We start from the raw sequence: 64,153 nt of genomic DNA on the forward strand, positions 1-64,153 counted from the left end.
TGGACTTGATGACACCTTGAGGTCCTATCCAGCCCTACATGTCTATGATGCTATGCAATATATACGTACAAAACACAACATACAGAATAAAACCCACCACAACATAATGTCAGGCAATTTAAAAAAAAAAAAAAAAAACCCACACAACCTACACTCTACAGCATAAAATGACATTATACAAAGGCGAAGAAAGCAACACAATGCAAACTAACACATTCTAGGACAAAAGTACACAATGCAAAATAGCTCAACTCAAACCAACACAGCACAGGCACCAAACAAGCTGAGGCAAAACAATGCACTATAAAACTATGCAACACAACATGGTGCATTAGAGTTCCAAATGGCACCATGCAAAACAGCTCAGCATAGAACAGGACACAGCACAAAACAGAATTATTTCAGTGTGGGCATGGAAGGGATCTTGAGAGGTCGTCTACTCAAGACTCCTGTGATGAGGCAGGACCAAGTATCCCTAGACATTCCAAGACTGGCATACCTCTAACCTGGTCTTAAAAACCCCAATGAAGGAAATTCCACAACCTCCCTTGGAAGCCAATGCAATGCAAACACTCAGACCAAAACAATGCTGTACACTCACAAGCTGGGCTTGGGGTTAAGGGGAGAGGCACGAATTCAAACAATCTGGTTTCAGTTCCCAGTTTTGACCCAAATTCTCCATGCAAACTTGAGCAAATTACTTCATCTCTTTGAGCTTCAGTTTCCCCATCTGTAAAATGGAGAGTCACCTCCCACCATTTGCCTATTTAGCCTTTGAGCTTTTTGTGGCAAGGACGCTGTCACTGTGGGCATGTCTACACTGCAGTTAGACGCCAGCGGCTGGCCTGTGCCCGCTGACTTGGGCTCACACGGCTCAGGCTCAGGCTGTTTAATTGTGGTGTAAATGATCCGGCTTGGGCTGCAGCCCAAGGTCTGGCACCCTCCCACCTCGCAGGGTCCTACAGCCTGGCTCCAGCCCGAGCCCAGACATCTACACTGCAATTAAATAGCCCTTCGCCTGAGCCCTGTGAGCCTGAGTCAGCTGGCATGGGCCAGCTGTGGGTTTTTAATGGCAGGGTAGAGATACCCTTGGGGCTGGTCTACACTGGGGGGGGGAAGGGAGGGAGGGGATACGCAACTTCAGCTGCGCGAATAGCGTAGCTGAAGTCGAAGTATCACAACTTCAGCTACGCGACTGATACGCGATACGCAACTTCAGCTATGCGAATAGCGTAGCTGAAGTTGAAGTATCTTAGATCGAATTACCTGGGGTCCAGATGGCGCGGGATCGATGGCCACGGCTCCCCCGTCCGACTGCGCTACCGCCGCTCGCTCTGGTGGAGTTCCGGAGTCGACGGTGAGCGCATTCGGGGATCGATATATTGCGTCTTAAGTAATCGATTGCTACTCGCCGATACGGCAGGTAGTGAAGAAGTACCCTCGGTCTCTGTTCAGCACCTGTCATAATGGGGACCCTGAGCTTGATCAGTGTCTGTGCAGAGACTGCACAACAGGGGGCCTGATCTGACTCACGGGCTCTGCAACTCTCGGCATTACAGGATCCCTGATTTTGTTTGGGGTCCATGCAGCATCTGGCAAAATATGGGGGCAGGATCTCTGTCAGGGTCTGTGCAGTGCCCAATACAGTGGGGTGTGATCTTGGTTGGGGTCAGTGCAGTGCCAGGCCTAACGGGGATACAGATCTCAGTCGAGATCTCTGAAGTGCCCAGCACAATGGAGGCAGCAATCTGGTTCATACTCGTGCGCTGCCTGGCACAAGGGGGGCCATGATCTCAGTCCAGGTCTCAGTTTTACCTGGCACAATGTGGGGCCTGATGTCAATTGCGGTCTCTACAGTGCCCAGCACAACAGGGGCGCAGATCTCTGTTGGGGTCTCTGCAGTTCCTGGCACAACGAGTTCCCCAAACTTGGTCAGGGTTTGTGCAGTGTCCGGCACACTGGGGAACCTGATCTCAGGCAGGGCTTGTGCCACGCTCAGTACAATAAGAATCCTGATCTCAATCAGACACCTGGAAAGAAAAGCAGAAAGATTTTCAAGAATTTCAGTATTTCAGAACTGAGGAGAAAATGGGGCACAAACTAAATATTTGCCAATAGAAGAGAGAAGCACCAATACCTGGGGAGATTTTGTCACCATTCAACAGTTCAAGAGAAAAGAGGGGAAATTTGAGGGGATTAAACAGCGATATTCAATCAACAACAGAATGGGATGGATTCTTCTTGCCTCACATTCACATGGCCGGCAGGCAGCCCTGAGTGATGTCCCTTTCCCAGGGGAAAGGAGTGGGGCTGAAATCAGAAGGTCACCGGCTGTGGGGTCTGGAAATATTACTAGCAGGTGGTGCCTGGGGGGGAGGGGCTGCTGGGTTGAGCGGGGTGGGGGGGGGGGAAGTAGCTAGGACTGGGAAACCTGGGGCTGGTCCGTCTCCATGAAGGACGCTTGCTCCTCCCTTCCCTTCCTAGGCCTTTCCATGCCCTGTTGCCAGCAGAGAGTGGCCCCCCAGCCCAGAGGTATCCCTGTCTCAGGGCTCTCCCAGCCTCTGCCCATTAACCCTCTTCCCAGTTCAGAAATCTCTCAGGGGAACCATTTCCCACCTAAATAAGGACAAATCACTGCAGGTAAAAATGGGGGGATGGGACGCCAAAAACCTGAGATTTGAACTGGACATTGGCGAAGTGGAGAGAAAATGGGGAACAATCGGGGGAGGGATTTGAGGGAAGGGGGGGTCACCCTGGATGTTGCTCGTTGCTCTCTAGAGAGAAAGGGGGCAGGGCTGGAGAGGATGGGGGGTCCCCACGGGAGGGGGCAGCGGTAAATCCGAGGGGATCTCAGCCCCCCCCTTCCTCTCCCTGCTCCTCGGGGGTCACCGGATCTTCTCCGCCCCCCCGGCCATGTCCGGGCTGCACAGACATTTTCCATCCGCCCCTTTCCCAGGTCTCCCCCCCGCCCGGCAGCCCCCGCCCGGCCCCACGCAGGGACCCCAGTGGGGGCTGGTCCCCTCCCCGGGACCCCCCGTGGGGCCCCAGGACAGAGCCTGGCCGGGCCGGGGGCGTTGGGCTCCTGCGGGGACAGCAGCTCCGAGCCCCCCGCGGGCGCTGCCCCCAGGGAGCAGATCCCGGCGCTGCGAGATGCCGGGTGCCCCCCACGGACACTGGGGCAGAGTCACCGCCCGGCCCCGCCCCCGGGGCTCGCTCCGGTACCTGGAGGCTGCAGCTCCGCAGCGGGGCGGGCAGAGCCCGGGGCGGCCCCAGCGGGAGCAGGGCCCGGGCCGGGCACGGGGGGGTTAATGGGTCTCCCCGGCACAGACCCTCCTGCTCCGCCCGGCCCCGCAGCGCCAGGGAGCAGCAGCGGGTGAGCGCTGCCTCTGCGCATGCGGGACTCTCCCTCCTCCCCCCGCATCTGCGCATGCCCAGAGCTCGAGCGGCACAAAACTCTTCTCCGGCTCCCAGAGACGCTCCAACGGCCCCGCGCGAGCCAGGCAGAGGCGCAGCGCCCCACGCGCGTTCGCAGCCCGGATCGTCCTCCGCAGTGCCCAACGTCACTTCTGCTCCGGGGAGACTCAGGAACTACATCTCCCAGCCTGCCCCGGGGGTGCTTCCGCCTTCTGCAGCTCAGGTAAGGGAGGGTTTCAGCAGCTGTTACTGCGCATGCTCAGTGCAAGCCCCAGCGGCATTTGCCGTAGGGGCTGGGGGCGGGGCCGGGAGGCAGAAGCCGGGAGAACAAAGCCCAGAGCCCGGGGGCGGGGCAGCTCTTGGGGGTGGGGCTCTGGCATGGACCGGGGGCGGGGCAGCTCCTGGGGGCGGGGCTCTGGCACGGACCAGACGCTGCTGCTGCCTCCGTGTGATCCGGGACCCGGGCTGAGCAGCTGCTCCCCGGGGTCTGTGCTGGGGGAGCCCGGCATTAACCCCCCCCCCGTGCCCGGCCGGGGGGGGGCTTTCTCCAGCTGGGACCCGCCCCCTGGGCAGCCCCGGGCCGGAGGCTGCAGGTGATTAACAAAGGGCTCGCGGGATGCTCTGGGCGCAGGGACAGGCGGGGAAGCGCCTCTGCACAAGGGGGCCCAGATCCCCCCGCCCCTGGTTATTACCGCACCTGGGGCAGGCTCCGAGCTGCGTTCATAGCAGTGACTCTGCCCCCAGCTCCAGCCAGGGGCTGCCCCAGAGGCGCGCGGGGGCGGGGGGGGAGGTTAGGAAGGGAGGGATGAAAAATGAGCCAGAGATGGAGGGAGGGCACAGACCGTGTGAACTGGGAGAGATGGACCTGTCTCTGGGCAGGCAGGAGATCGCAGGGGGAGAAGTGAGGGGGAGGGGTTAATGACATTCTCTCTGATTTATTTCTCCTGAATTCTTCCCCTTTTTCTCTAATGATCAAATAGGGGTATCAAATCCAAGTAGATTCTCCCTCCACCCCACCCTTTTCTCTCCAATGATTGTCCATGTCTTTATTCTCCTCCTTGGATTTTGCCCCATTTTCTAATTCTCATAGGTCAGTTTAAAATCTCCTCAGCTCTGGGAAGTTTTCCCACCCGTTTTATCTACAGCAAATTGTTCTTGTTTAGGTGGGAAATTGTTGCCCTGAGCCCTTCCCCAAACTGGAAGGGGATTAGTGGGTGCAGTTTATGGGGCGCCTGGAGACGTGGCTGGCTCTGGGGTGGGACAGGGTGGTCATTTTCTGCCAGTAACAGGGCATGGAAAGGACACAGGAGGGGAACGGAGAAGTGAGTGTTCTCAGTGGAGTAACCAGGCCCAATTGCTGCCCACCCCCGCCAGCTTTCTAGTGCAGCTCCCCACAGCCTCCAGTTGCCTGTCCTCTGCCCATCCCATACTGCTGGCCCTCCCCACTGTCAGGGAGCTTTCCTGCTCCAGACCCCCTCCCTGGCCTTCTTAAAACACCTTCACAAAGGGCTTCCTGCTGCCCATGGGAATGGTGGTGGTGAAGTGGGAACCATTACTGTCTGCGTGTGTATATTGAACTTCTATAGACAATCCCATCAAACTGTCCCAATTTTCTCACATATTAAGTATCAATATAAAATCCCTTCAGATCTTGGTTGTTTTCTGTCATATTATCAAATATTTCTTTTTTGACCTATTTCCTCATCAGTTCTCAAAGATGGATATAAAATATCCTATGTGCAGTGCTGTAGTAACCATGGTGGTTCCAGGATATTAGAGGCTGCCCTTTGATTTATATACAAATGTTTGATGTTATTCTGCATCCCATTCCTTATGAATCATACCATGTTGTTAGCTTTTTTGGTGGCAGCTGTGAGAGTGGACTTTTTAATTGAGCTGTCTACAGCAACATGCAGGTCCTTTTCTTGAGTTGTGTAGCCTGATCTTTGGCTTATGTATTAATTATATTGATTACTAAGAATTCCCAGTTATCACTTTGAGGGTTGACAGGTTCTTGTCCCAAGATCAGGCCCAGTAATATTAAAATTACTCTATAGTTGGAAACCCCGTTGTGCACAGTTGCAACACTCACTATAGGGACCCTTTTATATTTACAATAGTTTAATAATACATTTAGCAAAGTCACAAACACTGTAACTCAGTAAGATAGAGATAATACAGAATGTACATCTGAACATCCATATACTCTCATCATCCCTTGCAGAACAACCTGAAATGTTCATCTCATCCCCATCACTTTCTTCATCATCACCTGTAGCCATCATCTTGGCACCTTCCAGGGGCTAAATCTCTCTCTTCTCCTGCACACAGGCTGGGATACAACTTTTATAATATGTTACGTTGTGCCACTCAGTCTAATTCATGTTCAGTAGGGGTTTCTTCTCTGTTTCTTATTTGTATTTCCTCACCCTACCAATGTTGGGGTGTCCTTCTCCTGGGTTAGTGAGACCATTAATACAACTTATCATATTTGTCGCCATGGTACTCCTGTGGTGAGGCATCTGCGGATGTTGTATCCAAAAGCCAGCGTTAGCTCATGTTCCTGTGGTTGGCTGGTGTCATCATGGACCAAATTCCCCCTTAGACACTCTATTTCCAGTTCCCCAAAACTTAGGGATGGCCCTTAGGCCGTTTTATCTGTGCCAGAGTTCATAGACCTCAAGCCTTATGCTAACTGCTGAAGCAAGAAATCTACAGGCTTGTATCCGGTAAGATATTGACATTACTGCTGCATAAAATAAATGTTAAAGCTGGATCTATGGGCTACAATTGATAGTTAATTTACCCCCCCAATGTATAAGTAGCTGCAGTTTTTCTCTCCAACGTGCGTTGCTTTGCATTTTGAAAGGCAAGGTGTGTGAGGTAATATCTTTTATTGGACTCACTTCAGTTGGTCAGAGAGACAAATCACAGAGCTCTTCTTCAGGAGAATACTCTAAAATATTGCAAACTTTTGCCTGGCTTCCTCTCTAGTTATGTGTTACTAATTTAATATTCTCTAAGATTTTTTTCACTTCTTTCTAATTATAAAACATTAACATAAAATATCCTCTGATTTTAACCTTTGCTCAAATTCTTGAATATTGATAGAAATTTTTTGCAGGTTTTCCATTTTCTTTTGATTTGTCAAGTAACAATATGAAATTCACTCAAATTCTACCTCTTTACCTACTATTGACTATCGATGTAAAATCCCTCACATTTTTCCACTTTCCTTTCTATTTTGTGAAAATTCATCAAAAATTCCTCAGATTTCCACCCTTGTCTTTTTAAGGACTGAACATTGATGTCAGGCTGTTCAGATTTTGCCTTTTTCCATTTAATTATCAAATGTCTATTAAAAAGCATCTCAGGTTTGGAGATGTTACCATGTTTAGTTGCAGCAGCTTCTCCTGTTTTGGACGGAATTTGTTGTCTTGAATCATTCATCATCCTGGCAGTTACAGGGTTTGAAATGATCAACTTTCCCCTCTCATTTGAGACTCTCATTTCTCTCCCCCTTTATCTCCATTAAAATGTTTGCTGATGAAAGTGCCTCATATTTAATACACATCAAAGCCAGAGGTCTCCCTCTGTTTGGGGGACGGGTGTCTCCATGGGCAGCTGGTGATCCGGCCATTGTGGGAGGTTCTCCTTCTTCAGCCTTTCCCAGGAGCCCAGAGCCCCCACACCATGGGCCCTGGTGTGCTGGGTAACTGTGCTCCCGGCCCCGGTACGCCAGGTGGCAGTGCTCCCTGTGTGCCGGGGGTCTCTGGGCAGCCAGGTGGGGTGGCTACCCCGGGGCTCCAGGCGATGCGACCCCAGCACCAGCTGCCCTGACTCCCTGCAGGAGGCAGGCCAGCCAACCTGGGCCAGCCAAGGCAGAGCGCTCTGGGAAGTGAACCAGAGGGGGCCTGGCCTGGGGATGGCGTGTGGGCGGGGCTATGCTAGGCTGTTTGGGAAGGCACAGCCTACCCTTGCCTAGGATACCTGCTGCCCATGGGTGTCTCTAATCTGCTCATAGGACAATTGGCTGGACCCTTTTCTTTTCTTTAGTGGGCACAGGAAGGGGGCTTACTCTGTGACTGGCTCCTTGCTGCCCAGGCTGTACCCAGAGTGGTTGAGAATCTCCATGTTACTGTATTAGCCCCTCACTTTCCCCTCACTACATTCACCAGCAGTATCCCAAACCCCCATGATGAATGGTCTCCATGAGGGGTTGCTTCGCCCAGTGCTGAGATGTCGTCTCTGGGATGGGTCCCTATTGGCCATTATCTGCCAGTCACCGGGCACGGAAATTTCTTAAAAATTTTGGCTCCTCCATGCCATCCATTCTCCTGTTTAAAGAAGCATCTCCCAGGGCTGCCCTCACCTGTGTGAATTGCTGGCAGGGGCTGCTGATAACTTTCTATCCATTTATCAATTACTGATACACCTCTACCCCGATATAACGCTGTCCTCTGGAGCCAAAAAATCTTACCGCATTATAGGTGAAACCACGTTATATCGAACTTGCCCTTTTAGCCCCGCCCACCCGGAGCACTGCTTTACCGCGTTCTATCCAAATTCGTGTTATATCAGGTTGTGATATATTGGGGTAGAGGTGTATGAAATCATGACAGGCTTTGCTTCTCTCCCCGTTTTCAGAACTGCTGGAACTTCAGGTTTTGGAGGGAAAACTGTTGCTATGAATCCTTCTCAGAAGAGAAGGGACAGAGGGGGTGAGGGAGGAGGGAAGGACTCTGGCCTCCTCCCGAGCCATGTTTCTGGTCTCACTGAGACCAGTGTTACTCAAGAGACACTTCAAGGAAGAACATGAAGTGACTCCAGATTAACATGGGGACAAATAAAATCAGGACATGTCCCTGTGGGGAGGGGGTTTCAGTTGTTGCTATATGGGGGAGGGGGAAAGCCCTCAGTCTCTGTCTGACTGTGTGTGTGTCTCTCTCTCTCTCAGGATATTGGGCTTGAGCTTCCTGGGTGAGACGCTGCTGCCTGCATTGTGATCTGGGAGCCCAGACTGAGCAACTGCTGCTCCCCTGGTGGGGTGGGGGCTTGGGATTGACTTGGAGTGAAGCTTCCTCTGTGCCCAGGCAAGGTGAGGACTTTCTCCAGCTGTAATTAGCTCCATGGGCCAGCCCTAGGCTCTGCCCACATCAACATCTGAGTCAAATACTCCAGGTGATTGATAGAGACCTCAGGGAACGTGCTGGGGATAGGCATGAAACTGACTCTGCACAAATAGTCCCTCCTCACCCCACATCTCTTCTCCCCTTAGCAATTGTAGGAGACGATCCAGCCATAGGAGAGCGAACACCCAGGAATGGCTGTCTGTCCGCCAGAGAGGGAGGGACAGGAGATGGGGAAACACAAGGAGAAAAGGGAGAGAGAGATTGATACGGGCAGTGGGAGAAATAATTAGGAAGAGAGATTCCCAGATCTCTAACCTGCCCCCACACACTTACTGCAGCATCCCTGGACAGATTCCCTTTCCAGTGAACAAGGTGAGGTGCAGGGAGAGGAAAAGTCAATTCCTGACTCTCCCTGTGCTCTGGGCTGTGGGAGTGTGCTGCCCTGGAGACAGTATCAGGGAAAATCCCCCTAGTCACTCCTTTTGTTCTGCTCTTGTCTCGTATTTGGTTCCCAGACTTTGTTACTGGGAGGGTTTCAAAATGTCTTGGTTTAGTGCTAGTGGGGTGGGTCGGGTCAGTGATGTAATAAGATGACCAAACATTTCCTCAGAATAGAATCATAGAACTGTAGGGCTGGAATGAACTATGAGAGGTCACCTAGTCCAGCCCCCCAACACTGAGGTGTTTGTCCAACCTGTCCTTAAAAACCTCCAATGATGATTCCACAACCTCCCTTGGTAACCTATTCCAGTACTGAACTAGCCTTCGTCACAACTGAGTCACATGGCTGGCTCAGATTCAATTTGTGATCCACTATAACCCCCAGATCCTTTTGACTAGTATTGCCCCCTAGCCAGTTAGTCCCCAGTTTGTAGTTGTGCATTGGCTTTTCCTTCCCTAAAATGTAGTACTTTGCACTTGTCTTTATTGAATTTCATCTTGTTCATTCAGATCAATTCTCTAATTTATAAATCCTGTTCTCCAATGTGTTTGCAACTCTTCCCAGCTTGGTGTCATCCTCAAATTTAATAAGCACACTCTCCACTCCATTATCCAAGTCATTAATGAAAATATTGAGTAGTACCAGATTGAGGATTGGCTCCTGTGGGACCGCATTAGATACAGCCTCCCAGTTTGTCAGCGAGCCATTAATAATTACTCTTTGAGTACAGACTTTCAAATACACAACATTTCCCTAGATTGCTGATGAGACTGTCATGGGGTCTTCTGTCAAAAGTCTTCCTAAAATTAAGATATGTCACGTCTACAGTGTCATAAGGCCAGTACCCCTGTTAATGTAGGAATTAGATTGGTTTGGCATTGTTTATATTCGATAATCTATGCTGGCTATAACTTATCACTTTGCTATCCTCTAGGTGCTTATACATTGATTGTTTAATACATTTTTCTTTCTGGGTATCTAAATTAGGCTTGACTGGCCTCTATTCCCCAGGTCTTCGTTGTTCCCTTTTTTGATGACAGGTTTTATGTTTGCCCTTTTCCAGTCTTGTGGAACCTCAAGACCACACCATCCTCCCGGAGTTGTCAGAGATCATTGTTAACTGTTCCAAGATTGCTTCAGCTAATTTCTTGAGTAGCCCAGGATGAATTTCATTAGGCCCTGCTGACTTAAATTAAATTTAACTTATGTAAATATTTTTTCAACCTCTTATTTCTCCGTTGTGGTTTCTGTACTTTCCCCCTCTTGGTTAAGAATAATGAAGTATCTGATCACAATTACATTTTTTTAGTGAATGTAAAAAGGCATTAAACACCTTCACTTGTTGATGTCATCTATTATTAGTTCTTCTTCTTCTCTGGTAAGTAGAGGACCTACACTTTCCTTCCCCTGGCTCTTGCGCCTAATATATTTTTAGAACCCTTATCTTATTGCCTTTTTTTGGGTCACTTCCAAGGGTGTTTTGTGAGTTAACCTTTCTGATTTTGTCCCCACATGCTTGTGCAATTCTTTTGTACTCATCCATAGAAATTTGTCCATGATTCCACTTTTTATAGGATTCCTTTTTATTTTCTGGTCATGAAAAAGCTTATGGTAGAGCCATATTGGCCACTTACTCTGTCTGTCTTTCCTTCACATTGTGATCCTTTGCTGCTGCTCCTTTAATATTGTTTCTGAGGAACGGCCAGCCAGCTCTCCTGAACTCTTTTCTCCCTCTGAGGTTTTATTTCTGTGGGACCTCACCTACCAGTTCTCTGCGTTGGTTGAAGTCTGCCTTTTGGACATCCATTGTCCTTATTCTGCTGATTTCATGCCTTCCTTCTCATAGAACCGTGACATCGATCATTTTCTCATCACTTTTGCCCATATTTCTCTCTGCCTTCAGTTTCCTAACTCATTCCTTCCTCTTCCAGTTACTGCTTCCATCCTCTCAAAGAAAACAGGTGTCCCCTGTACATTCCAAGAACTTATTGGACACTTAGAAAAGGAATTCAATCAAACACAAACAGATGTCTGGGTAGATAACACCCCCCTAGCGCCCCAAATTTTTGTTTTGAATTTTTCGATTTGCATGACAGTCTAGACCATCCGTGTGCAGGGAAAGAGTTGGGGGGGAATTGTGCTGTAAAATTATTTCCTGTTCTGACATGTCCCCAATTGTCCTTTTTGCCCTAACAGGCTGCAGCGCAACATCCACGTTTTCCACCAGATGTTTTCATCCTCCCAGGGACGGGAAATGGCTGCAGTGGAGCCATTTGAGGTAGGGATTATCAGGGACTTGCTGGTGGGTTCTTTTTGGAGGGAGAAAGGCAGTAAATACAGAGGAGGTGAGCACTTCTGAGGGAGCTGGTCTGGAGGTGGGAGGGGGCAGGAAAGCCACAGGGTGGAGAAAGGGAGGGGGACAGGGTGTGATAAACCTGCTGAGATTTGTTTACTGTGATGCCTAGATCCCAGCACCAGACCCCTATGGTTTGTGGCTGGGAATTCCCTAATTAGACAAGCAGGAAACACCCTCCTCCCCCCCCCCACCCCCCCATGAACTGGGCTAGGAAAACTTACCTGACTTCAATACTGGAGCCTGAACCTACTGGCCAGAGGCTGCTGTGAGATATAAAGGGGCACCCACCAGTGAAACTCAGGGAAGACACCCCATCCCCTCCTATCCAGCTGCTGGCAGTGAGGAGGGTGTTGCGATTCGCACCAGGGAGTTGTCCCTGAACCCTGCTGGGGGCTCCATCTCCTGTATCAGCCTCTGGCTAGTAGGTGAGCGATGAATGTGAAGACTTCTGCCCCCTCACTCTGCTGGGAAGAGTGGGGGTGCTTTTTTTCCTCCCCTCACTCTGATGCTTCTTGGCTGCTCTCGTGTGATGGGGTGTGGGTGGAACTATGCTGCCTGCCTCCCTCCCAGAGTTTCCAAGTTTCAAGGCAGGACAGTCTTCGCCTGTCCCATGATGGCGCACGGTTCTTAAAAGGTCTGGAGCGCTTCTATCCTCATGTCTGGGACCCGGTCTCCCCTTGAGACCTGAATCTTGTGCTGTCAAGGCTCATGGGTCCCTGCTTTGAACTCTTTGCTTCCTGCTCCCTCCTGCTTCTCTCCTGGAAGGCCTCCTTCTTGGTTGCTATAACTTTAGCACATAGAGTGTCCGACATCAGGGCGCTCACGTCGGACCCACTTTATACGACCTTTTATAAGGACAAGGTCCAGTTGTGTCTGTACCTGGCTTTTCTGCCCAAGATAGTCTCCCAGTTTCATACTGGTCAAGGAATCTACTTACCCGTCTTTTGTCCAAAGCCTCATGCGATGGTTGAGGCATGCAGGCTGCATACCCTGGATGTCAGACGGGCGCTGGCCTTCTACATGGATAGAACGAAGCAGTTCTGAACATCAACGCAGTAGTTCGTTGCTGTCGCAAACAGGATGAAGGGTTACCCAGTGTCTGCCCAGAGAATCTTGTCTTGGATCATGGCCTGCATCCACTACTCTTAGGAGCTGGCAAAGGTGCCCCTGCCGACTATCATGATAGCTCACTCCACTAGGGTGCAGGCTCATCATCAGCCTTCCTAGCACAGGTGCCAATCCAAGAAATCTGTCTGGCTGCAACCTGGTCGTCCGTCCGTGCATTTGCATCTCATTACGCTCTTACCCAGCAAGCTTGAGATGACGCTGCCTTTGGCAGGGCAATGCTGCAAGACTGTTGTCAGAGAAAAACCACAGTTCTCACTCTTTTGGTTGCGTACAGCAAAGTCAGATGCTTTATTTTCTCAAGCAATTGCGTAGAGGGAGAGAGTGCACTAGGACACAGGGTCTCCCCCTCCTAGGCAGGTCTCTCTACAGGTAAACAATTGCAGCAAGCATTTATACCTTTTGTTACAGACAATAATGAGCAACAGCTGCATTTTGTTTATACATAGGTCATCCTGATAACTTATTTTTCTCACTTATTTAGACTCTAGTCTACATTCCATATTATCTACACATTATCTACACAAGATCGCAACAACTTCTCCCACAGTTCTTTCCCACTCGCCTCAGACAATCTTCACTTCTACAAATCTCGCGTTATTAGGGTTACAGTTAGCCTGACTCTTGCTAACAAAGACTGTTTGCATTTGAAATTCCCTTCCAATCCCTGTCAGGCCTTGCTCTGCTTCCACACTGTGAACTCTGAGCCCACCTCCAAGGACACTTCTCGTGAGTCACCTAGAATGGAATCGACCTGAGTAAGCACTCAAAGAAGAAAAACAGTTACCTACCTTTCGTAACTGCTGTTCTTCGAGATGTATAGCTCATGTCCATTCCATTACCCGGAGTTGTCAGCAAGAAGGAACTGAGAGGGCGTAGGGCCAGCGGCACCTGATGTGCCATGCTCATGCAGTGGCATTCCAGAGGGCGCCACAGCCCAGCCCACGGGTACCACTCAGGCAAAAATCTCCCATGACCGCACATGTGGGTGCATGCACACCTAGAAGGGAATGGACATGAGCAACCCATCTCGAAGAACAACAGTTATGAAAGTTAGGTAACCGTTTTTTATGGCTGCAGCACCCCAAAAGAGATGGTGTTTAGGAGGAGTCTCAAATCATTCGGACTCACTGAAGTGCCATCATGACACAAAGGGGTACTGCCTCCAGAAGGGCCTGTCTCAGAGTAGTGGAGCTGTGGGGATCAGCCTTGCAAAAACCAAAGGCTAGGAAGTAGCACATAATGGGTATGTCTACACTGCCTCTGGGAGAGATCCTCCTAGCCTGGGTCCACACACTTGCACTGGTGGGCTATGTGTAACTGTGTAGATGTTGGAGGTTGAGCTGGAGCTCGGCCTCTCAAACCAGGGGTAGGCTTGGGAGCCTGAGCTGCAATGTCTACACAGCTATTTTTAATGTGCTAGCCTGAGCATCATTAACACAAGTCTGTGGACCCAGGCTGAAAGCCCCACTCCCTGGTGTACTGCAGACATACCCTAATGGGAGTGAAGCCACGAGAGCCTGTCTCCCGCACCTCCATCATATCAGCATTTCACATAGGTAAAGTCTCTCTCCTGTCTGGTGATTTACATAGCCACAGAGGCTCACAATGCAACTAGTCAGATATTTAACCTAGGCAGCAACTCACAAGCATTCCATAAAGTCTAAACACTAAACACATTCTTATAATTCTAATACCTGTGATATAAATGAAGGGAGTGGGTAGCTTCCTTTTATGGACAACCAGTTAGACATAAAGTCCCTCTTGGTAGCTGTTCTCTACCTGCTTTACCTGTAAAGGGTTAAAATGTGCCCCAGGTAAAGGGGAAAAAGTGGGCACCTGACCAAAAGAGCCAATGGGAAGGCTAGAACTTTCTTAAATGGGGAAAGAAACTTTCCCTTTGTCTGTTGCTCTCCGGGAAAGAGGGGAGCAGAGGGCAGCAGGAATGCTGTGTAAAGCTTAAGCCAGGTATGATCATAAATCATCAGATCATGCCTAGAACTACTTATCTGAACTTCAAATGTGTAAGTAGCTCAGAATGTTTAGCTAGACGTGATCAGGTTTATTTCTTATTTTGGCTTGTGGATCTCCTCTGTGCTAACCCCAGATGCTTAATAAAATTTACCTTTTTTAAGATTTTTGCTATCCTAAAAGGTTTGTGCATGTTGTTTGATTAGCTGAAAGGAAATTGGTTGTGGCTGTTTTCCTTCTCAGCTGTTCCCCGGAGGGGTATGTGTGAGAAAGGGCTTGAAGGTACCCCACAGGGCGGAATTCCCAAGTGCTTCTTCCTGGGTTCAAAGGGGTTTTTTTGCATTTGGGTGGTGGCAGCATTTACCAAGCCAAGGTCGGAGAGAAGCTGTAACCTTGGGAGTTTAATACAAGCTTGGAGTGGCTAGTATTAATTTTTAAAATCCTTGTGGGCCCCCACCTTCTGCACTCGAAGTGACAGAGTGGGGATTCAGCCTTCACAACCTGTTTTAACAATCCTAACACAGGATGAGCCAGACTGATTCCAGCTATGCGTTTGTCCATGTTCAATTAAGACATGGGGGCATTTGCAAGAGCGAACACCTCATCTGCCAGTGCCACAAGCAGGATGGGCAGGGATGGTGTCTCTAGCCTCTGTGTGCCAGAAGCTGGGAATGGGTGACAGTGGATGGATCACGTGATGATTCCCTGTTCTGTTCATTCCCTCTGAAGCACCTGGCATTGGCCAGTGGGCTAGATGGACCGTTGGTCTGACGCAGTGGGCCGTTCTGTATCAGGAGTATCTACTCATTTGGACTCACTGGGGAGCCACAGAAAGAAACAAGGTGTGCTGAGGCAAGAAGGCCCAGTCTCAGAGTCCCCGGGGTCACGCTTGCCAAAAGCTAAAACTAGGCCCAGCCCATGAAAGGAGGCACTTGCAGGAGAGATTGTATAAAGGCTGGAGCATCAAACAACTTTGTAAACCCGAGACAGCTGCCTGGGACAATGACAGGGAGAATCCCCCAAAGTGACTCCTTTGATTCTGCTCTTCTCTAGCCTTTGGTTCAGAGACTCTGTTACTGGGAGGGTTTCACCATGTCTCAGAGGGTTACCCCCTGGTGGGAGGGGGCTAGGCCTGTACTGGAATAAGGTCACTCTGTGCTTCACAGTGTGGCAGAACCTAGAATGTCCATTAGCAGGGAAAAATCCTGGGGGGAATCGGCTTGTGGAATGGACAAAAGCCCCATCTGAATTCTCTCAAATTGCCCTTCTCGCCCTGGCAGGCTACAGAATAACGTCCACGTTTCACTCCAGATCATCCCATCCTCCCAGGGGGAAGGAAATAGCTGCAATGGAACTGGCTCAGGTAAGAGATTATCAGGGAGCTGGTGGTGGGTTCTGCTTGGAGAGAGGAGCAGTAAAGGCATAGAAGGGGGGGAGCTGCTCAAGGTGGTGGGAGGCAGGAAATATCTAGGGTGGAGAAAGGGAGGGGACAGGCTGTAACAAACCTGAGACTTGTGTAATCTAGGGTGTGATAGGTTGTCATCCCTGGGGTGCAGTCTGGGGGGCTTCTGGGAATCGCTGTGTCCTCTAACCCTCAAGTTGGGCTGGCCCTTCTCACACTGCTTTGCTGGAGATTCAGCCAGCCTCTCCAGGCCCTGTTATCACCCAACATGACAGCAGGTGGCGCCATACACCCAACTAAGCTACCTGAGTGCTTTACCTAAGCCACTCAAGGACAGATAGAAGACAACAGCCAATTTCCCAGCTCTCCAACCTTGCACACCTGCTGTAGTATAAATCCAGAATTATACCATCTTATAGTGCATAGTAACATGCTAGATAGGTAGGATTTGAATTAGCAATTTCTCACCCTGACTGATGATAGAAGCAGTCTACCAAGTTTCCATACACAGGCTAGAAATCCCTTTAGCCTGGGACAAGCATTTCCCCCAGTTCAGTCTTTTGTTCCTCAGGTGTTTCCAGGTGTTCTCTTGTGTGGGGAGTGAGGCCAAGAGATGATGTCACACCCCACCTTATGTAGCTTTTCCATATGATGGGACCCCTTTGTTCCAAAGTCAGTTCCCTGTGCAGTTTGTGGAAAAATACAGGTACCAAAATGGAGTCCAGTGTCATGTGGTCTGGTCACATGCCCTAGCATGCCCTGCTGAGTCATAGTAGCCATGACTCATAGGCTGGCTGAAACATTCACAAGAAGGCTAAGATATTCTATAGTCCATTGTCTTTGTTGATGAGCCATCAGCACTGTCTGGCTTCTTCATTGTTGTACCTGAAAGGCTAGGTCTGGGTGTTACCCAGAGTAAGCACATTTGAAATACAGATACATAGTCAATATCCGTAACTACAGACACAAACATGATACATGTACACAAATAGGATAATCGTATTCAGCAAATCATAACTTTTCCAATAACACCTCACATGACACATCTTGTACAAAATGCATCATAATTATGTCCTCATCATATTTTAATCATACCACTATGATGAATATTGGGTGTAGTGTCAGATAGGGCCTAGTTTCAAGGCACAGGAGTTGGCAATGGAACTTTCCCTCTTTGTGGAACAGGAAATTTTCCCAGGGCTGGATCCTGAATCTACTGACACTTCATTAGTTACCCCCACCCCCAATCTTTGTGGCAACTGCAAACTTTATCAGTGATGATTTTATATTCTCTTCTAGGTCATTGATAAGAATATAAATGCGGAACCATGGTCGAGTGGATTTATTTGTAGTGGGTTCCCACAGGGATTGGTTCTTGGCCCTGTGCTATTTAACAATCACAGTTTTTAATCTATTTCATGTATGCCGTGTTTATTTTGTATCATTCTAGTTTTTTAGTCAAAATATTGTGCTGAACCAAGTCATATGCCTTACAGAAGTCTAGGTATATTACATCAATACTATTAGCTGCAACCAAACTTTTCATCTCCTCTAATAAGGATATCCAGTTAGTTTGATAGGATCTATTTTCTCTAAACCTTTATTAATAGGTACTAATTATATTACCCTCCTTTAATTCTTTATTAATGAAATCCAGTATCGGCTGCTCCATTATCTTGCCCAGTATTGATGTCAGACTGACACTCTTGTAATTAGCTGGGTCATCTCTTTTACACTTTTTAAATATTGGCACAGCATTAACTTGATTCCAGTCTTCTAGAATTTCCCCAGTGTTCCAAGTCCTAATTAAAATCAACATTAATAGTCCACCACGCGCCTCCACTGGGTCTTTTAAAACTCTTGGATATAAGTTATCTGGACCTGCTGATTTAAATATGTCTAACTTTAATAGCTGCTATTTAAGGTCCTCATGAGCTATTGTTGGAATGGAAAGAGTGTCATCGTCAAATATCTTACGATATGGAGTACATCATCTGTTTTTCCCCAAACCCAGGAGAGAAATATGTATTGAACACTTTTTACCTCTTCTGCATAATTTTTGATAATTCCACCATTTCCATCTAGTAATGGACCACTACCATTCTTAGGATTCATTTTGTAATTAATATACTTTTTAAAAACTTCCTTCTTATTTTCCTTGATTGGTCGTTGATTTCTGATAGCTTCCCTTACCAATTTTCTACAGTTCTGACTTTCTAACTTATATTCTTTACTATAGATGTCCCCTTTCTTCCATATATTTTATTTGGAGAGTGTTGGGATTCCTACCAGTAGGGTCCAAAGACAGCCCCAGCCCCTATATCAAGCTCTGGCTAGTAGGTATGTGATAAATGTGAAGACCCTGCCTCCGTCTGTCAGCTGGGAGACCCAAAGGTTCTCTCTTTCTACCCTCTGATCCCTCCAGGCTGCTCTAAGCAATGTGGGGTGGTACTCTGTTAACATATGTCTCCCGGAGCTTCCATTTACCTGGTGCAGTTGTTCCGTGAATATTGGGGTTGGTACTGAGTGTTGGACTCTTGCTTTTTCAGGGGCTGGTGACTTTCGAGGAGGTGGCTGTGTATTTCACCAAGGGGGAATGGGCTCTGCTGGACCCCACTCAGAGAGCCCTCTACAGAGACGTAATGCAGGAGAACTATGAGACGGTGGTCTTGCTGGGTAAGGAGTCCTGTCCCTTCGGTTATTAGAAGCTGTGGGGTCTCTAAAGAACCTGAGTAGTAATAACTTTATAGCTTTATTTGTCATACAAGTTTTGACAAGTTTCCTTGCCCCCCTTTTTATGCCTTATCTCCCACCCACTAGTATAGTTTTTGGACATGTGCCTTTTTGGTGCCGTCAGTCATTTTAAAATTGCATTTAATGTATCCTTATTGGATGCATTAATAATTGCATTAATAACTGTAGTTTTCATGCCTTTTCCTCATTTTAAGAGGAAAATGTTGCCTGTAGAATTCTAAATTAAGTAAATAGGTATATGACTCATGCATGGTTTGTGTGACAGTCAGATGAACTCCTCTTTTGATAGGAGAGCGTATAATGTTGCCATTCAGGAGCCCATGGGTGAAGGGAGAACAGAGCCGTGGGAGGGGAGAAGGGGTGGAGTAGATAATTCTGGGGTGCCAGGACATGGGGAGGGTGTGTGTAGGATTAGAGCTAAGCAGCAGCAGGGAGAGATAAAGTAGTGAGAGACGAGGAGGGAACAGAAGAAGCTTCCAAGGTGCTTGGGAGGTGGTGATGGCCGAGTGTAATGGGAAGAAGGGGAGGGGAGTCTGGAGGAAGGGCACCCGGGAGGTGGGCTGGGTGGGTCAGTGGGAAGGAGGAGAGGTTTGGGGATATAGAGCTATGGGGGATCCCAGACCTTTAACCCCGAATCTCTGCCCAAGCCTTGTTGCTTTAGAGCCTACACTCCAGTTTTATTTCTGTTCAGTTTCACTTCATTACAAAAAATTTCCGCCCAAATATTATTATTTTAACTCTTGACCTCCCTCTCCCACTCATTACCTCCCTCCCCCTGTAACCTCCCCATCTGTAGGCACAGCGACCCCGGCCACCGATCCTGAGTCCTTGCTGCATTCCTCTTTCCCAGAGTAGGGCCACTACCCAAGCACAAATGGGCACTTTGTTGATGATGTCACAGGGTAGTAGTGTAGCCTGTACAATTTTTACACCTATAAGATTACGTATTGGGGTACAACTTGCCCTTGTACATGGCTACTCAAAGTTAATTGAGAAGATGGAATTTGGTGAAACACACAAACTTGATTTAATACAGACAGTTATAATTGGAATCATAGGCAAGCATCAATACACATAACAATTAGACTAATATAAGTATAGTAAAGAGGGCATTGCACTGTGCATACTTACAAGTTATGGACACCATTGGAAACAAAGATCAAGAGACAAGGGAGACCATCAGAAGGGAGGTCCTCCTTCAGTTCGCACTGTCTCGGGGACCCGACAAAATGAAAAAAAGGTAACTAGGAGAGGTATTTTATCTGCTTCCTTATGGTAATAGTACGGCTATATACCATATCTGCTTCTTTACTCTGATTACAATAATATCAATAGCTGCCCCAACCCATATGTGGCCTTTGGGAAGTCCATAATTAAACATCAAGCATTAATACTCATGATTTACATCACTTATTTATTAATAATTCCAGTATATGAATGCGTCCAACTGCTGAAATACTGCATAGCAACCTAATGGCTAAACCCGCCCCTTCTTTCAGAATCCTGTGGCGTATTGCACCTGTTTGTGGTTACTTGTTAGTCTCTCAAAATCAGCGTGCAAAATATCTGACCTGGGATTCTCTCCTTAGGCCTATTCAGGTAAATTCCAGACTTTGGCATAACTACTCCCACAAAGCCTCAACCTAATATAAGGCCCTTAACTGTAGCAAGCTTAATAACCCATTGTGAGGATTTACGCCCCTCATTACAGGGCCAGAGTCCATAGAACAAGCCCTTGTCACAGGGCAGCACGGCCTAGTGGCCAGAGTCCACAGGATTGCCCCTGGTTGCAGGGCAGCATGGCCTAACGGCCAGAGTCCCTAGAGCAAGCCCTTGTCACAGGGCAGTAGGACCTTACTGTTGGCTCAGCGGGGGGGGGGGGGGGGGTCCTACCAACACACGCTGAGGCTTACCGGGGGCAAAGTACCAGTCCGTTACCCCCCCCCAGGTCGCTTCCTACTGGCTTGGGAGTTGGGGTCTCCCACAAATCCTAGGGTTCTCCGCAGGTCTCCGGGTCCATCGCCTTCCCTGGTTCCTCCCCCGGTAGGGGTTCGTGCTGGCCTGTAGAAGCCTCCCTTCCCAGCAGCTTTGAGAGCGTTGGCTGGTCCTCTGCAGGAGCTTCCCGGTTAGGTCCTTCCCCTGCGGCCACCAGCCCAGACTGAGCTGAATTCCCTCCCTTTATACTCCCTGTGCACTTAGAGCATGCCCAGTACGCATGGGGCGGGACTTCCTCCGTCAGAGCTACTGGTCTGACATTGCTGGGTCTAGAGCGAGGCGGGATTGCCCCATCACACACCCTCCCCCTCGAGGGATCCCCCGGATTGGGCCGCCGCCTCCTCCTCCTGTCTGGAAAAGAAATCTGTGTTAGCATTGGCTTTATCTGGGCGATGAAATATGCGGAAGTCATAGGGTTGGAGTGAGAGGTACCAACGTAGTAGCCGGGGGTTCACGTCCTTTATATTATGTATCCAATGTAAGGGGGCATGGTCTGATCAGCCTGAAGTTATTCCCCAACAGATAACGTAAGGCGTTCATGGCCCATCTCACCACCAGGGCCTCTTTCTCTATTGTAGAGTAACGTTGTTCCTGGGGGAACAGTTTACGGCTTAAATACAGTATCGGGTGTTCTTCCCCATCCAATTCCTGGGAGAGTACGGCCCCCAGGCCTACTTCCGAGGCATCTGTCTGAAGCATAAATTCTTTTGAAAAGTCGGGGTGTCGCAGGACTGGTTCATGCGTGAATTGTTCTTTCAGAGCTTCGAAAGCTTCGTTGCACTCTTCCGACCACTGCACTTATCGAGGCTGCGCGTTCTTTGTCAGGCCCAACAGAGGGGCGGCTATGGATGCAAAGTCTGGCACGAAGCGGCGGTAATATCCAGCTAGGCCCAAAAACTGGCGCATTTGCTTCTTCGTCTTGGGGACGGGTACTTCTCTGAGGGCTTGCACTTTGCTGATTAGGGGCGTCAGTTTCCCACCCCCTACCGTACATCCAAGGTAGGTTACCTCCTCTTGCCCAAGGTGGCACTTCACCGGGTTGGCTGTAAGGCTGGCTGCTCTAAGGGCCTGCAACACCCCAGCCAGATGGCGTAGGTGGTCCTCCCAGTTGTCGCTATAGACTACGATGTCTGTATACGCCGCCGCATACTGGTCATGGGGTTGTAAGACCTTATTCATCAACCATTGGAACGTAGCCGTGGCTCCGTGTAGCCCAAACGGCATCATTATAAGTTGGAAGAGGCCAAACGGTGTTGAGAAGGCAGTCTTCTCCCGGGAGTTTGGTGTGAGGGGGATCTGCCAGTATCCCTTGGTTAGGTCTAAGGTTGACAAGTACCTCCCTCCCCCAGCCGTTCCAACAATTCGTCCACCCACGGCATCGGATATGCATCGAAGCGGGAGATGGCATTGACCTTTCGGAAGTCAATAAAAAAACGGGTAGTCCTATCAGGCTTTGGGACTAAGACGATGGGGCAGTGCCGCTCGCTCTTTGATTCCTCCACCATCCCCATCTCCAGCATTGTCTCCAGCTCCTTTCGGACTGTGTCCCACATTTTCCGGGGTAATGGCCGGTGGTGATCTCGTACTTTCTGACTGGGAGTGGTTGCGATATGATGACTCGTCAGGGCAGTTCGTCCTGGGTGGGCAGATAAGACGTCGGGAAACTCCCCTATCAATTGCTGTATTTGCTCTCGCTGTGTGGGGGCGAGGCTCGCCCCTAACGTCACCAGCCTTGGGTCCGGGGGGTCCCCTACTAGGGGTCCGAGTTCTGATTCTGGGGTGGACAAGCCGATGAGCAGGGCTTCCCTGGTCTTCCAGGCCTTCAGAAGATTTACATGGTATGTGCGCGTCTCCTTCCATCGCCTCGGTAGCCGGACCTTGTAGTCTACTGGTCCAATCCTCCAGATTACCTCGTAGGGTCCCTGCCATTTGGCTAGCAGTTTCGATTCGTCCAATGGCAACAAAAGCAATACCCGAGCCCCGGGGCCGAAACTCCGTCCCCTAGTTCCTCGGTTATAGAGGCGTTCTTGGTTCGCTTGTGCCTGTATCGAGTTCTCCCAGGCGAAAGCACCTAGCATTCGTAGCTGTTCTCGAAGTTGCAACACATATTGGATGGTCCTGAGGACTCGGGTCTCCTGGGCTTCCCACTCCTCCTTCAGGAGGTCCAGGATCCTCACGGGGCTGCCTGCTGTACAGGAGTTCAAAGGGTGAAAACCCCGTCGATGCCTGCGGTACCTCTCTGTTGGCAAACAGCAGGGCTGGCAACAGGGTGTCCCAATGCGTAGGGTCCTCCTCCAGGAACTTCCTTAACATGGATTTAAGTGTACCATTGAAACGTTCCACCAGGCCATCTGTCTGGGGATGGTAGACTGACGTCCCGAGGGTTCGCATGTGGAGGAAGCGGTACAATTCCGCTATCAGCTTAGAGGACGTTTGTGCCCTGATCTGTCAGGATTTCTGCCGGTATCCTGACTAGCAAAAATCTTCACTAGTTCAGTAGCGATCACCGGCGCTGTGGCCGTCCGCAGGGGTACGACTTCAGGGTAATGCGACACGTAGTTCACTACCACTAGGATGAAGTGGTTTCCTGTCTTACTTCTTTCAAGGGGTCCAACCAGGTCCATTCCAGTCCTTTCAAAGGGTGTGCCGACGACTGGCATAGGGATCGGGGTACCCGGGACACACCTTTTGGTCCCGCCAGTTGACATTCCGGGCAAGACACGCAGTAGTCCCGCACCTCCTGGTGTATGCCAGGCCAGAAGAACCGACGAACTATCCTCTGGAGGGTCTTCTCCCGCCCCAGGTGCCCAGCCCAGGAGTTAGCGTGGACTAGTCGAAGGAGGCTTTTTCGCAGCCTCTGAGGGACCAATAGCTGATGGAATGTCTTCTGGGCCTGCGGTTCCTGCACTACCCGATACAGGCGATCTTGCCATATCTCAAAGCGTGGACTCTGTGGGGGCCCAGGGGTCGAGCCTTCGTCGGGACCCAGGCTGGTGGCCTGTTGCGAGGCCCTACTGAGGGTCAGGTCCTCTCTCTGTTCTTGCACAAAGTCCTCATCCCATTCCAGTTCCATTTGAGCATCCTCAACTGACCGGGGCCTTCAGGGGGGTTGTTCGTGGGGGTCTCTCCCAGTGCCGATGTCCCTTCTCCGGGGTCATTCCGTGGCTGGTGTCCGAGCAGCCCCACTCATGGGGGCCTCAACCCATCGGTCCCCTCGGCGGACAAGTAGTCTTCCATCAAGGTCACTGCCGCTGAGAGGGTTGCCGGTCGATGTCGGCGCACCCAGGCCCTTCCTCCTAGGGGCAGGATCTAGGTGAACTGCTCCAGTGCCACCATCTCTGCTACCTGGGGTCCGGTTAAGCCTTCCGGGTTCAACCACTTCCAACAATGGTCCCGTATCCGTTGGGCCACAGCCCGGGGCCGGGCCCCAGGAGGGTACTGTTCTTTGCGGAGGCATTGGCGATAAGTCTCCGGGCTAATGCCGGTGTGGTCCAATATGGCCGCCTTCACCTGGGGGTATTCCAGGGCCTCCCAAGGGTTGAGGCTACGGTTGGCGGCCTGGGCCTGTCCCGTCAGATAGGGGGCTAGTAAGGTGGCCCAGTGCTCGGGGGGCCACCCGGCGGTGGTCGCCACCCGTTCGAAAGTCACCAGGAATGCCTCCGGGTCGTCCTCTGGCCCCATCTTAGTGAGGTGTACTGGCAACTCCCCTACATTCTCCCTGGGTCCTGCCCCAGCAGGTACGGTGGCTGCAGCTCCTGCCGGGTGTAATAGTGTGGCCATCTGCTGCACCAGGCATTCTTGTTGATCCTGCTGTTGGATCGTCAAGTCCTGGAGGAGCTGCTGCTGGTGCTCTTGATGTTGGGATATCAGTAGCTGCTGCTGGCTGGCCATGTGCTGCATCAACTGCACCTGTTGCTGCTGCTGTTGGGCCGCCTGCTCTTGCTGCTGTTCCAGCATCCACTTTAGGAGCTTTTCCGTCTCCATCTTGGGGTTTAAAGGGGTTCCCACGGGTCAATCCTGTTCCCACAGACCTTTCAGCAGGCCCGGATTGCTGCCCACATTCTCGCCCCTCGTTACAGGGCAGCACGGCCTACTGGCCAGAGTCCATAGAACAAGCCCTTGTCACAGGGCAGTAGGACCTTACTGCTGGCTCAGCAGGAGGGGGAGGGTGTCCTACTGACACACGCTGAGGCTTACTGGGGGCAAGGTACCAGGCCGTCACTCCCCCCCCCACCCCGGGTCGCTTCCTACCGGCTTGGGAGTTGGGGTCTCCCACAAATCACAGGGTTCTCCGCAGGTCTCCGGATCTGTCGCCTCCCCTGGTTCCTCCCCCGGTAGGGGTTCGTGCTGGCCTGTAGAAGCCTCCCTTCCCAGCAGCTTTGAGAGCGTCGGCTGGTCTTCTGCAGGAGCTTCCTGGTTAGGTCCTTCCCCTGCGGCCGCCAGCCCAGACTGAGCTGAATTCCCTCCCTTTATACTCCCTGTGCACTTGGAGCATGCCCAGTACGCACGGGGCGGGACTTCCTCCGTCAGAGCTACTGGTCTGACGTCGCTGGGTCTAGTGCAGGGCGGGATTGCCCCGTCACACCCATTTATTTATGTTCACCTCCTTGCCCCTCCATGCATGTTCCAAGCTAATAAGCAATACTCTGATAATGACATTTTACTTCTAGTGAGTATAAAATTACCCACAAAACCTGAGACTGGGTCATAGGCAAAATCAGGTCTGGGTCAACAGGAGTGAGAGTTTGAACATAAGAACAGCCATACAGGGTCAGACCAAAGGTCCATCTAGCCCAGTATCCTGTCTACCGACAGTGGCCAATGCCAGGTGCCCCAGAGGGAGTGGACCTAACAGGCAATGATCAAGCGATCTCTCTCCTGCCATCCATCTCCATCCTCTGACAAACAGGGGCTAGGGACACCAGTCCTTACCCATCCTGGCTAATAGCCATTAATGGATTTAACCACCATGAATTCATCCAGTTCTCTTTTAAACGCTGTTATAGTCCTAGCCTTCACAACCTCCTCAGGTAAGGAGTTCCACGAGTTGACTGTGCGCTGCATGAAGAAGAACTTCCTTGTATTTGTTTTAAACCTGCTGCCTATCATTTCATTTGATGACCCCTAGTTCTTGTATTATGGGAATAAGTAAATAACTTTTCCTTATCCACTTTCTCCACATCGAGAATGATTTTATATACCTCTGTCATGTGCCCCCTTAGTCTCCTCTTTTCCAAGCTGAAGAGTCCTAGCCTCTTTAATCTCTCCTCAAATGGGACCTGCTCCAAACCCCTAATCATTTTAGTTGCCCTTTTCTGAACCTTTTCTAGTGCCAGTATATCTTTCTTGAGATGAGGAGACCACATCTGTATGCAGTATTCAAGATGTGGGCGTACCATCAATTTATATAAGGGCAATAACATATTCTCTGTCTTATTCTCTATCCCCTTTTTAATGATTCCTAACATCCTGTTTGCTTTTTTGACCACCTCTGCACACTGCGTGGACATCTTTAGAGAACTATCCACGATGACGCCAAGATTTTTTTCCTGACTCATTGTAGCTAAATTAGCCCCCATCATATTGTATGTATAGTTGGGGTTATTTTTTCCAATGTGCATTACTTTACATTTATCCACATTAAATTTCATTTGACATTTTGTTGCCCAGTCACTTAGTTTTGTGAGATCTTTTTGAAGTTAGTCACAGTCTGCTTTGGTCTTAACTATCTTGAGCAGTTTAGTATCATCTGCAAACTTTGCCACCTCACTGTTTACCCCTTTCTCCAGATCATTTATGAATAAGTTGAATAGGTTTGGTCCGAAGACTGACCCTTGGGGAACACCACTAGTTACCCCTCTCCATTCTGAGAATTTACCATTAATTCCTACCCTTTGTTCCCTGTCTTTTAACCAGTTCTCAATCCATGAAAGGACCTTCCCTTTTCTCCCATGACAGCTTAATTTACGTAAGAGCCTTTCGTGAGGGACTTTGTCAAAGGCTTTCTGGAAATCTAAGTACACTATGTCCACCGGATCCCCCTTGTCAACATGTTTGTTGACCCCTTCAAAGAACTCTAATAGATTAGTAAGACACGATTTCCCTTTACAGAAACCATGTTGACTATTGCTCAACAGTTTATGATTTTCATAGAATCATAGAAGATCAGGGTTGGAAGGGACATCAGGAGGTCATCTAGTCCAACCCCCTGCTCAAAGCAGGACCAATTTCCAACTAAATCATCCCAGCCAGGGCTTTGTCAATCCAGGCCTTAAAAACCTCCAAGGAAGGAGATTCCATCACCTCCCAAGGTAACGCGTTCCAGTGCTTCACCACCCTCCTAGTGAAATAGTGTTTCCTAATATCCAACCTAGACCTCCCCCACTGCAATTTGAGACCATTGCTCCTTGTTCTGTCATCTGCCACCACTGAGAACAGCCAAGCTCCATCCTCTTTGGAACCTCCCTTCAGGTAGTTGAAAGCAGCTATCAAATCCCCCGTCATTCTTCTCTTCTGGAGACTAAACAATCCCAGTTCCCTCAGCCTCTCCTCATAAGTCATGTGCTCCAGACCCCTAATCATTTTTGTTGCCCTCCGCTGGACTCTTTCCAATATTTCCACATCCTTGTAGTGTGGGGCAAAACTGGACACAGTATTCCAGATGAGGCCTCACCAATGTCGAATAAAGGGGAATGATCATGTTCCTCGATCTGCTGGCAATGCCCCTACTTATACAGCCCAAAATGCTGTTAGCCTTCTTGGCAACAAGAGCACACTGTTGACTCATATCTAGCTTCTTGTTCACTGTGACCCCTAGGTCCTTTTCTGCAGAACTGCTACCTAGCCATTCGGTCCCTAGTCTGTAGCAGTGCATAGGATTCTTCCATCCTAAGTGCATGACTCTGCAGTTGTCCTTGTTGAACCTCATCAGGTGTTTTTTCTGGTCCAATCCTCTAATTTGTCTAGATCCCTCTGTATCTGATCCCTACCCTCCAGCGTATCTACCACGCCTCCCAGTTTAGTGTCATCTGCAAACTTGCTGAGAGTGCAGTCCACACCATCCTCCAGATCATTAATAAAGATATTAAACAAAACTGGCCCCAGGACCGACCCTTGGAGCACTCCGCTTGAAACCAGCTGCCCATTAGACATGGAGCCATTGAGCACTACCCGTTGAGCCCGACGATCTAGCCAGCTTTCTGTCCACCTTACAGTCCATTCATCCAGTCCATACTTCTTTAACTTGGCGGCAAGAATACTGTGGGAGACTGTATCAAAAGCTTTGCTAAAGTCAAGGAATAACACATCCACTGCTTTCCCATCATCCACACACCTAGTTATCTCCTCATAGAAGGCAATTAGGTTAGTCAGGCACGACTTGCCCTTGGTGAATCCATACTGACTGTTCCTGATCACTTTCCTCTCCCCTAAGTGTTTCATAATTGATTCCTTGAGGACCTGCTCCATGATTTTTCCAGGGACTGAGGTGAGGCTGACTGGCCTGTAGTTCTCCGGATTCTCCTTCTTCCCTTTTTTTAAAGATGGGAACTACGTTAGCCTTTTTCCAGTCATCCGGGACCTCCCCCGATCGCCATGAGTTTTCAAAGATGATGGCCAATGGCTCCGCAATCACATCCGCCAACTCCTTTAGCACCCTCGGATGCAGCGCACCCGGCCCCATGGATTTGTGCTCATCCAGTTTTTCTAAATAGTCCCAAACCGCTTCTTTCTCCTCCCCATACTGTGGAGGCTGGTCACCTCCTCCCCATACTGTGCTGCCCAGTCCAGCAGTCTGGGAGCTGACCTTGTTTATGAAGACAGAGGCAAAAAAAAGCATTGAGTACATTAGCTTATTCCACATCCTCTGTCACTAGGTTGCCTCCCTCATTCAGTAAGGGGCCCACACTTTCCTTGACTTTCTTCTTGTTGCTAACATACCTGAAGAAACCCTTCTTGTTACTCTTAACATCTGGGTTTAAACTGCAGCAAGGGAGGTCTAGGTTGGACATTAGGAAAAAGTTCCTAACTGTCAGGGTGGTTAAACACTGGAACAAATTGCCTAGGGAGGTTGTGGAATCTCCGTCTCTGGAGATATTTAAGAGTAGGTTAGATAAATGTCTATCAGGGATGGTCTAGACAGTATTTGGTCCTGCCATGCGGGCAGGGGACTGGACTCGATGACCTCTCGAGGTCCCTTCCAGTCCTATAATCTATGAATCTATGAATCTCTTACTAGCTGCAACTCCAAGTGCGATTTGGCCTTTCTGATTTCACTCTTGCGTGCCTGAGCAATATTTTTATACTCCTCCCTGGCCATTTGTCCAATCTTCCACTTCTTGTAAGCTTCTTTTTTGCGTTTAAGGTCAGCAAGGATTTCACTGTTAGGCCAAGCTCGTCGCCTGCCATATTTACTATTCTTTCTACACATTGGGATGGTTTGTTCCTGCAATAAGGATTCTTTAAAATACAGCCAGCTCTCCTGGACCCCTTTGCCCTTCATGTTATTCTCCCAGGGGATCCTGCCCATCTGTTCCCTGAGGGAGTCAAAGTCTGCTTTTCTGAATTCCAGGGTCCGTATTCTGCTGCTCTCCTTTCTTCCTTGTGTCAGGATCCTGAACTCGACCATCTCATGGTCACTGCCTCCCAGGTTCCCATCCACTTTCGCTTCCCCTACTAATTCTTCCCTGTTTGTGAGCAGCAGGTCAAGAAGAGCTCTGCCCCTAGTTGGTTCCTCCAGCACTTGCATCAGGAAATTGTCCCCTACACTTTCCAAAAACTTCCTGGATTGTCTGTGCATTGCTGTATTGCTCTCCCAGCAGATATCAGGGTGATTAAAGTCTCCCATGAGAACCAGGGCCTGCGATCTAGCAACTTCTGTTAGTTGATGGAAGAAAGCCTCGTCCACCTCATCCCCCTGGTCTGGTGGTCTATAGCAGACTTCGACCACGACATCACCCAGAGACTCTCAAGTTTTTCTGCAGTTTCATACCGGAGCTCTGAGCAGTCATACTCCTCTCTTACACACAGCGCAACTCCCCCACCTTTTCTGCCCTGCCTGTCCTTCCTGAACAGTTTATATCCATCCATGACAGTACTCCAGTCCTGTGAGTTATTCCAGTCGCATCATAGTTCCCTGACTGTGCCAGGACTTCCAGTTCTCCCTGCTTGTTTCCCAGGCTTCTTGCATTTGTGTATAGGCACTTAAGATAACTCACTGATTGTCCCGCTTTCTCAGTCTGAGACAGGAGTCCTCCCCTCTTACACTCTCCTGCTCGTGCTTCCTCCCAGGATCCCATTTCCCCACTTACTTTAGGGCTTTGGTCTCCTTCCCCCGGTGAACCTAGTTTAAAGCTCTCCTCACTAGGTTAGCCAGCCTGCTTGCGAAGATGCTCTTCCCTCTCTTCGTTAGGTGGAGCCCGTCTCTGCCTAGCACTCCTCCTTCTTGGAACACCATCTCATGGTCCTTCTCTCCAACACCACCTGTGTAGCTATTCGTTTACTTCCATGATTCGACGGTCTCTACCCAGGCCTTTTCCTTACACAGGGAGGATGGACGAGAACACCACTTGCGCCTCAAACTCCTTTATCCTTCTTCCCAGAGCCACGTAGTCTGCAGTGATCCGCTCAAGGTCATTCTTGGCAGTATCATTGGTGCCCACGTGGAGGAGCAGGAAGGTGTAGCGATCCGAGGGCTTGATGAGTCTTGGCAGTCTCTCAGTCACATCGTGTATCCTAGCTCCTGGCAAGCAGCAGACCTCTCTGTTTTCCCTGTCGGGGCGGCAGATAGATAACTCAGTCCCCCTGAGGAAGGAGTCCCCGACCACCACCACCCTCCTTCTCCTCTTGGGAGTGGTGGTTGTGGAACCCTCATCACTAGGACCGTGCATCTTTTGCCTTCCAATCGGTGGAGTCTCCTTCTGCTCCCTTCCTTCAGACAGGATATCTAGTCCACTCTCCGCATTAGTACCTGTAGAGAGAACATGGAAATGATTGCTCACCTGTATCTCCATTGCTGGTACATGGACGCTCCTCTTTCTCCTTCTGGAGGTCACATGCTGCCAAACTTCTTCACCATCCTTCTGTCCCTGCTGCGCCTGCTCTGAATCTTCAGAACATTGTGGCCGTAGAAGCATCTCCTGACGTCTGTCCAGGAAATCTTCATTATCCCTTATGCAACGCAGAGTCGATACTTGTTTCTCCAGACCTCGAACCTTCTCTTCCAATATAGAGACCAGCTTGCACTTTGTACAGACAAAGTCGCTTCTGTCCTGTGGAAGAAAGACAAACATGGCACAACCTGTGCAGGTTACAACAGCTGATCGCTCACCTTCCATATCACTGTCCTCTTAAGAGCTTCCTCAGCTGTTACAGTAATTACTTAGAGAAACCTGCAGATGAAAGCCTCTGTGAGTTCTCCCCAGGCGAACTCCCTCTTTTAGCCTCTGCTGTTCGCCGCTCAGCTGGTTCGCTGCTGACTGCCCTTATATACCAGTCAGGCCCACTCAAGGCCCACCTGGAACAAAGCACCCCCAAATCACACTTTTCAAACAAGCAAGTAATCAAGCACACGGTCAAACTGACCAACTGTCCCAGCAGCAGACACTCAGATACTCACCAACACAGCCCCCCTAATGCAGCACTTAGCGTACCTCCTCTCGGACAGATCCCAGGCAAACGCCCTCTGTTAGCCTCTGCTGTTCGCCGCTGTTCTATGTGTCTGACAGTTTTATTCTTAACTATTGTTTCGACTAATTTACCCGGTACCGACGTTAGACTTACCAGTCTGTAATTGCCAGGATCACCTCTAGAGCCCTTTTAAAATATTGGTGTTACATTAGCTAACTTCCAGTCATTGGGTACAGAAGCCGATTTAAAGGACAGGTTACAAACCTTAGTTAATAGTTCCGCAACTTCACATTTGAGTTCTTTCAGAACTTTTGGGTGAATGCCATCTGTTCCCGGTGACTTGTTAATGTTAAGTTTATCAATTAATTAATTGCAAAACCTCCTCTAGTGACACTTCAATCTGTGACAGTTCCTCAGATTTGTCACCTACAAAAGCCAGCTCAGGCTTGGGAATCTCCCTAACATCCTCAGCCGTGAAGACTGAAGCAAAGAATCCATTTAGTTTCTCCGCAATTACTTTATCATCTTTAAGTGCTCCTTTTCTATCTCTATCATCAACGGGCCCCACTGGTTGTTTAGGAGGCTTCCTGTTTCTGATGTACTTAAAAACATTTTGTTATTACCTTTGGAGTTTTTGGCTAGCCGTTCTTCAAACTCCTTTTTGGCTTTTCTTATTACCTTCTTGCACTTAATTTGGCAGTGTTTATGCTCCTTTCTATTTGCCTCACTAGGATTTGACTTCCACTTTTTAAAAGAAGTCTTTTTATCTTTCACTGCTTATTTTACATGGTTGTTAAGCCACGGTGGCTCTTTTTTAGTTCTTTTACTGTGTTTCTTATTTTGGGCTATACATTGAAGTTGGGCCTCTATTATGGTGTCTTTAAAAAGTGCCCATGCAGCTTGTCCCCCCCCCTCCGCATCTGCAGCAGCCACAAGCTGTCTTCCCTCCAGGCTCCTTGGATCTCAGAGCCTGTCCCTCCTGAGGTTGCGTGGCCCAGTTCTTGTTTCTTACAGGCTCCTTTTCCGGAAGAATTAGAGGCTGTTGCTCCTGAATTTTAGTGTTTAATTCCCTAGCCTTCTCCACACACTGGGGGAGTTTAATTCTCCCTCCCATTACACCTGAGTCACTAGATTTCCTAATTCCCCAGAATGTGCTTTTGCGATGTCACAGTTCTGGGGTAGCTAAGCCTTTGACCTGCCTCCATGGTCTGCTCAAGGAATGCCCTGTCAGGTATCAGGCCTCTAGCCAGCACCTCTCTATGGGTTGGGACCCACATGCCTCTCTTTTTTGACCAGGGTTTGAGGATTGTAGCTTGTCCTCCACTGTGTTCACTGGACTAATGCCCAGTTCCTGTGCTTTGCTTTCTCTCCAAGGGCTGTTAGCAGTGTGTGTGTGATAGAGGTGGGAATTTTTGTGAAACTTCTAAGATGCTAATACACACCTCAGTTTCCCTCTGAGACTGGTATTGCTATGTATCAGAGGGGTAGCTGTGTTAGTCTGGATCTGTAAAAAGTGACAGAGTCCTGTGGCACCTTATAAGCTTTCGTGGGTGAATACCCACTTCGGCAGATGAAATGAAGTGGGTATTCACCCACGAAAGCTTATGCTCCAATACGTCTGTTAGTCTACAAGGTGCTACAGGACTCTTTGTGGATTGGTATTACTATGATCATAAAGAGCAGTAGGTATTTTGTCACATAGCTGTTATGGGGTGACTAGCTGGGACCAAACTACATCATTGGTATACCCGACAGAGACAAGGGAATAATTGTCACCTGTCCATAGGAGGATCTCAGCTTGGCTGAGTGAAGTATACATGGACTTGTTCTGTTTTTGGGAGCAGGAAGAACTGGATTCGCAGACCCAGGGAGCTCTATCAGGGTGAAGACAAATGGACAGTGAAAGGAAACCAAACTTTTTCCTACAGCAGCATGGCTTAAGGGCATTGACCAGTATAGACTACATTGTCTTCTTTGCTTCTCTGTCCTAATCTAAGGACTTTCCAATGCTGTGTTTCGATTGACTAATAAACCCTGCTATGTTTTAAAAGTCTGCCCAGTGTCACAGCAAAAACTTGCTCTGTGCATTGAATGAGGAACAGTCTCTGAACAGGAGTGTAGTTCAGCTGGACCTGCTGGGCAGAGTTCACAGGTTGAAATAAGAGTGCTGAAGCCAGAGGCTCAGTCTCAGGTATTGAAGCTACATGGCCTATCCTGGAAGAGATAGGTACCCCTTGGGGGTCTAGTACACCTCCCAAGGACTGTTTAAAAGCCCGGGTATTGCACAGATCTTATAGATCCATGACAGTGTGCCAGAGGTTAAGCTTTATGGGGGAAAGGTATAAAACAAGCAATCGATTTAAATGCATATTTATCATTGCCCCCTCATCAGTCCTCATGGGAATCCCTGATCAGTTCCAAAGTGTATTAAAACCTTCCTTAAGGGGTTACCTCTTGGTTAATTTGTAGCCCAAAGAAATCCTCCTCAGTCAACTCAAACTCGGCTGTTTCTCCCCAAAAAGTCTGTCTGTTTTCTTCCATCCCCTGAAAGAGGTATAATCAGTCACTGCCCTATTTTGCAAAGGGCAAAGCTTCAAAAGCTGGAGATCTGCATAACTAGCCTTCAGATCTGGCATTCATCACCCCTTAGTGATACTAGATTGCACAGGAAACCCATCCCTCAGCCCTCCACAGTACCACCTGGCCCATCTCAGCATCATAGTCTGTGAAGTATTCATGCTTTCAAGGGCTGGCTCAAATATACAGATAACAGTCATAACTAGGGCCAGTGTTGCTGGCAATGAAAATAGAGAAATTTCAGATTTTCAAAGCTGTATGTTTTGGAAATTTCAGATATGCATTGTATTAATACAAGAAATACATATTGACAAACGAGCAATATGTAACCCTTTACAGCATGAAAATGTATTGGGGGGAGGGGACAGGAGCATAGCCGCCGACTCCGTGGGTTCTTTAGGGCTGGAGCACCCACGGGGAAAAATTGGTGGGTTCTCTGCACCCACTGGCAGCCAAGCTCCCTGCCCCCCCCCCCGCCCCAGCTCGCCTCTGCCTCCTCCCCTGAGCACACTATGTCCCCACTTCTTCTCCAGGCTGTGGGAGGGTGGGGGAGGAGCAGAAACGTGGCGCCCTCAGGGGAGAAGGCGGGGCTGGGGTAGGGATTTGGGGAAGGAGTCCAATGGGGCAGTGAGGGGGTGGAGTTGGGGCGGGGACTTTGGGGAAGGGGTTGGAATGAGGGCGTGGCAGGGGCAGGAGAGGGTGGGGCAGAGGTGGACTCGGGGTGGGGCCGGGAACAGGCGGAGGGGGGGCGAGCACCCCCTGGCACCAGGTGAAGTTGGCGCTTATGGACAAGAGCCAGCTCTCTGGGGGAGATAGGGCCCACACACTGGGCATTGAGAGCCTAGAGCCATCGGTGTATGGGGGAGAGGTGCTGTGGACACAGCCAAGAGCAGGTGTGAGCACTGTCCACTCTGCAGCATGATGAGGGAGATGGGCATCCCACTGCTAAGTGTCCACCCTGCCCAGGGGAAACTCCACAGAGGTTTTGCTGAGCCCAAACTTGTATGAGGAGGGAAGAAATTGGCAGCAAGTCTCAACAGCAGCCAGCCTCTACCCTGCACCCTGGGGATGAGTCAGGTGTCTCTGGGCAGAAATCTGGGGGGTTATGACCCTGCATGCCCCACCCTCCCTCTGTTCAGCAATTCCGGATATGAAGGGTGATTCCAGAAATGAAGAGTAATTTTGGGGGGGAAATGCAGTAATAGCAGCAATTTCTGGAAAACACTGTCCTAGTCATAACATTAAATACGATAGTCTCATGATGTATGCCTGTGTTCATCAGATCTGTCACTCTGCCTTCACGTAGTTCACTCTGCTGGTGGGTTCTACCCCTTCCCTCATTCTGTGTCTGTCTTATCTATTTAGATTGTAAATTCTTCAGGGCATGGGCCATCTAATATTGTATGTTTGTATGGTGCATTCCACAACGGGGACCCACTCTTTGTTGGCCCTTATGCACTAAGATAATGAATATGATTTATAATAATAATAACTCTCCTGCCACTTTGAGCCACGGAAGCTGTCCTTGGGACGTTACTGCTTAAAAATGGTCTGGGTTAAAACCATGGAATATTCTTTGTGACAAGTACCCCACAAATTCCATGGACCTCCGTTGTTTTCTTTGCCTTGAGTAGGGTTTCCAGTTTCCAAACCTGATGTAATCTCACAGCTGGAACAAGGGGAAGAGCCGTGGGTCCCAGATCTCCAGGGCTCTGAGAAAGAAGTGCTGCCAAGAGCTGCCTGCACTGGTGAGGAATGGGTTAAACCAACTCAAAAACTTTATGTGAATACAGGAAACATTTGGGATGCCCTACAAAGACCTTGTGAGCTCTCCAAGTTTAGAATTGTTCTCAGCAAGTGTGGAATCATTATGGCAGATGTCACTCATGGATTCCCACCTATCCTGACTGACAGCTGGCAGCACATCCCTCCCCGATCTTGCGTTCCCCTGAGTGTCCTGGTGAGATGTGGACCAAAACTGATCCCTTCCTCTCTCCTCTGGGGAAGGGTTTTGGGAAAATCAGCTCCTGATAGGCTTGATCTCTCCTGCACATATTTTGGTTTGTTCATCCCTTCTACCATTCCTCTCTCTGAGATTTCTTTTCTCTCTGGCGCAGGAAGTGACCTATGTCTGGATCCTCTCTCTCTCCCATCGGGTGATGGGAGGGTGAGTGAGAACGAGGAGAAACCCCAGCAGGAAGGTGCTGAGCAAATAGAAGCACATGGGATGTTATCAGGAAGATCCAAAGGGAACGATTCCAGGAGTTGTGCACTGCCAGCAAAAGCAAAAACCTCTGAGAGTCAGCACAGGCCAGAGGAAAACTTCAGTAGCCACTCAGACCTTATTAAATGTGAAAGAATTAACTTGGAAGAGACACGCTACACATGCCATGAGTGTGGGAAAAGCTTCAGTGTGAGCTCTGACCTTCTCACACATCAGCGAATCCACAGAGGAGAGACGCCCTACACATGCTCTGAGTGTGGGAAAAGCTTCAGTTATAGCTCGCACCTTATTATACATCAGAGAATCCACACTGGAGAGACACCCTACACGTGCTCTGAGTGCGGGAAAAGCTTCAGTCAGAGCTCAAACCTTATCACACATTACAGAATCCACACTGGCATGTCACCCTACAGATGTTCTGAGTGTGGGAAAAGCTTCAGTCATAGATCAGCCCTTATTAGACACCAGGGAATCCACACTGGAGAGACACCCTACACGTGCTCTGAGTGTGGGAAAACCTTCAGGCTTAGCTCAGCCCTTACCATACATTGGAAAATCCACAGTGGAGAGACACCCTACACATGCAATAACTGCGGGAAAAGCTTCAGTCATAGCTCAGCCCTTATTAGACACCGGAGAATCCACACGGGTGAGATGCCCTACATATGCTCTGAGTGTAGGAAACCCTTCAGGCATAGCTCAGCCCTTACCATACATTGGAGAATCCACAGCGGAGAGAGACCCTACACATGCAATAACTGCGGGAAAAGCTTCAGGCATAGCTCAGCCCTTATTAGACACCAGAAAATCCACATGGGCGAGAACTGTAACAAATGCCTTGACTAGGGCTGGCTAAAGATTTTTTTTTTTAAAAAATCACATTTGCTAATTCCCACATAGTGATCTCTGCACCATTTTCACCGTGGTCTCTCAGCTCCCCCAGATGAGTTGCCTGCTTCTGCCTTTTGCAGCTCACCCTTCTTTAGGGTCAGTCCTGTGATCTTTTCTATCAACTCCTTTCCTTTTGCGTCATAGGAGCGTGTGTCCCTCCAGTCAGGAATGTTCATCAGCTCTAGGTGGGGGAGAGAGGTTTGATCCTAACAAGCTACACTGAGGCAAAAACTACCTGTGCCTTACATCCACTAGGACTGTACATGGCGTTGGCTGCTCAAGTTAGTGATCTTGGTGTAAAAAGACAATCATAGTTGTAGTGCAGATGCAGCCCAGGTGCAGGGTTTGGCATTAGCTTTCCCCTTGACCTGACCTAAACTCCATGACTTTTCCTAGTCTAAACAAACCCTGAGCATCACGGTTATACTGTCCCCCCATTTCAAAGCAATTGTTAGTCATCAAGTTTCCCCTTCAGGAACAAATTATCTCATTCCCAGTTGCTCTGATGTTGCTTCAGGTGGTGCTGGAGAGCAGATATTTCTACCACTGTTTTCCTCACTTAAAATATATTAAACTATAACAAAGAGCAGGAACAGGACAGGGATAGGAAAAAATGTCATTTCACCCTCTGTAACAAAAGAAGAAGATAGGGTACGTCAGAGGGATTTCCTTATTCCCCATCACCATCCCAATCCCCCTGTTGTTCAATTGGTTAGGTCAATATTTTTTCTAAATGGCTGGGAAGAGGATTCCCTAGTAAATGACTTGCAACTAAGCAAAATATCCATGCATTTGCCTCCCAAAGCAGTTGTGGCCCAGGCCCTGCAGGAGGTCGCCCCTGAAGATATCTCCTTCCTAATCAGGTGCATGTTGCCTATTATTTGGGAAATGCAATCTATAGCTAGGTAGGGATGGGAAAAATGGAAGTGACATTTCTGTTCAGCTCACCCCTGGGAGGAGATACTGTAAATGTGTAGAAAATGAAATCCATGTTGAATGTGATACAGCTGCAGAAAGAAACCTATTTTTAATAGATACCTGACATTTGGTGTCTTACAGGGTTTCTAAACCACACCTGAATTTAGTCCCTAATTTAAATCTGTGCCACCAGATTAAAGAAATAAAAGGGCATATTTGGGGAGTTATACCTCACTATTGCTACTGATATGTTGGGTGGTTGGTGAAGAATTCTACACCAGAGAAGTGTAAAATTACTCCAAGTAAGGTCAAAGATTTGACAAGAAGTCAGGTAGAAATTGCAGGTACGAGTGGTTGATTTTTCACCCCAGAGATGGAAGCTATGGTGACTGTGGCCCAGGTAAACTATTTTTAGAATAAAGAACAGGAATACTTGTGGCATCTTAGAGACTAACAAATTTATTAGAGCATAAGCTTTCGTGGACTACAGCCCACTTCTTCGGATGCATCCGAAGAAGTGGGCTGTAGTCCACGAAAGCTTATGCTCTAATAAATTTGTTAGTCTCTAAGATGCCACAAGTATTCCTGTTCTTTATTCTAAAAATAGTTTACCTGGGCCACAGTCACCATAGCTTCCATCTCTGGGGTGAAAAATCAACCACTCGTACCTGCAATTTCTACCTGACTTCTTGTCAAATCTTTGACCTTACTTGGAGTAATTTTACACTTCTCTGGTGTAGAATTCTTCACCAACCACCCAACATATCAGTAGCAATAGTGAGGTATAACTCCCCAAATATGCCCTTTTATTTCTTTAATCTGGTGGCACAGATTTAAATTAGGGACTAAATTCAGGTGTGGTTTAGAAACCCTNATGATGCAACCTTCCCAAGTAGTGTGAGACCCCTTCCACCCACACTTCTGGGAGAAGACCCAGGGAGAAATGAACTCACAGAAATGGAAGGCTCCTAGTTTATTGTAGAATATGACTTCACATAAAGCTGACGGATGGAAATGGGAATTAAGAGAAAACTGCCCTATAGGTTTATATTTTGTAATCTTTGAATAAATTGTTATCAGCAACAATGAAATTAAACATGAAGTTAACTAGTGTAACGTAAGAGGCTGATTATGTGATAACTTTCAGTGTTACAATGTAATTCAGGTTTTCTTCTAGGTCTCTCTCTGCCCTTTCCTACTATATAGGAAATGGTGGCTAATCCTGAAAAGTAAAACCTCACTCCAAAGGAATTAGAGTGGGGGGACATGTGAGAGAAATAGCATGTACAAGAATAGAGACCCAGTATAGACTGTTGTTATTTCTATTTCAAATGGAATTTATTTTGATAAACTTTAAAATAAATTTTCTGTTAAGAGGAAAATTGCTTGAGATAAGATGTGTAACCTTTTACTCAGTTAGAGGGTAACAACCACAGAGTTCCCCAATTCGCTTTTTTGCTAAGCAAAGACACATCAGCCAGGAGATGTCAGAATTTAAAATGGTAATGGATGCATGATGATTTATTTTTGCAACCAGTTATTTTTATGGGTGTTGAGGCCCCTTTTCCTTTGGAGGAGGCCAGCTGTTAGAGCCCAGCCATTTAACCCTCAGGCCTGGCCATGGAAACCTCTCCATAACTGGCCTTATGTTTCTTTCATGTTTGATACCTTTGGGGTTCGCACGTCCACACTACATGCGGTTTATGACACCAGATATTTTGAGAAAACTGCTGGGTTAAGTGGGGCTATTCCAAACTGACGTTGGCCCAAACTCTGCCTCATTTCAATTGGAGTGGGACACGTCTGTATCAAAGGATTAGTTCACACCTGATTTGCCCAGAGACCTCGCGGGAGGTGTGGTAAGGTGGGGTAAGCTGGAATCTACAACAATAAAGTTAAAGGTAAGGGTGGAAGTCCTTCAGTTTTCAGATCAACAAGCCTGTTCTGTTCATTCCCTCTGAAGCATCTGGCACTGGTCACTCTCAGGCAGCATACTGGGCTAGATGGACCATTGGTCTGACCTGGTATGACCAGTCTTGCGTTCTATGTTATGTAAGTCATTTAAGAGAGACTGACTGCCAGGATCCCAGGACTGATCCCCTCTGGGGAATGAAGCACAACAGCGACAGGCTATGCAGCCTTCACTAGTCTCCTGTACCTGAAAAGCCTGCAACCAGAAGTGATGGACCATCTATGCCATTACCTGATTCCTAAACTGCAGCTACAGTTCCTACTCCAGGTGAATCCAAAGACAAAGAGCTGCAGAGATCCAACCCCTTGTAATCTTTGAAATGTATTTTCCTTTTTCTATTTTTATCTGTTTTTTTATGAAGGCGGAGCCTTCCCAGCCTTTCTACTAGATTGGGGTGTAATAGTGTGGCTCAGTGGGGGTGAGTGTGTGAATGCCTCTGAAATCTACGCAGGGAAGATGTTAGGACAAATAGTTCCCCAAATCTTAATAGCCTTAAAACTCTTCCCTATGAAATGACTGAGTGCATGCTCCTTTACCTATGGAAGCATTGCAAGGAATTGAGCTGTCTGACATAAATTGTTCAGTGAGAGAGATTTGAACATTTTACTAATGTCTCAATAAGGTCTGTATCTGTGTTTTGGGGTGAGAGGGTGATGACAAGTATTAGCTACACAATAGTGAAATCTAAGGAGAAAACTAATTAGCTTTGAGGTTGTAGGCTAAATGTAAGCAATAATTTGGATTCGGTATTGAAATATTCAGCTGTCTAAATCTGGAATGCACTGCCTGGGTGAAAATCTCTGATTGGGGTTTCAGCATCACTAAATACGCACCTGCCTCCATGGGTTGCTGTTTTAGGATTTATAAGGGTTGATTTTCTGCTATATTAATCAGATGGTTTGACTAAATTGACGACTTGATTCCAATGCAATATCCTTGTTAACTGACTGATTTACTGATTTGCCCTGAACTTTGTCACTGTATTGTTTAACCGTTAGTTAGCTGAGTAGTATTTATAGTCATTTAGCCTTACTGATGTGTGTTCTTGGTTTTATTTGTTCATGTTAATAAAACATGTGTGACGCTCTGTACCTCAGGGAAACACCCAGCACCCCCTTGTTCATCCTTGTAAAATGATTGTGTGGTATCCAATGCAAAGTTTGTCACGTTGGGTGTCTTCGGAAGGTTCATGATACACTGAGCATGGTTGTTAGTGATGTTATAGTAATTGTTACAGTAAGGTTATAGGTTGTAATTTCATGTATTTAGTTATTAGGCTTTAAATGTATCCTCATGGGTTAAAGCAAGCCCAGGCAAAACTCTCCAAGAACAGAGAGGCAGTTCAGACCTCGTCAGGGCATGGATGGGACGAACCCAGCCCAGCCTCACAGGAACAATGGACACTGGTTTAGGCAGCAACAAAAGAATCTGTTAGACCCTTGAGGGAGTCACCCCCTTCCTTTGGGCAGTTTGGGACTGTGATGAGGTAATGCTCACCTGACTCTGAAAGGTGGGGGCAAAGCCAAGAGGAAAGAAAGGACATGATAAAAGGGAGAGACATCTGCCATGCTGGCTCGTTCTCTTCCACCTACATCTACAGACGCCACTACCATCAAGAGACTGAAATGCTGATCAAAGGGGAGAGCCTGACTGAAAAGTAACCAGCCAGCCTGTGGTGAGAAGCATCTAAGTTTTTAAGGACATTGAAAGTGTTAAAATCAGCTTAGAATGCGTTTTGCTTTTATTTCATTTGACCAAATCTGACTTGTGCTTTGACTTATAATCACTTTAAATCTATCTTTATAGTTAATAAATTTGTTTGTTTGTTTTTATTCTACCTGAAGCAGTGCATTTGGTTTGAAGCGTGTCAGAAACTCCCCTTGGGATAACAAGCCTGGTACATATCAATTTCTTTGTTAAATTGACAAACTCATATAAGCTTGCAGCATCCAGTGGGCATAACTGGACACTGCAAGACGGAGGTTCTTAGGGTTGTGTCATTCGCTTGCAAGTAGCTAGGAGCAGTTTACATACCAGAGGCTGTGCATGAACAGCCCAGGAGTGGGGATTTTCACAGCAGAGCAGGGTAAGGCTGGCTCCCAGAGTCAAGGATTGGAGTGGACTAGCAGATCACCGGTTCAGATAACACCGAGGGGAACGTCACAACATGTAACTGGGATATTGAGTCATTTCTTTCAATAAGCAACAGGAGCTGGAACAGTGGAGAATCTGAGTGGAGATCAGCCACTCCACATCTGAGCCTTACCAGATTCCACTAAATTAATACTTTGTTTCCTAAAGTGGAACATCTATCTTAGCTCTAGCTGTGGCCAGGTGGGGAGGGACAGCTCAGACCATCACAAGGAAAATAAGCTCCCCTACCCAGGCTTTCAGAAATTTGGGGAGGGGGTGCAGTGTGTCTGAGTGAGGAGAGATCAGTAAGGTGGGGGTGATCTGAGTAGGGATCAGGGGTCTGGCTCTGCAGTCACTGTCATGGCCATGCCCAATCCTTACCCCAGTCTGGTTTGCTCAGGGATTGTGCCTCGTCAGGCCAAGACGGGGTTGCAGGTCTGGTTGGAAGGGCTGTAAAAGGTAGTGAACAGCTTGTAGATTTCAGCCAGCAGGGTGTTGGCAGAGTAAATGTGTGTGTTAATGCGACCTTGCTGAAAGAGGACAGGATGAAGGTGGTGCGGGCAACTGTAACTGCATTTCCTGCTTTTCAGAAGTTTGAGTTTTGCAGATATAGAGGTTCTGCAAGGGGCTGATATTGTACCAGCAAACCTTAACTCTGCATAAGGAAGTGTTTTGCCCTTTCATTAATACTGCCCCCTCAGTATTAACTGGGCTGTTATGCTGACTCCAGAGCTAAATGCTTAGAAAGAAAACAATGAAAATATCCACTGTTCATGACTCATTTAAAACAAATCATGTCCCTCCTGTCTGCACGGGCAATGGTGAGAGGAAACAAAGCCAAGTGACTGAGGGCCATTCCTTCAGGGGAGAAATTTAACCACTTCCATTCTCTGTATCTTTATTTTAAAACTGAGTTCACAGAGAGAAAGTGGCAGATTTCTTTTCTCTCCAAGAGCCTGAGAGCAAACCCTGTTCGCCACATGACCTTTTTCTTTATATTTAATTCCTCCCCATTGGGCTGGATTACTGCTAGTAACAAACTCTCACTCTACTCCCTTCAGCATCTCAATTTGGTTACGATTAGATGAGTAATGTCTGTCCTTTCCCCTTCAACCTGCCTCAGCTAGAGATAAGGAAGTTCTCCCTCACCAGGTTCCCTTGCCGTGTGTCTGTGTGTCCACCACCATCTGTCCTTCCACTGGCAATCTTCTCAGATCACTGCACAGGGAAGAGAGCTTAGTGCCTGTAACCATGCCTCAGTGGGCCACAGCTGAGAAGCCAAATTCAGAACAAACTGCTGAGAAATAGGGCAGCTACACCCCAAGACTGGCGCCTAATCCCTCATAGAATATACCAAACCAGCAACAAAAGGAAACTTCTGCTTCACCACACTGGCTAACAAGAAGTCATAAAAGCATTCCAGTCCTTGTATTACCACCGAAAACAGTAGACTTAGGAATGAGTGGTTCTTTAAAACCAATCTCTTCAAATAAGAGGTTCTTCTGATCCCAAAGGACCAGCCACACACACAGGTCAATATATAACTTAGATATTTCCCAAAAATCACGCTGATGCCAATCCTTTAGTATCTAAATTCTAAAGGTTTATTTATAAAGAAAGAAAGAAAGAAAGAAAGAAAGCATTAAAATTGGTTAAAGGAATCAAATACATACAGTAATTGCAAAGTTCTTGGTTCAGGCTTATAGCAGTGATGGAATAAACTGCTGGTTTGATAAGTCTCTGGTTGCTTCCAAACCACTGGAAGGTCCTCAGTCTCTTGGTTAGAATGCTCCCATTAGTATAAGTCCATAGTCCAGAGGTTTGAGCAGGAAAGAGGCTGGAGCAGGATAGAGACACAGTGGAGATGTTTCCAGGCCTCTTATAGCGTCTGCTATGTGGAGGGAAACTCATTGTTTCAAAGTCCTCAGCACAGCTAGTGGAAAATCACAGGTGAAAGTTGGGATCTTGGAGTCACATGGGCAAGTTCCCCGTCCATGCCCAATTTCATTCAGCCATTGCAAGAAGCCATTACCTATACTTCAGATGGAACGTTCACATAAAAGTCTGTTCAGTTTAGATGAGGTCTCCCATGGTCCATTGTGAGTTGTGTCCTTTTGATGGGCCACTCAATTTGAATAGTCCCTCCAAGATGTGCTGGATAACTACCTTGCGGGTGTTACCCTAGAAGCAAACATTTGAAATCCAGGTATAGAGCCAATACTTATAACTTGAAATACAAAAATGATACATGCATGCAGATAGCATAATCAATCATAACCTTTTCATAGATATCGTACATGCCACATTTTGTACAAGATTTGTTGGAAATATATAACAGTGGTTGCAACAATGGTCTATGGTCACATTTGAATCAGATAACGTCACAAGAATATTGTTGTGATTTTTAGTGTAAAGGACCATCTATCACAGTGCTTGAGGAGTACATGTTAGTTGGTGACATCTAATTATAGAACATAAAAAGATAATAATGGCAATAATTAGTCAGACCAAAGATACATCTAGCCCAATATCCTGTTTTCCGACAGTGGCCAATGCCAGGGGCTTAAGAGGGAATGAACAGAACAGTGATCATCATCAAGTGATCCATTCCCTGTCACACACTCACAGCCTCTTGCAAACAAAAGCTAGGGACACCATCCCTGCCCATCCTGGCTAATAGCCATTGATGGACCTATCCTCCATGAACTTATTAATGCAACCTTGCCCTGCTCATCTGCATTCAGAAGTAAAAAGCTATCTCCTCATCCTCTGTCATGCATAGGTGCTGACCCTGTGGGTTCTCCGGGGCTGAAGCACCCATGGGGAAAAATTGGTGGGTGCTCTGTACCCACCGGCAGCCAAGCGCCCCGCCCTGCCCCCCTGCCTCTGCTCAACTCACCTCATCTCCGCCTCCTCCCCTGAGTGCGCCATGTCCCCAGTTCTCCTCACAGCGCTTGCTGCCTCAAAACAGCTGTTTTGTGGTGTAACAAGCTGTGGGAGGGAGGGAGGAGGAGCGGGAACGTGGTGTGCTCAGGGGAAGAGGTGGGGCCAGGGTGGGGCTTTGGGGAAGGAGTCCAATAGGGGCAGGGAGAGGGCGGAGTTGGGGCACGGACTTTCGGGAAGGGGTTGGAATGGGGGTGGGGCAGGGGGCGGGCGGGGCAGGGCTGGAGTCAGGGCAGGGCCAAGGCGAGGTGGATTGAGCACCCACCGGTGCCGGGAGAAGTTGGCACCTATGCTGTCATGACTTTTGAGGAAAGGTTGAAGGAACTGTGCATGTTTAGTGTTGAGAAAAGACTGAGTGGGGGACCTAATAGTCTTCAAACATGGAAAGGGCTGTTACAAAGAGGGTGGAGATCAATTGTTTTCCATGTTCACTGAGGGTCAGAGAAGAAGTGATTGGCTTGATCTGCAGCAAGGGAAATTTAGGTTGGATATTAGGAAACAGTTGCTAACTATCAGAATAGGTAAGTACTGGAACAGGTTACTAAGAGAGGTTGTGGAATCCCCTTCATTGGAGGTTTTTAACAACACATTAGATAAATGCCTGTCATGAATGGTATACTTATGTTTGATCCTGTCTCAGGGCAGGGGGATGGACTTGATAACCTCTTGAGGTCCTTTCCAGTCCTAGATTTTATGATTTTATGATCCATTATCTTAGCCCTTTGCTTTGACCATATCTCCCGTCTTTCTTTTTCTTTCTTTCTTTCATAAAAAATATGTATGACTCAGCTTCCCATCACATTTTGCTTTGTTACCACTGAGTGTGAAGGAGTTAATTCCTTCTGTGGGACGGGAAGGAATGGCTATTGGAGAAAGGTAGGCCTCTCCAGGTTGGCATGGATACACTATAAAGAACTGTCCATATATGAATGGAGCACCCTGGAGAGACAATGGAATACCTAACTACAGGGATTCGCTTTGTAATGACTGTGATCCAAGAGAAACAGAACATATGAACACGGCAGGACTGCAACTTGGGACATAGGGACCTGGCTATAAACAGGCTGTGCTTTAAGTTTGCTACTGCCCAGGGAGAAAGAAACAGAGATGAAATTGAGGCATTTTTGTAAAAGCTGGGCAGATGACTTTGCCAACATGAACTCTAAGTTAAGTTTTGCTTTATCAGGCTAACCTGAGGATCCTTCAATCCTGTATTCTAGTTGTCTAATAAATGCAGGCTTGTTTTGAAAAAAGTGTCAGGCTTTGCTGCAAATGCCTACTGGTTTCATCACCTTCTAAAGAGATAAAGTCACTACCAGGAGTCTGAAATCATTTGGACTCACTGGAGAGCCATGATGAGAAAAAAAAGGTGCTGTTACCTGAAGGCCTGGAACTGTTGGGCTTGCCCTGGTAGGACTTTAAGCCTATATGAAAGGGGATGATCTCAGAGAGACTGTTTTATCTCTCTTCAGCAGGATTTACAATTTCCAAACCTGACATGATGTCCCAGCTGGAACGAGGAAAAGAGCCATGGGTCCCAGATCTCCAGGGATCTGAGGAAAGGGAGATCCTGAGAAGTGCCTTCACAGGTGAGGAATTATTAAACTAATTCAAATACTGTCAGTGCCCAAAGCTTTGATACTCTACAAAAACCTTAGGAGTTCTCTGAGTTCAGGGTTGTCCCCAGCAGGTGCCAAAACCTCAGGGCAGATATTGCTCATGGCTTCCTACCCACCCTGACTGACAACAGGGAGTAGCTTTCCCCCCATGATCCCACTGAGTGTTTGGATGGAATGTGGAGGCAGAATTGATCCCCTCCTCTCCGCTCTGGGAAAGTGTTTGGGGGAAATTCAGCTCCTGATTTTTATTTTCCATCTCTCCAACACTTACTTTGGTTTGCTGTCCCCTTCTCCATCTCTCTTTCTGAGGTTTCTCTCTTTATGTCAGCAGGTGAGAACGCAGAGCAGAAGCCTCACCAGAAAGTTGCTGAGAAAGTGGAAGCACGTGGACCATCATCACAAAGGTCCAAAGGGAATGTGTCCAGGAGTCATGAGCAGGGTAAAGCCTGTGACAGACAGCACAGGCGAGAGAGGCAACAGGGAAACAAACCACAGGAGAAAGTTGGTAAATCGATTAATTGTCAGGGAACTCAAAACACTGAAAAATTACTCTTAGAGTCACCAAGTTCCCCTCCGGGGACAGATTGTCTCAGTTGCAGTTAGGGTGACCAGATGAGAGAAAGAAAATATCGGGACACATGGGGGGGGGGGGGAAACGAGTGCTGCCGGAGCGAAATATTGGGACGTGGGACAAACACCTAAATATCGGAACAGTCCCGATTTTATGGGGACCTCTGGTCACCCTAGTTGCAGTTGTTCTCAATTGGGCTAGTGTTGTGCAAAATAGTAGTTATTCTTTGTACCATTATCCTCATTTAAAATACATTTGAATATAATGAAGAGCAGGAACATGGGCACTCACACACGTGTCATTTCAGCCTCTGCAACAGTGGAAGGATAAGGAGTGACTCAGAGAGAGTCCCTGCTTCCCCATCACCCCAGAACAGTTACCTTCAGTCTGAGCCATGAAGATTTTATCTTCTTCATATTCTACCCCTCCACCTCCCAAAAAATCAGGTAATGCAGTATTTTCAGCTTGAGAATGCTGTTTTGATTTCAATCAGACTCATGGGGGCAGGAGATGAAAGTGTCACAGATATGGAAGGGAATTCAAATGGGTCCCAAACACAGTGTGAGCATTTGGAGTTAAAATCCCAGTTTCCATCTATTGGTAAAGCCACTTATGGGAAGGTTGGCTGTGGGTTTTTTCCCCTTCCCCCCATTATGATGATGCTAAAACTTTTGTAAGTAACACAACTCAAGAATGAGTCAGCGCTTAGTGAAGCAGGTTTAAATCGATCAGTGGAGAACAGTATGGGAGAATTTCTTGTCCTGATTGTCAGTCATCAGAAGTAACCTGCTTTGGAATTTCCCTTCACCTGAATATTAAAGTGTCTTGTACCTCTTCAGGGTTTTCTATCTTTCCTGAAGGCTGTTTGGTCATAGAACTGGATATTAATTTTGTTTCACAGAATGTACCTCAGATTTATTGGGGACTTTAAGACAAATGACCATTTGCTAATGTCATCATGTCTTAATTGCATTTTGCTTGCTTCTTGCCTTTCTTCTTGACATGGAGAAAGTTCAAATGCAGTTCAGTCAACAGGACAGGACTTTCCAATCTACTGGACATGCTAACAAAGAAAAGTAGTGTTTTTAAATCTCCACTCAGAAATGACCAACGGCATGCCCCAAACTGTGCTACTAACTGAAGTAACTGCCAGCGATCACAGCATTGTTGAGTTGTTTAGGTCAATATTGTCTCAGATGATCCACAGTAAGTGACTTGTGATGACGCAAAATGCCCGTGTTTTTGTTTCTGTGATCCTGACCCTACAGGAAATTACTCCTGAAGCTATCCCCTAGCTAATCCTATAATCTGTGAAATGCTACTCTTAATGATACAGATGTGGAGAAATAGATATGACATTTTTTGTAGGTGCATTAAATATGTTTAAAATAAGTTCAGTATCGAATGTGAAATAGCCGCAGGAAATAACTATTTTCAAATAGAAACCCCATCTCCAGTAGCTTACAGAGAGTCTGACCCTCTGTATCTACTTCCTAACTGACCAGGGCTCAGACTTGTGCCACCAAATTAAAGAAATAAACTGTGTATGTTTGGGGAACCCATTCCTCACTTACACTGCTGACATTCTGCAAGGTTTGGTAAAGGATTCTCCACTGGAGAAATGCAAATTTACCCTAACCAAGGCCAAGGATTTGGCAAGAACTTGAGTAGAAATAGTAGGCACATAGTTGTTGGTTTTCACCCCTGAAAAGGAAGCTGTGGTGAACTCTGGCCCAGGTAAAACTGTTTTTGGAACACCGCTCCCTAGTTCAGTAGCACGGATTTCAATCCCAAAAGATGCCACGGTTAGATTGGAAAGAATTGTCCTTTGCTATTTCAATCCAAAGTTTCATGAGGCAAAGAGAGAGAGTTTTTCATAGGACATTCCTTCCCCATAGATCCCAAACTGGCTTCCTGAGTGGGTAAGAAGGACTTTCAGGCTGTAGAAATGATGGTGACCCGTCAGGCAATGAATGTGTTGGATTCCAATTTCAGACCTCAGGATAGACGCATGTTGAGCCCTGATTCTATGGTTTTGTGTCTGAGGCTCTGGCTACACAATAAAGCTGATGTTGGCACAAATGCACCAATGTAGCTGCACTACTGTAGCACTGCTATTACAGATGCTCTAAGCCAATGGGCGAGATCTCTCCCATCGATTTTATTAGTCCAGCCCCCGCAAGCGGCGGTGGCTATGTTGGCAGGAGAAGCTGTCCTGCTGACGTAGCGATAGCTACATAGGGTGGTGTAACTATGTTGCTCACCAGTGTGGATTTTTCACACCCCTGAGTACCGTAGTTATACCGATAAATGTCTTAAGTGTAGACCAGACGTTAGTTTTCTCCTGTGTTTTATGCGTTAATATAATTTCTCCTCTACCTCCTCCTACTTTGAAAGATTAAAAAGTGTGAAAAGAAGAGAGAGGTGTTTTTCCTCATGATGCAAACATTCCCACGTAGGAGACCCCTTCCACCAACACACATGGCAGAAGATCCAGAGATATATGAACTCATAGATGTGGGAGGCACCTACACTGGTACAAACCACAACTTGATCCAAGGGTTCAGTTGTTGGCAATGGGGATTAAAAGAAAACTACCATATATGACAAGATTTTATGATCTTTGAATATGTAATTGTTACCAATGAAAATAAAATTATAGGTGAAGTTATTGGTTAAAGAGTAAGAGACTAATTACTTGATCATCTGAATGAGAAGCAGATAGTGAAATAATCAGTGGAGGTATAGTGGTTAACTCTTGTAACACAAATAAAAAAACAGTAAATGAGATGTGTCCATGCAATACCAATGCAAACTGCATACCTACCAGAGGTTCCTTGCCCCGCATCATGCTCGCCCATGCTGGAGTGTTGCAACTGGATGGACTGCTCCGGGGTTACAAACAGCTCCTGGCTCGCCACAACAATGGATTCCCCCACTCGCCTGTCCCCCATTCTCATCCTCCTCTTCCTTGTCCAAAACTTCCTCCCCAGGGTTGCCTGCAGTGGCCTGTGATTCTGACTCCTCTGATATATCCCCGGGGCTCTTGGGGAAGGGGGTGTCACTGCAGAGGATAGCATGCAGCTCCTTGTAAAAGCAGCATGTCTGCAGTGACTGCTTGCCTCCCTTGCATTCTGGTATACCTGCCGCAACTCCTTGATGTTCATGCAGCACTGCTGCGGGCCCCCCTTGTAGCCTTTCTCCCCCATGCCCCAAGCAATCTGCTTGTAGATGTCCACAGTTCTATGGCTTGATCAGAGCTATGCCTGCACAGCCTCTTCTCCCACAGACTCAGGAGATCCACCACCTTCTCTGTACTACAGGTTGGACATGTTTGGAGCAAGTAGCCGGCCTGCTCAGCTGGGCAGTTGCCAGGTGAGTGCTCCACCTGAGCAAACAGGAAATGGAAATTCAAAACAATTACAGTCCTTCAATAGGGGAGGGGCTTATTCCTGTGTACCCGGCTGCTGGGCAGCGGAGTTCAAAATGGTGACCAAAGCAGTCACAGTGGGGCATTGTGGGACTTATACAGTGGGGCGTTGTGGGGCTTATATTCAGTTGACATAAGCAACGCAGTGTCTGCAGGGGTGCTGCGTCGACCTAACTACATCGACTTAAGCACTACGCCTCTCATGTAGGTGGCGTTTTAAGTCAACGTAGTCGGCAAGTGACATCAGCGGGAAAAACACTGCAGTGTAGATGCGACATTCCTAGGTTAATGTAAGCTGCCTTATGTCAACTTATCTCTGTAGACTAAGCCTGAGTGTCCCAGTTCTTTGGTTTGCAAAGCAAAGATGTCACATTGGTCAGCGGATGTCTCAATTTAAGATGGTGATGTGTGAATAATGGTAGCTTTTCTGCGAATTTGTTTCAAATAACTATTTGTATGGCTGCTGAGGCCCCTTTTCTTTTTGAGGAGGCTGTTAGAGCCCAGCTGTTTAACCCTAACGCCTGGTTATGGAAACTTCCTCAAAACTGGCCTTGTTTTTCTTTCATTTCTGAGATCTTTGGGGTTCACCCATACACAGTGCGAGTGGTTTGCAACAACAGATATTTTAAGAAAGCTGCTGGGTTAAGCAGCACTTTTCCAAACAGATATTGGCCAAAAGGCGGCCACACGTCAACTGGATCGGGATGTGTTGTCTGTGTCCAAGGTGTACTTCACATTTGATTTACCAGGAGACCTTCCGGAAGGCATGGTAAGGCAGAACTTACAACCATAAAGATCATGGTAAAGGTGGACGTCTTTTGCCTTTCAGGGCATCAAGCCTTCAAAGAGAGACTGATCCCCCTGGGGAAGGAAGTCATGACATCTACGTCAGCCTTGACTGGTTTCTGTGCACCTGATAAAACACACTATCCTGATGCACCAGGCCAGCTATACAATCACCTGTTTCCTTCAGTGCAGCTACAGCTCCTATTCCACTTGAATCCAAAAAATGAGAGAGCTGCAGAAATCTAACCCCTTGTCAATTTAGTAAATTATGGTTCCTTTTTCTATTTTTGTCTTCATTAATATCCCAGACTTTCTAGTTGTGTGTCTGTGTGTGTGCGCGCGCACACACTCCTCATCTGTGAAAGGGTTCAAAGAAACTAAGCTGTCGAACATAAATTCTTCATTAAGACCTTTAAAACTTCTACTTATAACAGGCTCAATAAGGTATATATCGGTGCTGTGGTGAGGTGGCAGCTTTAATTGGATCTGAGGTTGTGGCTTAAAAGTAAGCAATAATTTGGTTTCAGTAATATTCAGAAATATCCAATTAGCTCAAGCTGGATTGCACTGGTTGGTTTACATTCTCCGTTTTAGGATTTATAAGCGTGGATTTTCTGCTGTATTAATCTGATGATTTGACTAAACTGCTGACCTGGTTCCAATGCAATATCATTGTTAACGCATTGATTTGACCCACACTTGGTAACATTGTTGTTTAACCCTTAGTTAGCTGAGTGGTGTTTATAGTCGTTTTAACTTAGGGAGGTGTGTTCGTGATTGTACTGGTTCTGTGTATGAAAGGGATATACACTCAAAAATTTTCCAATGAGCACCATGGGCTGCCACTCCTCCGCAGTCCCCCATTGAGTCACTCTCAATTTAACCTCTGGTTCTCACAGGGGTGCAGTTGAGGTGGGCAGCAATCTAAGGACCAGCTGAATCCTGTAGCACTCAATGTAATGCAAGGGAAAATAAACTCCCCCAGGCAGGCTTTTTGGGAGTGTATGTGAAAGCCGTGTGGCTGCGGGAGGAATCACTGAACTGGGGGGTGTTTATGAGTGGTTGGCAGGGCCGGCTCTACGGCAGCCACAGGGAGCGCGTGGAGGGCAGTCAAGGCGGCTCGCAGGGGGATGAAGGGCGACGCCTGCCTGCTCCCTCGACCCATGGGCAGCCAGGAGCTGCAGCCCGCTCACAGCCGGGCAAGAGGGGCTCCCCCTCTGGCCTTGGGGTGCCTTTCCCGGCCGGGCAGGCGGAGCCCCTGGGGGCTGCAAGAGGTGGTGGCTCAGCCGCTCCTTTAAAGGTGGCTCAGCCGGGCCAGGCTCAGAGCGGCGCGGGAGGCGGAGGCCAGTGCAGGCGGCGGGGAGTGGCGCGTCCCAGGGAGCCTGGCGGCACAGTGAGCAGCGGGGATCGCTAGTTCCTGCCCCCCCAGGCCAGGGTCCGTGCCCCTTCAGGGCTGGGCTGGGACTGACAGAGCGCGGGAAGCCGGTCAGAGGCTCCGGAGCTGCTGACCGGGCTGCCAAAGCAAACAAACAAACAAAAAGAACCACGGCAGGGTGGCCGGACTATGCCGCCCCAAGATTGGCCGGAATGCCACCCCTTACAATGTGCCGCCCCAGGCACGTGCTTTCTCTTCTGATGCCTGGAGCTGGCCCTGGTGGGTGGAGCTTGCTAGGCATTTACTGTCCTTTCCAGGCATAGCCAGGGCCCCCATCTGGCTCGCCCTGGTAAGGGCCAGCTGAGGTTGTGGATATGGTTTGAAAGGCTCTAAAGGGAAGGGAAAAACTTCTCCTCTTGGTGGCCTGAGAATTCAGGCTGCAATACTGAGCTTCACCCTAGCTTCTGGGAAAGGCCTGGAGTACCCCCAGGCACTGCAGAAACATGCTCCTTCAACTCCATCGCAGTTGGACACCACTTATGCTCCTTCAGCTCCAGGAACTAGTCCCAACAGCTGCAGCAGTAACCAGATTGGGGGGTGGGAGGGGCAGGGACAGTCTGGGCCCAAGCCTAAACGCTGCTCCCTCCAACAAAAGTCAGGCGCTGGGTGAGCAGCAAACACTGAAGGTGGATTTCTTTCAGGCTCTGGGTAGAGCGCGCCTTGCACTGCTGCAGGAGAGAGCACTCAATAAGGAGCAAAAGCTTCAAACGTTCCCCAGATCCTGCATCCAAGTCAGCAAATTCACTTAAAGGCAAAAGCAGAGGCAGTGAGACACAGCTCCCACTTCCATGAACAGCTATCTAGGAGAAATAGCAACTCTCTAAGGTTTAGGGCCCGCATGCTTTGCATAAGGACATTAGGCCTTTCTTCCTCCAGACTGCGAGGCTAGTAGGCAGGTCAGGAAGTTGCCCCTTCAGTCCCACGCACTTAAAGGGCCCTTCCTAGGAAAGGCCAAAGCCTGAAGAAAATAAGTAATGACAAGAAGGGTTCTAACAAGAGAACTTTGGAAGTTTGTGGGGCACGCAACAGGGGGGAAGTATCCCTACTTGAGCAGGGACGTGTACCCTGGATCCTCAGATTAAAAGTCTGGTGCTCTACCGACTGAGCTTGCCAGGTTCACAAGGAAAAGCAACACATTGGTGCAGAAGAGAAACTTCTCCCAGAACTGCTCAGACTCGTTGACTGAATGGAAACTAACATCAAATTCCCTACTGTCTGGCAGGTGAATCACTGACCCCAGCTGCCGAGGGATAAAGCCCAAGGAGTGGAGCAGCAAAATGCCCACTACAAAGTCCCATATGGGGCACCCACTTGAAATCCCTGTGTACCATAGTCCAGCTACATGATGCTGCTGCTGCAAGGAGACAGATGCTGCAGTCCTGCAATCGCCACTGTGGTTACTGAAAGAGAGGCTGCTAAACACACTGTGGTTACTGAAACAGAGGCTGCTCCTATGTAGGATTTCCTCTTGGTTCCTCTGGTCGGAACCCCACCGCTCGCACCAGTCTGGAACTCTGCTCTGTTCTCCTGCCTTCCAGTTCAGCCGTCTCAGGGCCCTGACCTCTGACATCTGCCGCTCGAGCAGCTCACCCTGCTCGGTCACCTGCAAGTGGCCCCAGTCTCATGTCAGGTTCAAGGACACTGCGGGGCTGACCAACAAGTATGGTGCTCACCACTGGGTCAGTGCTCCCCCCATAAGGGGAGGTGGGTGAATGAGCCCAGACTGTTGCTCCCCATCCTCTGGGGTCCCAAAACTACCTGTACCCAAAAAGAGCTCAGTCCCCAAAAGTGCCCCCAAGGTGGAGTGAGCGGCTCCTGGTGCTCCACTCCCCAGCTTCACCAATTCCACTCTCTCCTCCCCCTGGTCCCCAATGTTGGACTGGACCCAAGCCTCCCAGGAACTGGCAATGCACAAATACCTTCTGCTTGGGAGAGGCACAGGCCTCCCCCAGGCACTGCAGACACGTACTCCTCCTCCAACTCCACTCCTCTCGCACACCTGTCACATTCCTCCAGATCCCGGCCAGCAGCCCCAACACCTGCACCCCTCTCCAAGTGGGGGTGGGGCTAAGCCCCGCCCTCCTCACAGTTCCCTCAAAGGAAAGCCAAGCGCTGGGTGAGCATCAAACGTTGATAGTGAAATAATTTCAGGTCCAGAGGCCTTTCTTCCTCCAGCCTGCAGAGCCAGAGGGCATGTCAGGAAGTTGCCTCTTCAGTCCCATGCACTACAGAGCCCTTCTTAACAAAGGCCACGTACTGAAGAGAAAAAAGGGATATCAAGGCGCACTCTGAAAAGACCCCTTTCAAAACTCCTGGAGCATAGCTTGCTGTCTGACCAGGAACTCGAACCCTAGACCCTCAGATGAAAGGTCTTAGGCTCAATGAGCTAGCCAGGCTCACAAGCAAGAGCAGCAAGATGGTGCAGAAGAGAAAGTAGTCAAGAAAAAGAGAGCGGGAAACAATCCACTAAACATGCTGCTTTCTCTCTTCGCAGCCCTAGAACCGGCTTCCTTTCTTTCTGCTTTTTGTTTATTAAAATATCAGATCCAATAGAAAACAAATTATACAAAGCAAAATGAAATCACAGACAGTAATGAGATAGAACCACCCACTAAGGATAGGTGGCAAGCGAGGGATGCCAAGGTTCCACCGAGACTTGAATTTGAATTGCAAGATTCAAAGCCCTAAATGCTGGTCCTTACACCATGGAACTGACAAGAAACCCCTCAAACTCTTCCGTCAGGGAGGACATTCTCAGGACAATTTTTTGCATCTCTTCTTCAAGGGCTCTCTGGCCAGCCCTGCATTTGGTCAACAAGTCAGCACTAAGCGCTTTGCTCCAGGCCCAGAGGCCTTTCTTCCTCCAGACAGCAAGGCCAGTGGACATGTGAGGAGGATGCCCCTTCAGTCCCAGGCAGTAAAGGGCCCTTCTTAGGAAAGGCCAAGTCCTGAAAAGAAGAGTAACATGAAGCAGGACATGCCTTCTGAAGATCTTGGAGAATACCACACAGGAAGAAGCTCTATCTGCCTGACCAGGGACTTGACCTCGTTCATCCAGAAACAAGCCTAAGGCTAGCTGTAAATGATCCTGTCCAACTAAGTCTGGAACCGCCATCGTGGAGCCAGGAGTCCCAACATCTGCCGGGTAAAAAACCAAGCCACCAGAAAGTGGTCCGTAGTGTCAAGGAGTGCCAGAGCCTGACACAGTGTCCCAGGGCAATCTTTGCTCTGCACATGCCGACCCTGCGCATTTGCATGGATGGAAGTTTCCCATGAAAGAGGTGCCACCACACATGTCAGTACTTAAAGGGCACCCATGCCATTTGCAAATACTTTAAAGCTCCTGTCAGTAAGTTCTGGGGACAGTTGGTCAGCTTCACAGGAAGCTCCCTAAAATTGGCCTGTATCACCCAGTGGTACATTGACCTCCATATGGACGGGGCTAACGGGGGGGTCTCGCTGCTGTGGCCACCGCTGTTGTGAGGGCGGCAGTTGTTGTGGCTGAAACCATCCTGCAAGCACCTTCCACCTAGCCACCCACAGAAAAGCCCATAGGACGTAAGGTGGGAATGGATGAACACTAGAGAGAGAGAGCAGGGGGGCCCCTCCTATTCTCTTCCCCGTTCTGCCACCATCAGCTGGCCCAGACCAGCTCAAAACAAATATGGCCCGATCTGAAGAGTCAGTTGCGTTCTTTATGGTTGCCCCGTGTAGTGAGGCTGAGTGGTCTCCCTCCGACCAGGAGAGTGAGGGAGCATTACACGACCCTTGGAGGGTGGAGCCCAGATCACCCCGCCCCCTTCGCCAGAAGTACCGGGGCATGGCTGGAAGTATGAGAGGCCGGCCCTGCAGCCCAGTTGGGGGAGAGCCTGCAACGGAGGAGGACGCTTGGCCTGTTCTCCAGAGGCCCCGAGAGTAACTGGCGCCTGGCTGTTCCCGATCCCCAGATGTGGATGACGACTGGCCTGGAGTACCCGCTGAAGTTTACCCCAAAGAGCCGGAAGAGGCCTGGAGCCCACAGGTACCAAACCCCAGGAAGGCAGGAAGTAGCCTGGGACAGCCACGGAGCAGTCAGTTGCAGAGCCTGGCGTGACCCAGTCGGCGTGTTGCAGCTGGATCCCCGCCGACACAGGGCTGGGACGCGGTGGAGTAGGGTGGGCCTGCATCCCCCTGCCACCCCACCCCAGGTGGCTGACCCCCTACATGGTGCAAGGAGGCTGTAGCCCAGGTCAGGAGCTCCCTGACCACTCACCTTTAGAGACTGTTTGTTTATTGGTTGCCTGCACTCCGCCCAGGCCAAAGCCAGCCCTGAAAGACTGTTTGCTTGCTGGCACCCTGAGCCTACACAAGCCCAGGCCCAACTCACCTGGAGACTGTTTTGTTTACTGGCTGCCTGCGCTCTGCCCAGGACAAAGCCAGCCCTGAGAGCCTGTGTGTTTGCTGGTTGCCAGAGTTCTGCCCAGGTCCCAGTCAGCCCTGATAGACTGTAGTTAAGGGCTGACTACCTGAGCTACCCCAGTCCAGGCTAAAGCCTAGTATTGACTATTTACTGCAAAAGCCCTATGGGAGAGAGGGGCCTTTGCCTGTCTTACAGACTCTGGTCCTGATCCCACAGGACTAGCCTGAGTGAGGGAGCATTACACGTGATACCAGAAGTGGGGAGTCTTCCCACCCCTGAGATAAGGGGTCACACCGACTGCCAAACCATATAGCACCCCTCCATCCTCCACCGCTATACAGAGGATGGAGGTTGAAAAGTTAATTAAGTGGCTAGCCGAGAGCAAGCAGCAGCAGCAACACCTGCTGCTGCAACAATTCAGCAGTCAGTAGCAACAGCTGATCCGGGAGTTGGGGGCCCAAAACCATGAGCAACAATAGCGCTGCCTGCAGCAGCTCCTGGCCCTTTGGCCTACTCCAGGAACACCCAACCCCAGCGGGGATACAGGACCCCCTGACCGTGTGGTGCCTGTACGCCTAACCAAGATGGGGCCTGACGATGACCCCGAGGCCTTTTTAATTACTTTTGAGAGAGTCACCTCTGCTGCGAAGTGCCAGTGGCCCAATGGTCCATTTTGTTAGCACTGTACCTAACGGGCCTGGCCCAAGCCACCTATAGCGTGCTTCCAGTGCCCGAAGCCCATGACTATGCACATCTGAAGGCCACAATTCTCAACGCCCTGGAGATCACCCCCGATACGTTCCAAAGGCGACATACCTGCCGGGAGCCCGATCCAGGGTGGTAGCTCAGCAGGTGAGAGAGGCATGCTGGCGGTGGCCACAACCTGAGCAGCATACGGGGGTGGAGGTAGCAGAACAAGTGGCGCTCAAACACTTTTTGCATATCCTTCCAGCACACGGGAGGACTTGGGTCATGCGCCACGGACCAGCTATGCTAAGCAAGGCTGATGGAGGAGTTTCTGGTGGCTGAGACCCCCGTAGAGCCAGAGCCCCATCCTCCGACTGCTGTCCCGGTCCAGTCTTGTGAAGAGAAGACCCAGGGCCAGAGGAGTGAGCCCTGACCTGGCCTAAGACGCTCGGATGGCTGGAAAGAGCTGCAGGAGTAGCTGCAGGGGAGGACTCCTGTCTCATACTGAGAAAGAGGGACGATGGATGAGTTATCTTAAGTGCCTATACACAAATGCAAGAAGCCTGGGAAACAAGCAGGGAGAACTGGAAGTCCTGGCACAGTCAGGGAACTATGGTGCGATTGGAATAACAGAAACTTGGTGGGATAACTCACATGACTGGAGTACTGTCATGGATGGATATAAACTGTTCAGGAAGGACAGGCAGGGCAGAAAAGGTGGGGGAGTTGCGTTGTATGTAAGAGAGGAGTATGACCGCTCAGATCTCCGGTATGAAACTGCAGAAAAACCTGAGAGTCTCTGGATAAAGTTGAGAAGTGTGAGCAACAAGGGTGATGTCGTGGTCAGAGTCTGCTATAGACCACCAGCCCAGGGGGATGAGGTGGACGAAGCTTTCTTCCGGCAACTAACAGAAGTTGCTAGATCGCAGGCCCTGGTTCTCATGGGAGAATTTAATCACCCTGATATCTGGTGGGAGAGCAATACAGCAGTGCACAGACAATTCAGGAAGTTTTTGGAAAGTGTAGGGGACAATTTCCTGGTGCAAGTGCTGGAGGAACCAACTAGGGGCAGAGCTCTTCTTGACCTGCTGCTCACAAACAGGGAAGAATTAGTTGGGGAAGCAGAAGTGGATGGGAGGCAGGGACCATATTGTTGCCGACCCAGAGGGCCCGAGGGGGCAACAGGGGGTTCGTTGCCTGGTGTGCATTGCACCAATAGACACACCAGGGTGGAGAAGCAAACCAAGTTTATTCGAGATCTCAAAAAGGCACTCAGGAGACCAGCATGTCTCAAATCAAAAGCGCAACAAATACAAGCAAGTTTCCCATTTTATATTCCAAGCTGCTTGTGTAAGTCTTTGTTCTGTTTCCCCTCCACCCTTCCCTTCCCGACAGCAGTTACAGTAGGCACTACATTGTGGCATGTTAGAAAAGTTCTCGTCCGCATGTTTATCTTTGGCCTTGCAGGCTTAGAGACATGTAGACTTCCCCCTCCCCTTCTCCCCCTTCCTTATCACTACTGCTTTTGCTAGTTTGAGCAAAACTGCAGCTGTCTGCTAAAAAGCTGACTGTTACATATTCTGCTTTCAGGTTGTTAGCATTGAGGCTGGTTAAAGTTCACAAGATGGAGTTACTTTGGCTCACTTAGACCCAGAGCAGGGGGCTTTCATCGACACTTATGGCCTTCCACCCTCCCGAGTTACCTGGTAGCTATGCCTAGTGACACCAACAATGAGATGGTCGAGTTCAGGATCCTGACACAAAGAAGAAAGGAGAGCAGCAGAATACGGACCCTGGACTTCAGAAAAGCAGACTTTGACTCCCTCAGGGAACAGATGGGCAGGATCCCCTGGGAGAATAACATGAAGGGTAAAGGGGTCCAGGAGACCTGGCTGTATTTTAAAGAATTCTTATTGAGGTTGCAGGAACAAACCATCCTGATGTGTAGAAAGAATAGTAAATATGGCAGGTGACCAGCTTGGCTTAACAGTGAAATCCTTGCTGATCTTAAATGCAAAAAAGAAGCTTACAAGAAGTGGAAGATTGGACAAATGACCAGAGAGGAGTATAAAGATATTGCTCAGGCATGCAAGAGTGAAATCAGGAAGGCCAAATCGCACTTGGACTTGCAGCTAGCAAGAGATGTTAAGAGTAACAAGAAGGGTTTCTTCGGGTATGTTAGCAACAAGAAGAAAGTCAAGGAAAGTGTGGGCCCCTTACTGAATGAGGGAGGCAACCTAGTGACAGAGGATGTGGAAAAAGCTAATGTACTCAATGCTTTTTTTGCCTCTGTCTTCACAAACAAGGTCAGCTCCCAGACTGCTGGACTGGGAAACACAGTATGGGGAGGAGGTGACCAGCCCTCCGTGGAGAAAGAAGTGGTTTGGGACTATTTAGAAAAACTGGATGAGCACAAATCCACAGGGCCGGATGCGCTGCATCCGAGGGTGCTAAAGGAATTGGCAGATGTGATTGCGGAGCCATTGGCCATCATCTTTGAAAACTCATGGCGATCGGGGGAGGTCCCGGATGACTGGAAAAAGGCTAATGTAGTTCCCATCTTTAAAAAAGGGAAGAAGGAGGATCCGGGGAACTACAGGCCAGTCAGCCTCACCTCAGTCCCTGGAAAAATCATGGAGCAGATCCTCAAGGAATCAATTATGAAACACTTAGAGGAGAGGAAAGTGATCAGGAACAGTCAGCATGGATTCACCAAGGCAAGTCGTGCCTGACTAACCTAATTGCCTTCTATGATGAGATAACTGGCTCTGTGGATGAGGGGAAAGCAGTGGATGTGTTATTCCTTGACTTTAGCAAAGCTTTTGATACGGTTTCCCACAGTATTCTTGCCGCCAAGTTAAAGAAGTATGGGCTGGATGAATGGACTGTAAGGTGGATAGAAAGCTGGCTAGATCGTCGGGCTCAACGGGTAGTGATCAATGGCTCCATGTCTAGTTGACAGCCGGTTTCAAGCGGAGTGCCCCAAGGGTCGGTCCTGGGGCCAGTTTTGTTTAATATCTTTATTAATGATCTGGAGGATGGTGTGGACTGCACTCTCAGCAAGTTTGCAGATGACACTAAACTGGGAGGCGTGGTAGATACGCTGGAGGGTAGGGATCAGATACAGGGGGACCTAGCCAAATTGGAGGATTGGGCCAAAAAAAACCTGATGAGGTTCAACAAGGACAAGTGCAGAGTCCTGCACTTAGGATGGAAGAATCCTATGCACTGCTACAGACTAGGGACCGAATGGCTAGGTAGCAGTTCTGCAGAAAAAGATCTAGGGGTCACAGTGGATATGAGTGGATATGAGAAGCTGGATATGAGTCAAGAGTGTGCTCTTGTTGCCAAGAAGGCTAACGGCATTTTGGGCTGTATAAGTAGGGGCATTGCCAGCAGATTGAGGAACGTGATTTTTCCCCTTTATTCGACATTGGTGAAGCCTTATCTGGAGTACTGTGTCCTGTTCTGGGCCCCACACTACAAGAAGGATGTGGAAAAATTGGATAGAGTCCAGCAGAGGGCAACAAAAATGATTAGTGGTCTGGAGCACATGACTTATGAGGAGAGGCTGAGGGAACTGGGATTGTTTAGTCTCCAGAAGAGAAGAATGAGCGGGGATTTGATAGCTGCTTTCAACTACCTGAAAGGGGGTTCCAAAGAGGATGGCGCTTGGTTGTTTGCAGTGGTGGCAGATGACAGAACAAGGAGCAATGGTCTCAAGTTGCAGTGGGGGAGGTCTAGGTTGGATATTAGGAAACACTATTTCACTAGGAGGGTGGTGAAGCACTGGAATGCGTTACCTAGGGAGGTGGTGGAGTCTCCTTCCTTGGAGGTTTTTAAGGCCTGGCTTGACAAAGCCCTGGCTGGGATGATTTAGTTGGGAATTGGTCCTGCTTTGAGCAGAGGGTTGGACTAGATGACCTCCTGAGGTGCCTTCCAACCCTGATATTCTATGATTCTATGAAAGTCAGTCTGGCCTGACAAAGGCCCCAGAGAGAGCGGGGCCTACTGCTAGATACCCCCACTGAAAAGAGACCCCAGGTCTCAGAGGCGCCAGTCCCAGCACCTCCTGCGCTGGATCTGCCCTGACACCCTGGACTCGGCCCCTGCTTCACTTCTGGCCTCCTCGGCCACCTCCATTGAGAGTGTCCAATGATGGACTGCAGTTTCGGGCAGGTCAGTTCAGGGGAGGCCCAGGCCCGTAAGCACCCCTCGGGTAAGCTGACTGTCCCCGTTACAGTGAATGGAGCAACCATCTCTGAGCTCATTGACTCGGGGTGTGGGCAGATGCTTGTCTGCCAGGGTCTCGCCCCCCTGCCCGAACCACCCCGAGAGGTCATTCAGCTCCAGTGTATCCATGGGGATGTGCACTTGTACCCCAAGACCCTGGTGACCCTGACTGTAAGAGGGGAAATGCTTGGGCTAGCCCCGAAGTTGGTGTACCCGGTCATCTTGGGCCGAGACTGGAAGGGCTTTGTGGGGCTCCTGCAAACAATGGCCGATAGGGCCTCGCCGGCCGAGGCCGCCCTTGAAGGTAAACCTTTAGAAGAAGCTGACCAAGCCCTGGAGGACCCCAACGAGGTGGACCAACCTGCTGGGCCCTCGAAATCTGGCATCTGGGAAGGAAGGGAACTCGGACTGAAAGAGACCCCCACATTGGGCTCGGATTTCAGTCATGACCAACGGGAGGACCCCTCCCTGAGGTGGGCATACAAACAACTAGCGAGTGTTAATGGGACCCTGAACCTGCCCCACCCGGCCACCAAATACCCCCATTTTGAGATGGTGGGGGATCGCCATTGGTCATCATCAACTGCGAGACCCAGACTGATGAAATTCGGATGCAGCTTGTGGTTCCTCGATGCCACCGACGGATGGTTCTATACCTGGCCCATGATGTCCCTGCCGCGGGCCACCCGGGCCATGAGAAAACACTAGCCCGGATCCTGGCCCGCTTCAATTGGCCAGGAGTACATAGGGAAGTCCGAGACTTTTGCGACTCTTGCCCAGACTGCCAACGAGCAGCCCCAAAGGGCAAACTGAAAGCACCTCTCGTCCCCTTGCCCATCATGGGCACCCCATTTGAGAGGATTGCCATGGACCTCATGGGAGTGTTGCGGGATTCCAGTATATCTTGGTGGTCCTGGACTATGCAACCCCTGCCTAAGAGTGTCGCGGGATTCCAGTATATCTTAGTGGTCTTGGACTATGCAACCCAGTTCGCAGAAGCCATTCCCCTGCGAAGTGTTATGGCTTGGACGATCGCTGCCGAGCTCATGAAAATCTTCACCCGGGTTGGCCTCCCACAGGAACTCCTGACTGATCAAGGCACCTACTTTACTTCGAAGCTTCTACACCATGTCTGCGACCTCTTGGGGATAAAGAAATTACAAACGTCCATCTACCACCCTCAGATGGATGGGCTGGTGGAGCGCTTTAATCATACATTGAAGGACATGTTATGAAGGTTTTCCCCCAAAATGATGCACCAGTGGGACCAGCTGATTCCACCTGTTACTGGCCCTCCAGGAAGTCCCTCAATCTTTGACTAAGTTCTCCCCCTTCAAGCTACTGTATGGCCGACAGCCGAAGGGGCTACTCGACCTCATGCGGGAGAACTGGGAGAAGACCCCATCCCCATCGCACAACCTCCTCCAGTATATCCTTCAGCTGCAGGAATGATTAACCTGGGTGGGCGACCTGGCAAGAGAAAATTTACAGAGAGCACAGAAAGACCAAGAATGAACCTACAATAAGGGGTCCTGTGAAGACCTTTGCCCCAGGCGAGAGGGTATTGCTACTCCTCCTGTCAGAGGAGTCGAAGCTGCTAGCCCGGTGGCAGGGACCTTATGAGGTTATTCATCAAGTCGGGCCAGTCACCTATGAAGTGTCCCAACCTGACCGAAAGAAGAAAAAACAAATATATCACGTTAACTTGTTGAAGGCCTGGCGGGAGCAAGAGGCGCTCTTGATCACGCCATAACCCCCTGAGCCCGACCTCAGACCTGAACTACCAGTTCCCACTGACCCAGAAGAGCCGCAGTTGGGAACCTTGACCGAGGAACAACTGAAGCAGGACAAGGGGCTGGTAAAGTCCTTCCCTAAGATGTTCATGGCGAGACCTGGACAAACCACCCTGGTGCAGCATAAGATATTAACCAACCCAAGGGAGGTCATACGAGAGACAACCAGGCCATTGCCATGCCGCATGTGGGAAATCATTGAAAAGGAGGTCCAGACCATGCTGGAGTTGGAGGTAATTGAAAGGTCATATAGTGACTGGCACAGCCCCCCATCATCTTGGTCCCAAAACGAGACGGGACAGTCCGCTTCTGCATTGATTTTAGG

At 48.8% G+C, this 64,153-nt stretch overlaps 3 protein-coding genes and 2 long non-coding RNA genes across 19 annotated transcripts in view; 2 read left to right on the forward strand and 3 right to left on the reverse strand.

The window, feature by feature from the left end:
• Nucleotides 1-3,358, reverse strand: part of LOC117870049 (zinc finger protein 34-like) — a 26,693-nt gene extending 23,335 nt beyond the window's left edge. For 10 of the 15 annotated variants that reach the window (XM_034757255.1, XM_034757238.1, XM_034757252.1 and 7 more), the window contains exons 1-2: nucleotides 3,223-3,358; nucleotides 1,816-2,030 (exon numbers count right to left, since the gene is read on the reverse strand). The gene's annotated coding sequence lies outside the window, so the exon portion shown is untranslated. Of the gene's footprint in view, nucleotides 1-1,266; nucleotides 1,285-1,815; nucleotides 2,031-3,222 lie in introns of those variants that run through there. The other 5 variants (XM_034757241.1, XM_034757250.1, XM_034757240.1 and 2 more) reach the window with 4 other exon arrangements.
• Nucleotides 1-3,457, reverse strand: part of LOC117869997 (zinc finger protein 883-like) — a 929,932-nt gene extending 926,475 nt beyond the window's left edge. The window contains exon 1 of the mRNA XM_034757133.1: nucleotides 3,223-3,457. Coding sequence (XP_034613024.1) covers nucleotides 3,223-3,421 — 199 coding nt within the window. The 5' untranslated portion in view covers nucleotides 3,422-3,457. The remainder of the gene's footprint in view (nucleotides 1-3,222) is intronic.
• Nucleotides 3,458-18,483: 15,026 nt separating this feature from the next.
• On the forward strand, nucleotides 18,484-38,274 carry LOC117870048 (zinc finger protein 239-like). Its single transcript, XM_034757236.1, has 3 exons — nucleotides 18,484-18,518; nucleotides 35,429-35,542; nucleotides 35,912-38,274. The coding sequence occupies exons 1-3, from the start codon at nucleotides 18,485-18,487 to the stop codon at nucleotides 36,862-36,864; spliced, it is 1,101 nt and encodes a 366-aa protein (XP_034613127.1). The 5' UTR covers nucleotide 18,484; the 3' UTR covers nucleotides 36,865-38,274.
• Nucleotides 38,275-43,714: 5,440 nt separating this feature from the next.
• Nucleotides 43,715-51,189, reverse strand: LOC117870101. The gene is made up of 3 exons (XR_004643930.1): nucleotides 49,893-51,189; nucleotides 46,766-46,940; nucleotides 43,715-44,113 (listed from the first exon to the last, which is right to left on the reverse strand). It is a non-coding gene; the product is annotated as an uncharacterized LOC117870101 (long non-coding RNA).
• LOC117870098 lies at nucleotides 45,679-46,999 on the forward strand. Its single transcript, XR_004643927.1, has 2 exons — nucleotides 45,679-46,464; nucleotides 46,826-46,999. It is a non-coding gene; the product is annotated as an uncharacterized LOC117870098 (long non-coding RNA).
• Nucleotides 51,190-64,153: the final 12,964 nt, after the last annotated feature.

Source organism: Trachemys scripta, chromosome 25, assembly GCF_013100865.1.
Source record: "Trachemys scripta elegans isolate TJP31775 chromosome 25, CAS_Tse_1.0, whole genome shotgun sequence".
In the NCBI taxonomy this organism is placed as follows: domain Eukaryota; kingdom Metazoa; phylum Chordata; order Testudines; family Emydidae; genus Trachemys; species Trachemys scripta.

What these genes read in the sequence shown, in the direction of transcription:
- LOC117870048 (XM_034757236.1), top strand. Translation starts at nt 18,485, where the DNA reads ATGCAGGAGAACTATGAGACGGTGGTCTTGCTGG. An exon ending in TGAGACGGTGGTCTTGCTGG is followed by an intron (nt 18,519 to 35,428) that starts GTAAGGAGTCCT and finishes TGCCTTGAGTAG; the next exon opens with GGTTTCCAGTTTCCAAACCT. An exon ending in GCCAAGAGCTGCCTGCACTG is followed by an intron (nt 35,543 to 35,911) that starts GTGAGGAATGGG and finishes TCTCTGGCGCAG; the next exon opens with GAAGTGACCTATGTCTGGAT.